The 72,089-nt window shown below is 41.5% G+C and overlaps 1 protein-coding gene across 1 annotated transcript; it reads left to right on the top strand.

Moving 5' to 3' along the window:
- The first annotated feature begins 12,239 nt into the window (after positions 1–12,239).
- ZC2HC1A (zinc finger C2HC-type containing 1A) lies at positions 12,240–42,708 on the top strand. The gene is made up of 9 exons (XM_035124926.2): positions 12,240–12,360; positions 25,319–25,395; positions 26,848–26,964; positions 28,132–28,273; positions 33,288–33,436; positions 34,701–34,776; positions 36,671–36,776; positions 38,140–38,250; positions 39,539–42,708. The coding sequence occupies exons 1-9, from the start codon at positions 12,345–12,347 to the stop codon at positions 39,705–39,707; spliced, it is 963 nt and encodes a 320-aa protein (XP_034980817.2). The 5' UTR covers positions 12,240–12,344; the 3' UTR covers positions 39,708–42,708.
- The last annotated feature ends 29,381 nt before the right edge of the window (positions 42,709–72,089 follow it).

Below are 72,089 nucleotides of genomic sequence, written 5' to 3'. Positions count from 1 at the left end.
GCATGCTACCCTCCAGATGTTTGGGGCTACAATTCACATCATCCACGGCCATTGGCCAAGCTGACTAGGGCTGGTGGTCTTTGGGAATCCAAAACAGCTGTAGAGCTCCAAGAAAGGAGAGAGTCGCTTAACTTGTTCCAATCTAGAGCTCTCCATGAGCTTCAGTATTTAAAGTTATACTGTGATCACTACGAGGAAGGCACTCGGCTTTCTGAAAGGGTCCTTCCGTAATACATAAAGCTGTATAAATAATGAAAATATACCCTCCATTAACGAAACTTCACATTTCGCTTGATTGACTCGAAACAATTTGTATCGCATCCTTCACTGCAGTGTTATAGCGCCTTTTACTTTCATGATTAATAATAGAATCACAGAATTGTTAAGGTTGGAAGGGACCTCGACGGTCATCCAATCCAACCCCTTGCAATGCAGTAATCTCAGTGAGAGAATCCCAGGCATATTACTTTCACTTTCATTTAGTGCAATACCAAAAGTTTTCAACAATCCAAGCATACTGTATCAATAGATCAGCATGTCCCAAGTAGGGCACTATATTTCACTAATCCCAACTGGTAATATATGTGGAAAAAAAGTTGAAAGGGTTGGATATGTTTATCCTAGAGAAAATAAAATCAACACATGATGTAACAGCCACCTTCAAAATATAAGATGCCACATGGATGATAGTGCAAATCGTCTGTTTTCTATGATTCTGCTGCTACAGAGGGCAGTAAAAAAATCAGCCCCAGAACCAGAGTAGGCAAACAAAAAATAAGACAAAAGCCATCGGGGTACAAATATGCATATTTCCTTGATTTAAAAGGTTTGCAGAGTGATGTGCAAATGTGGCAAACTAAACATAAGATAGAAAAAAATGAGAAAATAAAATAAAATTGACAGATTTCTCCATCCCCAGATAATCAGGCTCTGTGACACCTGAATATAGAAACTAGGGTTGGGCCAAAAATCCCCAGAAAAGAATATTCCATGATTTTTCTCCCTTCCTTCACCAAACTGTTGGAGAAATTCAGTATACACACCACAAATGAAGAATAGTCAGTGAAATGTCCTCTCTCCCATGAAGTGGAGAATTTCAGCTGCAATTGCATGCCCACTTTTCATTTTCTTTAATAGTATTGCAATAATGTTAAAGGAAATGATATTGACCCGTATTCTAACAACATTGTTTTATTGATTCACTATTAAATTAAGCAGAACTTTCTCAGAAGAACACTGTTGGAAAATTCTGCTGGAGGCCATTCAACAAAATCCTCTCCCCACCTCAAATTTTGCTGTCTGCGAATAGGGTGTAGAATTTTGGGAAGCCATTTTTACTCACATTATGTCAGTAAGGAAGATGCAGAAAATTAGAAGCTTATTTCTCATCTGTAGTCCTCATTTAGGTAAACCTAACAAAGCAGCACACACATGCCCCCTGGTGGTTGCAATTTCTTTAAAAATATTTTTTATTGTTTGAAATGTGCTAACAAGCGATGAAAACTTGATTTTCACCGGCATGGATTCATCTGGCTGCATATGATATTTTCTTGCAAGCTGCAGAGTGCTGCAGAAACGTTTACTGGAAAGAAAACCACACGCACCACCCTAACAAACCTTGGATACCTTGGAATAAAAAGTTAAGCTTGAAACTCCACATCAATGGAGATTCTAGAGTGCCTTGAGAAAGGGGCAGACAAATGAAAGCTTCTTTTCTAAAGGAAGAAAACACTCAGTGAAGTGGAGGTCACTTTTTGCACAGTTGAAAGATACCTCTGCCAAGAGACATGAGTTTGAGGGCGAATTAACATCTTGATCTACTTTTCACCCATATGCTAAATCTGTATCTAAACCAGGCTGCAGAGAAAGGCTAGGTAAGAGCATTGAAATCCAGTTTTCCATGAGAAGAGTTGTTTTGAGTGCAGAAAAGCTTTCTGTCCTGATGGTGTGTTTCTCACATATTCTCTTTTTTTTTTTTTTAAATATTTTTATTAATTTTCCAATTAAAACCAATTATATCACATTCAATATTTCAAATTATACACATATATATATCAATCAAACCGAATGTTATGCCAAATCATCTAAAGAATTTTTTATTTGGGTTCCCATGCTTCAAGAAATTGGGAATTCCTCGCAACTGTCCACTGCCGTCTTTTTTCTAAAGTTCAAATCGTCCTCCAAGTTCATAATAATCCAGATCTTCCCCTTACAGTCACATAGATGTTTTCCACTTTCATCCGATTGTTTCCCAGCTGCTGAGATAAATATCAAACAAAGTTTCACAGATGTTCTTTCTCCTGTGTGAGTTAATCAGTCCAGCCTCCATGTTTCTCACATATTCTCTACATTCTGAACGAGTAAATCTGAGAAACAGGTTTGCCATCCTCATCTCTGAGAACTAAGCTTCTGTCTCCTGTAACGTTATTTCTGTGTGAGTTTTGAATTCCTGTAAGGTTCTCTGGGGAACCATAGAAAGCACTCACAGCCTACCGTATTTGTTCTGCATGCTGAGTCGCTATAAAATATTTAGCTAACTTTCTGTAGGGCATCCTTCTCATCTCCAAAAATACTTTGGGGGAAATTGCAGGCCACAAAGCTAGGCACATTCTCTAACTATTGGTTTTGTAGTAATGCTGACTGATTGCTTTGTTTTCCCTTTGGGGACTAGTACGATTAGAAATACTGCAATAGCTTCCTATCTCTTTGACTGAAAGTGCATCTGCAGTAATGCCAGTAATTTATGTAACATGACTATGCTTCCCAGAAACCCACTGTTGTGTAAAGAACTTGGGGTTGGGGGGTTGGGTTCAAACAATACCATGGTAGGTGAGGGGGAAAGAATGCCAGGCCCCTAAAATAGTGTACACTAGGAAGCTGTTGTTGTTGTTTTGTCGTGTCCGACTCTTCGTGATCCCATGGACCAGAGCACGCCAGGCACTCCTGTCTTGCACTGCCTCCCGCAGTTTGGTCAAACTCATGTTCGTAGCTTCGAGAACACTGTCCAACCATCTTGTCCTCTGTCGTCCCCTTCTCCTTGTGCCCTCAATCTTTCCCAACTACAGTATCAGGAAGCTGTTAGTACAGGATAAAAAAAATAGGTATAAAAGTAGAATTCCTGGATGCCAAGATCCAAGTCTGGGGCAAGTACTCTTTGATTAAAGAACCTGAGCAGAGATTTAAAATCACAAAGTATGCAGCAAAGTTAAGTGTGCAAATATAGGCTGTTACAGCTTTAAAACACACCCTTCTAAGTTCCTTCCCCACTTAGCCTAGCATAGAACAAGACAACAGATTTGGCAAGTTAAAAATGTATTACTTACAAACTCTCCAAAGGTCAGATTCATGTTCTTTTCTACACAGCATTCAGAAAAAGTAGCACAAGCAGCAAAACTTTGGCTTAGTTACAGTGCTGAAAGTTCCTAAAATATTGGTACTGTATAGGAACTCAAGAGAGGCTTGTTAGATCCATGAGTGGAAACAAAGGCTTGATTAATGCATGTTGGCTATATGAGGCTGGTTATCCCACAGAAGCAACTTCTTATAACAGAATAGAGAACAATAACTAGGCTTTATTTAATAGGAAGAGGAAAAGAGAGAAGAAGAAAGAGGAAGTGAATGGGCATTTTGCCCTATACAAATTGCCAGTGCTGGGCAACCAATATGAATTAGGAAGACAGCAGAGGCAAAGAGTTAAAGCCAGCTTTGCTAGGGTTCCAGTCTGGATCAGGCCCCCAAAGCTGGCAATTTGTTTTTGTTTTTGTTTTTTTATAAAAAAAACCTATAGGGCACAGATACGGAGCTAATGTATTATTTCATTTAATGAGTCTTTCTCTTCCCGTTTTACATTTCCAGTTTAAGTCAGCACATGAGAAGGACAGCAGGGATAAAGCTCATACACTGCAGGTGTTGTAATGTGCTGTCAGGCTAGTCTCCCTAAGTATTGTGACAGCAAGCTAAGCAATTCAGCGTGGAAACATTTTAAAACTGCCTGTGGACAGCAGTGGGTTTATTTCCCCTGCCATACAATCTGGAAACCAGCAGAGTGAAACTGCACATTTCAAGAATACAAATGTGCTCTACTCCATGAGATGACGCAGGCGCGTGACCTTGATGCCGCACAAAAGGAAATCCAAGCTTAATCTGTTTCTGTCTGTGTAATCTTCTTTGCCATGGAAATGTTAGCCTCTGTTAGCTTTGGGTGGAAAAGAAGCAATTTCCCCATGAGTCTACTTTCCAGGGACTAGTTGTTTTTTTCCTCCAGTCAAAATAATTTTGGCTTTTTACATGAAATTTTGGCATGTAACATGAAGTTCTCAACCCCTAACTTAGTCCATGCTCCTGTATCAGCAAATGACCTTAACAGATTAGACAACTGGGCCAAAGCAAACAAGATGAATTTTAACAAGGAGAAATGTAAAAGTACTACACTTGGGCAAAAAAAAATGAAAGGCACAAATACAGGTTGGGAGACACCTGACTTGAGAGCAGTACATGTGAAAAGGATCTAGGGGTCTTGATAGACCACAAACTTGACATGAGTCAGCAGTGTGATGCAGCACCTAAAAAAGCCAATGCAATTCTGGGCTGCATCAATAGGAGTATAGCATCTAGATCAAGGGAAGTAATAGTACCACTGTATTCTGCTCTGGTCAGACCTCACCTGGAGTACTGTGTCCAGTTCTGGGCACCACAGTTCAAGAAGGATACTGACAAGCTGGAACGTGTCCAGAAGAGGGCAACCAAAATGTTCAAAGGCCTGGAAACGATCCCTTATGAGGAACGGCTTAGGGAGTTGGGTATGTTTAGCCTGGAGAAGAGAAGGTTAAGGGGTGATATGATAGCCATGTTCAAATATATAAAAGGATGTCATATAGAGGAGGGAGATTGTTTTCTGCTGCTCCAGAGAAGCGGACACGGAACAATGGATTCAAACTACAAGAAAGAAGATTCCACCCAAACATTAGGAAGAACTTCCTGACAGTAAGATTCCACCCAAACATTAGGAAGAACTTCCTGACAGTAAGAGCTGTTCGGCAGTGGAATTTGCTGCCAAGGAGTGTGGTGGAGTCTCCTTCTTTGGAGATCTTTAAGCAGAGGCTTGACAGGCATATGTCAAGAATGCTTTGATGGTGTTTCCTGCTTGGCAGGGGGTTGGACTGGATGGCCCTTGTGGTCTCTTCCAACTCTATGATTCTATGACTCAGAGGAAAAGAAATTCCACTGGATAAATGGGACATTTTTCTAGATTTTTGCAACATTCTATGGGCAGTAAAATTTGGACCATAAATCAGATAATGTCTGTAGGCTACCATCTGGCTACCCCTGGCCTAGATTACCGAAGTGTCCCCTGACATTAACAGGCAAAGTTACTGTCTCTTTACTTATAGGATGTGACCTATTCAGCATAAGCAGGTGGAACTATGGAGTTTAGGAAATCAGTGGTTGCTGGTGCCCATTCAGATAGGTCCTGGAGAAGAAATGGCTTTTTCCAACCTTTTAAAGACCCAGGTGGTGCTGTGGGTTAAACCACAGAGTCTAGGGCTTGCTGATCAGAAGGTCGGCGGTTCGAATCCCTGAGATGGGGTGAGCTCCCGTTGCTCGGTCCCAGCTCCTGCCCACCTAGCAGTTCGAAAGCACATCAAAGTGCAAGTAGATAAATAGGGACCGCTCCAGCGGGGAAGGTAAACGGCGTTTCCGTGTGCTGCTCTGGTTCGCCAGAAGCAGCTTTTTCATGCTGGCCACATGACCCGGAAGCTGTCTGCAGACAAACGCCAGCTCCCTCGGCCTATAGAGTGAGATGAGCGCCGCAACCCCAGAGTCGGACACAACTGGACCTGATGGTCAGGGGCCCCTTTACCTTTACCTAGGTGCCAACTAAATACTTATATAAGAGATTAGGAACCTATGCCCTCCACATATTGTTGAACCCTTAACTCTCATTGTTAGCAGGGCTAATTTTTCAGAAATGAGAGTAGCTGGAGTCCTATATACATTTCTTTGGTTCCCAAATATATGGTTTCTTCACATACACATCAGCCTAGAGTTGGCTCATTTCTCTCAAACTTGATGGCTAACACTTGGGAGAGAACACCAATGATCTCCTAACAGGTAGCGCCTTTCAGGAAACATACCTGTATATAGATTTTTCCCCCCAGTTATTAACCAACAAAGGAATACATAGTTTTTGCTGCTGGCATCCGTCTGTCTCAAGAGAGAATGTGCCCCCAGAGTGAAGTCAAACCACTAGAGAATCACAGTACCTGCTGTGGTTAGATACCAGGAACTCGTAACTGCTGCCTCCTGCATTGTTTCTGCTGTTACAGCACCGAAGTGACCTCTCTTGGGCAGTGTGTATGGAGGTCCTGGGCTGCTCAGACAAGACCCACCCCCTCTTGGCCTCGCTGATGTAGTCCAAAGGAAAACAGAGCAATACATTTGGCACCAGCTTATCTGCAGGAGTTGCTCGAATCAGGCATACAAGATGCCATCTGTCTTAAGGACTCCACTCCAGATTTGTGTCCTTAGCCTTTTCTTCTTCCAAAGATTTCCCGCAAGGCAGGGGGTTTAGTCCTGAAGCCTTTCTCATGAATGAGTGTAGGCACAAGGCAGCAGAGATTTAGGATCAGTGTTTTCCTTCTCCTAGAGGGGCAAGATCAAACCTATCCATTCTTAAGGAAATCAGCCCTGAGTGCTCACTGGAAGGACAGATCCTGAAGCTGAGGCTCCAATACTTTGGCCACCTCATGAGAAGAGAAGACTCCCTGGAAAAGACCCTGATGTTGGGAAAGATGGAGGGCACAAGGAGAAGGGGACGACAGAGGATGAGATGGTTGGACAGTGTTCTCGAAGCTACCAACATGAGTCTGGCCAAACTGCGGGAGGCAGTGGAAGACAGGAGTGCCTGGCATGCTCTGGTCCATGGGGTCACGAAGAGTCGGACACGACTAAACGACTAAACAAGAAGAGGGGCTACCTTCCCAGGTTGATGGAGCCCATCTGCCCCTCATTTCCCTCTACAACATGTGCAGAAACTGCCTTCTTAGACCCACTATTGGTCTCATTTGCTCAATTTGCCAGAGCCTGCCTTTGCATGCAGGGAAATCCCTAACTGACCTCAGGTTTGGAGACCCATCGGCTACCCTTACCTGGTTTAGATGACCAGTTGAAGCTATTGCATGCTGACAGCTTCCAGGAGCCACAGGTGAGAGCTGAGTGCAGGGTGGGGACCAAATGTGGACAAACTACCCCCAAAGGAGCATGACATGTCTCCCACTATAGGTACTCTCCCTCCCTTAGCACCCCTAACACCCCAAGATAACAGCCATAGCAGTATGTTGCAGAAGGCATATTCAGGTCCCATTGATTTCAAAAGGAGATAAGCATTCCCTCCCACTGAACTCAAAAGGGAGTTCAAAAAGTTATGCAATTTGGCTGGATCCGTGTATATGCTTTGCAGCAAAAATTTGTACAAGGTGAAAGTTTGCAACCAAAATTCTTTTTTTTCAGAACCAGTAGGGGGAGCTCTTACACTGGATTTTAACTTTTGTATCTACAGTACTTTAAGAGGAAAATAAAATTACTTCTGGGGGAAAAACCACTTGATTAAATGGAACTCTCTTGTAAGCTGAAAGCAGAAGAGGAAGTAAGCAAAATGCATTCCAATCATTAAGCAGAGAGCTAGAAATGTGAGTCCTAAAACTATCTTGGTTGTTAAAACGCAGAGAGGTCCAGAAAAAGGACTGCTTTATAAAATTACCACAACGGGGAATGTCTGCATTGTAGAGAAATAGGTGTCTCTTCATCACTCATGTGAAAAAAAAACATCTGGGAGCTATGTGCTCCATGCATTGGCCTATATGCATGGATGCCCAGTTCATGGGACTATTCCACTTAAGACAAAGTGGGAGTGTTGGAGAGTGATTGCACAAATATGTGTGAAGATTACAGCATGTGAGTTGTCCAGGCATGCACATTGATTCTCCACTACATAGATAGGATCTTTGGCTCTGTAAATGTGGGAACCACATTTAAATTTCAACATCTGAAGAAGTCCCTCCTTCCCTAGCTCTTGAGCACAATTTACCTAGAAGTTCTGCTCTACTTCCATTGAAATGAATGGAACTTGTGGAACAATTTCTTAAACCTATCAGAGTACAGTAAGCCTGCAACTTACACAGGGGCTACATTCCAGTGATCACGCCTAAAGCCAAAATTGTGCATAGTCAAAACACACTGGGTACAATGGTAGGTAGGATTGCTGAAGTTTTTCCCCCTGGGCACCTTCCCTCTTTCCATCATGTTATTATTATTATTTTTAATTGATGCTTGGTGCTCTGAGAAAATGACAGATTTGGCAAATAAAGCTTAAAAGCTTAGAACTATGTGTTTCCTGATTTCCCCCAGAGGTATTTGCACATTTTGAAGATGGTCCCATATACTCTCCACCTGACCAAGCTCTTGAATTTTTGTGGACAGGTGTTGTCCAAACACCGCACACAGGTGAGGCAAATGCCCACCAGTCCTCATTTCCATCCTTATTTCTAGATTTGTGGAGGTGGGAGAAAAATCTGAATTAAATGAAGGATTAGTGTGGGACAAAAGTGATTTCTGGGAAACACCATGGGAACATCAGGCATTTTAAGGGTTAGGGTTTTCTCCCCTTACATTTTAAGGGGAGAAAAGCAGCTTACAATGCACACTCAAGGGAGGTGTGGATGAGCCATAAGAAACCTTTCCTGATCTACTGCAAATCACCCAGAGATCTACCATGCATTAGCATAAAACCTAACCTGGTGGTGCATAAAATGTAAGCAAGAATGAGAGAAGGGTCAGAAGGAAGCGAACAGCATATAGCCTCTCTTGAGGCAGACTGTTTCTCCATCAGCAGATGATGTTTGCAAAAAGAAAACCTCTGAAGATCAGTCTGTCTTGAGATCTCAGCACCTGAGCAGCAGAACCACAATTGGAACTTTGTGTCAATCCAGTGTCTATATTATTTTGGGATCTTACCGGTAGCTTCGGTAGGCCAATATTAATTGCGCAGTGGGAGAAACTATGGAGAGTAAATATGAGGTTCACAGCATGCATGGGAATAAGAGAAAACATATTTAAAATGATCTATAGATGGCATCTGACACCAGACAAAATTTATAAGACCAACACGGATAAGTGCTGGAAATGTCAAGAAAAGGTTGGAAATTTTTATCATTGTTGGTGGAAATGCACTAAGGTGGCTGCGTTCTGGAATAATATTTATGGAAAAAAAGTAAAAAAAGTTGAAGTTTACTTTTGAAAAAAACCCAGAGGTTTTCCTTCTAAGTATGATCCCCAAAAATATTCCGAAAGATAGAAAGAATATTTTTCTTTATGCGTGTGCGGCAGCTAGGATTCTATTAGCACAGAAGTGGAAAGGGGCGCATCTCCCGTCAATCTAGGATTGGCAAGTTAAATTGGTAGAATTCATGAATTTGGCAAAATTGACGGCAACAATCAGAAATATATCAAAGCAAAAAGTAAAGGCTGAGTGGAGATATGTAGAAGAATTCTTGGAAAAAGAGAATATAAAAACAGATTTAGTGAAATGTTTAGATTGAACAATATAAGAGGGGATATAAATGTATATAGATTATTGTGTGAGTATAGATAGTAATGTTAAAAGAGGAATAGCAAGTTAAAGAGGCTATATAAATGGAAGCGATATCTAAATGATGGGAAGTGAATTTTTAAATGAATCTTTTTTATTATGGTTGTTTTCTTTCTTCTCATTTTTCTTCTTCTTTTTTTTTTCCGGTTTTCTTTTTTTCATGGTATGTAAGTTGTGCAATCTTCTTTGCTTTTTAAAAATTTGAATAAAAATTATTTTAAACTTAAAACATTATTTTGGGATCTTAGCTTTAACTGTTGTCTTATTTCTCACTTTATCCTGGGGTACGAGAAGCAGTTTATGATTGATACATCTCCCTTATATTGTTAGGGTGTCCTTTTTATCACTAGGGTGTCTATGACAGTTCTCTTATTGCCCTGTGGGTGTGATATACTGTTTCTGAAGGATGCTTAGGTTGCTGATAAATGGGGTTTGCTGACCTTCTCACACTTGCTCCATGAGCTCTTGTTCCTTCTTCAATCCATTCAAACCATTCTCCATTTCTGAAATCCCACAATGCCTCAGTTTCTTCACATCTTCTTGCCCTTGCCCACCAACTTCTCCACTTAGCAAGTCAATGACCTTGTTGCTTTTTCTGGCTGCCTACCGTTCTGTCTCCTGTCTTCTGCTTGTCAGCTTTATGGGGGACAGGTATTATTATTATTAATTGAATTTATATACCACCCTATACCCAATAATGCCCCAACACATTTTAAAAGGGCATAGGCTGTCAATCAAATCAACCAAAGGCCTGTTTAAAGAGGAACGTTTTTGCCTGGTGCCTAAAGGTGTATAATGAAGGCATACTGTGGAGTTCTGTAATCTGAGGCTGCGAGGCAATCTAAGGTACGTTTACTGCAAGTTCTTCAAAAATTCCCACACTGCTTCTTGGAAGACAAATATTGAAAGTGGAACCAGATCTGTCCTGGGTTTTAAAAGCAGTGTGGAGATTCTATGGCAGGGGTGTGGAATGGTGTGTGTTTGTATACCATGCACATGTTGAGACAGATATGTGTTGCAAGGAAATATCATTTGATCTTCCTAGGAAGAGTTGTAAGCAGGGCATGACCTTGGTTGAAATGTGTAGGATTGTTTTCAAAAGAAGGAAACTAGGGTTGCCATATTTCAAACAGTGAAAATCCAGACAAAAAAGATGTTGAGTTGCTTAAAGTTTTGAGCTTTTTTGGAAAAAATTGCAAAAAAAGAGGCAATTTTTGAGCTATTATGGAAAATGGCACTGCCAACGCGGGTCGCCATACATCCACATTTTCCCTGACATTTCTGATTTCTGCTAGGACACTGCTGCCGAATGCAGTATGAAAATGCCGAATGCAGTATGTATGAAAACACTTCCATTATTCCTCTTCACAACAAACCATCTTAGATGGAGCATGCCAGCAGTGTACACACTCTGGTTTGCCTACTACATTTCTATCAACCTCTTTATTTAAAGTAAAACCATGTGTTCTTGGCCTCATCTCTGAAGGATACACGAGGCCATGATGATGTTTATCCTACAACACTACACACAGAAAATCCTAAAACCAGTGGTTTTTTTTTCTTTAAAAAAATGTTTGTGGGTACTCTTATTTTGACTCAAGAAAAACCACCATTTTATAGTTCAAATCGGGGAAAATAAAAACAGTAAATGGACAAAAGTAGAGAGATTCACAAAATGTTTAGAGGTATGAGTACCCCTGCATCCCCCCAGAAACCCTGAAGACTTGCAATTATTATTTCGCTATTGGAGCAGAGGGGTGGAAAACCATTTTCAAGGCAACCACATTCGATTGCAGGAAATATTGTGGGGCCACATACCAGCAGCAGGCAGAGACAGATACAAAAGTGGGTGGTGCATTGGGTGTGCCTTGTTACCTTGCACATTAGACTACTTTTGAACCACACAAAGCCCGCACACCTCTCTCCATCAGGGAAAGAAAGAGGCATTATCATAGCCTGTAAGCAGCACCTCCTGAAATTCCCTCTTCTATAGAACTATTAAATATGCACAAGAACCCCCGCTTTTTTCCTTGAAGCTGGTTTCCCCCGTGGCAAACCTCCTTTTAACAGCCATGCACCGCACTAGTTAACTCAACAGGTCCACGCCAGCAAAAAGCTGTGGTTTTGATTTCTTTTTGCCACGATGCTGCTGCTGCTGCCCCTTTACCCTGCCGGGGTGGGTGGAGAAAACCTCACACTTTTTCTCATGCCCTCCACACACGCCCTACGCGAATCACCCCTTGCAGAGAGAAAGATATTCCTGCGGAACATTCCTTGCATTTCTGCTCGTCACGCTGCTGCAAAAGACCGGGGAAAGGCTGCTGCTTCTTCTTTGCCTGTCATGTCTGCGTGTGAGAGAGGCCCTTCAGGCTACCGAAAAAACGTTGAGAAATAATCGCGGCGGGAGGTCGCGGGGAGGCCGCCCAAGCGCCCACGGGCTCGACCCTGCTGTGAAAATCACAGCCGGGCGACCTTGGAGGAAAATCCGAACGCGTCCCGGGCGACTCCGGAGGCGGCCCATCCCATCCCATCCCATGCGCACTGCGCGCGCCGCGCCGCCCACCTCCCCACCCCTCCTTGCGCGGGGAAGCCAATGGGCGCGGGGGAAGCTGGCTCCGGGGAAGCGGCCGGGTTGCTACAGCAGCGGCCACACTCGCGGCGGCGGCGGGGAGCTGGAGCCTGAAGGGGCGGCGGCGCCATGGAAGAGCTGGACGGTAAGGGAGGGACGCGAGGAGAAAAGGAGGAAGAAGGCCCGGGGAGGAGGCGGCTGCTGCAGCCGCTGCCTCGCCGCGCGCGAGAGGAGGCCCGAGCCTTTGTGTGTTTCTCCGGAGCTGGGAAGAAGGGAGGTGCCGGAGGGAGGCAAGAAATGGTGGCCTCTCCGGGAAGGCGGCGGGAGAAGGTCCCCCGGGAATGGGCCGGGAAGGTGGGCGCAAGCCGCCTGCGTAAAGTGCCTCCGCCTCGCCTTTTCCCCTTCGCCGTTTGGTGCGCTGCTGCTGCTCCTCCTCCTCCCTTGCCCAGCCCTTTCTGCTCCCTGTGTGCAGAACTCGTCGCCAAGGGGCAAGGCCAGTGCCAGGTTTACGTATAAGCTAGGCAAGCTACAGTATAGCTCAGGGCCCCGCTCTCTTGGGGGGCCCCAAAAAAATTAAAGGAAAAAGAAACCTGGATGTACATTTCCAAAATAGAAGGTAAAAAAGAAATAAAATAAAACCTACATACAGCAACAGTGTTTTGTGTGGTATGGACGTACTGTATTAGGTGTATAAATTACCATATAGCATATATTCAACACAAAAAATAGCGACAATTTGTTGACAAAGGGCAGCTGGACATGTAAAGGGTCCCATTACCTTCAGTAGCTTAGGGCCTCATCAAACCTAAATCCGGTCCTGGGCAAGGGCTACTGCTCAGATGGGGAGGAAGGCGGGGATGGGCTTGTTATTCTATGAAGCGAGGCTGACTTGAAGGGTCCAGTAGATGGTTAGTCCCAGGCAGGCTGCCCTTAGGTTCTCATGGATTTGCTTGGAAGGCTGCTAAAGCCAATAATAATAATAACAGCAACAACAACAGCAGCAGTGCTCGCCCCCCCAAAAAAATGTTTAGGGGTACTCTTATTTTCCTATGCATCTTGAAACACTTCCCCTCAATGAGGCCAAATTTGGATTCACAAAATGTTTAGGGGTGTGCGTCCCTCCAGAAAAAAAAGCACTGAACAACAGTAATAATATAAAAGAGCAACAGCAACAATGACTCTCCTATCTAAACCTGACAGGTTTTAAGGTCCGAGCTTCTCAATGTTATCTTCCTTACTGCATAACTGTGTTTTGGTGAATCTTGTTTCTTTGAAGGAGGGTGGGTGGGGATGATGAGGCCTTTACATGCTTTTTTAAAAAAAGCAATGCAAGACAAGAGGGGGAGGGAAGGGAGCTTTGAGGAGCATCGGAAGGGATTGCTTGTGACATGGAACGCATCACATGGAGGATATTGGCACAGGAAACTTGAGAGAACCATTTTTAAAGCAGGCATATACTCTAGCACCCGGTGCAAGTTTTATATTTCTGTTGCAGCAGTGGGAAATGCAAGAGGGGTAAGCTGGGTGGGTGGAAAGATAATTTCAGTGCCATTTGTGTGGAAAGGCCTAAAACCTTTTGGACTGGGAATGAGTCCTTTGCTGGCTTAGCATATCTCCCCCGTGGTGAAGTAGTGTTTGGCTGAGTTCTCTTGGCATGCCCATGTTTTCTCATTCCTGAGCAATGACCTTGTATGGCTAGTTTTGGCTGTGCAAGCTGAGCATTCATTGCTTTACTAAGCCTTTAATATATTGTTTGTTTTAAAATGTTACATGTATAGTAGTTCCCTCTACTTAGCTACTCAGCATTCTTGTCACGTTTAGCCAACAATATACTCATTTTAGCTGTGGACAGCTGACATTCTGAGGGTGATGACAGCATTATTTTGGGTGGTTTGTCGTCTGTTTTATTTTATTTTATTTATTTCACAGTTCTAACAATTGCAGTGAAGAAACGTTTTCCTGACATTGATAATCTTTCACACTTGCATGCACTGTGGAAGGAGGAGGTGATAGGTTTTGCTAAGAAAAACATTCAGATAACTAGAACTAAACAGTCTGACCTCAGTAAAGAATTGAAAATGGTAGCCCTTTAGGCCAAATTTCCACTTGGACTGCACTCCTCTGCTTAAAACCCATTAAAACTGATGCTCACTGAAGGATTCCAGTTATTGTCTTGAAGCTGCTTGCAGAAGCACTTCTGCATCTTAATTCCTGAAAACATGAGAGGAGGATTTTTGTATATGCCTACTCCTTGTTAAAGGCAAGATGTTCCAGAATTCTTGGCTTATGCAGGTCTTAATTTGATATTTGGGGTGTGTACACTGCTGCACGTTGGTTCTGCTTGCAAACGTCCCATAGACATCTGGTTAGCCAATGGGAAGATAGAGTGCTGGGCTATATGGGTCTTTGGCCTGAACCAGCAGGTGGTTCTTTTGTTCTTACAATTAAAAAGCCAATATTTGTAGTAAGAATAGCTGCATGGGAACAAAAACAAGGAAAGTAATTGAGGTAATCTGTGGTTCCTAGTTGAGAACCAAACAAACCAGCCATAGCAATAAATCATTAAGGGAGCAATCCTACTGCCAGATCCACCAGGGTGAGCAGGTTAGGATCAAGTGCCTTATCTCCCTCATCCTTGGCTCATCCAAAGTAAGTCCTGAAAAAGAGATTGGAGGGGGGGGGGCATGGCAGAGACAGGACCAGAGGGGCGGGGTCTGTATCCTAAACTCATTCAGCTTGGTCATGTGACCTTGCAATCTGGCATAAGTTAAGCTGGCAAAAAAGTATGGTGTAACTCAAACACTATTTTAAAGACTTGTTTTTCCTCTGCCAGCAGCAGCCCTGTGACTGAACAGAGTTTACATCAGCTTGCTTTACACCAGCTTCTTGTATAGAGCAGGCATCCCCAAACTTCGGCCCTCCAGATGTTTTGGACTACAATTCCCATCATCCCTGACCACTGGTCCTATTAGCTAGGGATCATGGGAGTTGTAGGCCAAAACATCTGGAGGGCCGCAGTTTAGGGGTGCCTGGTATAGAGGATCGCTACCTAAACCCAATACAACAGTACTAAAAGCTAACCAGATTACCATAGTTAAAACAGTTGAGATATACATCTAAGGCAATAGTTTCAGACCCAACATGATAAAATCAAATAACTTAAGCCATGCAAGTCACAGCACATTTTGTAGTAGCATAACTAATAGTCTTCTACATTACCTACTTTCACTCTAGTAGCCTCTATTGAGATTTAGAGGTGGTGAAAGGGGGCAAAAGAGTGGCACAGCCTCTTCAGGGGCATTGAAACCGTGGCCTCTCTAGTGGGGGATAGTTTTCTCTTTCATGTGGAAAAATTAACAAATGAAGTACTGCTATTATTTCGAAGTTTTAGTTGTTTCATGTATTCTAGGCATATGCATAAATACCCTTCAGAAAAGGAAAAAGAAAGGGAAATGTTTTGGCATTTTCAAACACCCCCCTACACTTTTTCAGGGCTGCCGCTCAGCTAAAAAAAAATTGTAGGTTAATTGTGAGTTTTCATCCATTCAATTCTACTGAAATATAAAACTGAATAAAGCAATGATTCCAAATAAAAAGGCTTCCTTTATTCTTCTTTTTGTTTATTAAATTTGTCAGTCATTTTATATTGCTCAGGAAACCCAAAGGGACTTACAACTAAGCAGAGAGGCAATAAACGTCACATAGATACATTAAAACCAAGAGGAAAAAGAAATACATTAAAAACATCTTATCCACTTTAAAAATTCCCCAAATAGTTAAAAGCCAAAGGCCTGGTTATAGAGGGAAGTTTTTGCCTGGTGTCTAAAGGTGATGGTAAAGGTGCATTAATGGGCACAATTCCCCTGTCTTCCAACAGAGGTCATACAGGGTGACCAAAGCAGCTTCTGTGTTAGAACCAAGCCTAAACCCCAATGGAAATGGATCTAGAACAGAGGTCCCCAGACTAAGTCTGCGACACCCTAGCCATCCGCTCCCGCCACCTGCTCTTAACACCGCGGCACAGCTGCCCACTTCCGGGTCGGAAAAAGCACTGGAAATAGCTTGTGCGCATGTATAAGCGTCATTTCCGGCGCACTTACAGGTTGGAGGAGGCCCATGGACATGCACACAAGCTATTTCCGGCGCTTTTCCACCCCGGAAGTGCGCCAGAAATAGTGTTTGCGCATGTGCAGGGACGTGCGCTCCCCCACCCTCCCGCACTCTCTCCAGCCCGAAGCCAGGTAAGCTTGGGGACCCCTGATCTAGAAAATCAGTTTTCTCCAAGAGTGCCTGGATCTGCTCTGTTACCTGGTCTTGGCTTTTAGGTGATGTATGTATCTTTTGCAGCAACACCACTTTAAGAGAGACGTTTCCTCCAGGATAAGAGAGAGAAAAGACTGATTATCTTATATGATTCCTGCCCCCGTGGTTAAGATGTATATATTGTGTATATGTGTATATATATATATATAAATCAGAGAAGGCTTCTTATTGAGTCAAAATACTCAATGATTTAATGTAAAACTTCAGTTTATTGCCACTGCCACCACATTGCTCAAATTTACCTAAGGGTGTCCCCTGTCAAGGAGGCCACAAATAGTCCTTTGCTTCACTTGTCGATAAGCACATTTTTGTAGCAATATACTTCTAGTGTTTCTATAATGGGTGTTTGCAGAAAACTGAAGATTGAAGTGTGCAGTGACAATAAAGGGTGGCAGAGTGTCTGCTTTGAATTTAGAAAGTTCAAGGTTCATTATCCAGGTAGGGGTGGGAATGTTTCCTCTTTGAAACCTCAAAGTTCTGAGCTGTATGGTCCAATGACCTGATTGAAGATAAGGCAGCTATGTTTATGTTCCTAGTAGCTGTTGCAATTAAGGAAGTTATTGCAAGATTTTCAAGGAGCTGTGTTGGAGAGGTGGCTGTAGTGATGTTAGCATTGTGGCTTCATTACAGGCTCCCGGAACGTTTCGTTGCACTGATGTAAAGTGGTGTGTGCACACTACATTGTTATCCTGGCTACCTATACTAGTCAGTTTTAAATACAGACCACACGTCATTATTATACAGAAAGGTGTCAGCAGCATGTCTAACCACCATCATGCCATACAGCCACTCAATGCAGTACTTTTGCACTTAAACACAGGTTAAGAGAAGGGCATGAGATCCCAAAGGGAAAAGGACAAGTGCAACATTTGGAAAGTAAAGCCACATGGTTCTGTCACACCAGAGCATTGCCTACTACCCTGAAGTAGTAGTAGTAATAACACTACCCTGGCATTCGATAATAAGAGATCTAGCAGCAAATCCAACACGTAATAGCTGGCAATAACAAGCTACAAGGGGCATCATACAGGAGTTGTATCTTGGCAATCTTCTAGGAGTACAGTTCAGTATTCTACAATGAGTTTCCCACAGGCTTCAGTAAACAGATGCGCACTTTCTCTTCTCTTTCTTGACTTGGTTGCTCATACGCATGATGATCTGTGATGCGCTCTTAGGGGTTGAGCTTCTTTGCCAGAGTTACGCTGCTTAAAAATAATCAGACAACTAAAACACTCAAACCACACATGTGCTGGCTATTCAGCCAATATGTGATCGGAAAGAGTGGGACATGAGAAATGGATGTAACTGTTCTGGCTAGTCTAGCACTGACTGCTCTGACTGATGGAGCTAGGATCTTCTGCTTCATATTGTGTTCTAGAACATTATTCACCAGTAGCTAATGTTAGAGAAGGGATTCTGCTATTCCTCGTTCTTTCAGCCTTTATTGACCATTGTCCGCGAACCTAGGATTAGAGAACAGTCTTAAGTACTTTCAAAATTGCTGCTGAAGTTTTCTGGGAAGGAAATTATAATAGGCTATTTATGGAATGTGTCATATTTCTTATTTAAAAACAAAACAAAAAAAACTTGTGGGACCTGCCAGCTGAATAACGCTTAGGTTGCAAACTCAAGCAGGGCCTCTTGATAACTAGAAATACAACGAATCTTAAAAAGAAGGTAGCACAACAGAAGAAAATTTAATCCTGTTGAAGAAATGCAGGTAATTGGACTAGTGCTTTCAGCAGTAATCTGCTAAGCAGTTTTGCCACAGATCATTACTGTTTTAATGATTTATCTCATTTTATTATTCTCTTTAGGGACTTGCTACTCTGTAGGGTATTCATGTGTGTTGAAAGATAAAGCTTATCTTAATATGAGATTAGTGCAGATTCTTGTTGTTGATTGTATGAAGAGCTTATTAGGCATATTGCTTCAATATTGCTTCAAACCTTTTTTTTAAAAAAAATGCCAGTTCTTTAATATATGTCTATGTAAAAAGGTAAAGGGACCCCTGACCATTAGGTCCAGTCGCGAACGACTCGGGTTGCGGCGCTCATCTCGCTTTACTGGCCGAGGGAGCCAGCGTACAGCTTCCAGGTCATGTGGCCAGCATGACTAAGCCGCTTCTGGCGAACCAGAGCAGTGCACGGAAACGCCGTTAACCTTCCCGCTGGAGCGGTACCTATTTATCTACTTGCACTTTGACATGCTTTCAAACTGCTAGGTTGGCAGGAGATATGTCTATGTAGAATAGACTAATTAACCATGGGGAATTAAACACTGGGTGGTAAGGTCTTCTATAGGTTTCCCCAATGTCGCCCCCCCCCTTATTTACAAAAGTGTTCATTGGAGTAAGATGACTAAAATGATTTATCAAGGTAGCTGATAAGTCATTGCTGTGTGTGAGAAAGCAAAAATACAGTGGTACCTCAGGTTAAGTACTTAATTGGTTCTGGAAGTCCATACTTACCCTGAAGCATACTTAACCTGAAGCAAACTTTCCCATTGAAAGTAATGGAAAGTGGATTAATCTGTTCCAGACGGGTCCGCAGAGTACTTAAATTGAAAGTACTCAACCTGAAGCGTACTTAACCCTAGGTATGACTGTAATATGAGGAATTTATGGCACAAAATGGTGAGCAAACCAGGTTATACACAATTTTATGTTTTTAAAATTAACAAAGCGACTTTCCATCAAGAACAAGGTACCTAACATCCTCTAGGCATTGTTGGGTGGAATCTACACACACTTAAAAAACGCTGTGAAAATTCTTTTTTTAAAAAAAGTTTTGAAAAACATATTGAATTTACCATGGCTCATCATCGCCATCTAGTGTCACATTTGTATATTGCACTTTACAACGCACTTAAAACGTTTTATTTGCGTCTGTATAGCTGAGTCCTTGGACTACAGTTCCCATGAGCCCTAACCATTGGCCATGCTGGGAGTGGTAATCCAAGAGCAGATGGAGGGCATCATGGAGGTCCGGACTAGATGCCTCTACATAATGCAACCAGGTGCAAATAACAGGGCTTCTTCCGTTATTTGTTTTAATCTATTTGCCTGTATTTGTGTTATAAATAAAACCTCAAAGCTCTTTATTTTTTAATAATTCTGTAAAAGAAGAAATTGCAGTAGGTACAAATTCTAATTCAGGGGCGATAGAAAATGTATCTCTTTGCTCCAGTGTTCAAAACTCCCATTGTTCTAGGCGCATTTTTCGACTGGGAATTTCATTAGCATGAGCAGTTTCTGAGCTCTGGGCGCAGTACTGCACCTAAGATTTCAGATTAAAACTAGAATGGAAGGAAAGGAGGACCTTTTTTCTGCCTCCCAGCTACTCTCTGAAGACTGGAGAAGAGACCCTCTTAATAATATTAGGGGCTTGGGCAGGGGAAGGACTAGAGCATGTGAAAAATGAACATAATATTTTAGACGTAGTTCATTCATTTTCAGCTTTGTATTATTATTATTTTAAAAGCACGCCTAGACATTCTGTTGTTGCGCCCATAATCTAGGTTTAAGGTGCCATTGAGCTCCTAGCTTTCATATCTCAGTTTCTAACACTGCTTTGCTCAGTTGTGAAAGTTAAATAAAGATACATTCTCCATGATTATGAAAGTTGCAATACCACCGTACTTCTTTTTTCTGTCTGGTTTTCCTTCCTATCTAGGTCACTACTGTACTTGTTAAATGTCACAGTCGTTTAAGGATGCTATAGAATTGGCCTTTTTTTTTTAAGTGATACTCTATTTAAAGCTTTCTCAGTTTCTGACCTTCAACTTTGCCTTCTAGTACATTGCAACTCCAGTCTTTATTTAAGATATTTTTACCTTGTCTTTTGAACTTATTTAGCATACAACAACTACAGTCAGAGCAAGACAGCAGGGAACACAGAACCACTAACCAGCATTTTTCTGAAGGGCTGAATTGGAGTCCAATCCAAATATTGTAATTGGTAGGCATGCTTGACATATACATGAATACAGTGCTTTTTTTCCCTTAAAAAATGTCCAGGGGTACTCTCATTCCGTCTGAGACTCAGGAAACACCATGACTGGAAATGAGGCTGCTATTGGGGGTAGCTACAGAACTGGCGATTCACCGTGCTAGAGAAGAAACCTGAAATTTTAATTTAGTTTCTTCTCCCGTTAGAGTCACAAAATGTTTAGGGTTATGCATATCCCTGTTTCCTCCCAGAAAAAGAATCACTGCATGAATATATCTGAAAGGTATGTAAAGATGATAAATGAAGATGCAGGATTGAATGACAATAGAATATTTATCTTTTTCCATTCAAAACATTTTCTTTTGTTATATACACGAAGGAAAGATGCGTTCCGATTTAATTATATTTTGGATTACTGATAGCTGAGTCAGGAAGTGTCAGCAGCATATTTATTCTTCTGAAGTCAGTACGAGGAAGCCAGCTTCCAATTAATGATCTTTGTGTCATTCTTTGCATATTCTTTTACAGCACTTCTTTGAGAGGTGAATTGCTTGATGTTGTAAAGGCAAATATCGGAAAATGCCTTGAAGCTTACATGCATAATTGAATACCACTGAAAGCTAGAGAATAGGGCCAGTGGTATCTTTTCTTTCATTGATCTTGTATAGACTCACAAGAGCACACAGTAGCAAGATTGCTGCCATTGATCTGCTACCCATGATAATCGGTTGAGCTGTTTGTAGACACACTCCGTTACTGTTCCACTGCTTCTGCAAGGCTGGATGTTCTTCCATACCTGATACATCCGTCTTGTGCGTACCCTGTTTCTCATATTTTAAGACATACCCATAAAATAAGCCATAGCAGGATTTTTAAGCATTCAAGGAATATAAGCCATACCCCGAAAATAAGACATAGTGATAGGCGCAGCAGCAATGCCGGCCGCGGCAGGAGGAGGAGGAAAAAAATAAGACATCCCTTGAAAATAAGCCATAGTGTGTTTTTTTGAGGAAAAAATAAATATAAGACGTGTCTTATAATATGAGAAACACGGTAGTTAATATCATTTTGGTTGTGTAAGTGACGGCACTTGAATAAGTGTATCAGTATTATAACATACCGTAGGATGTTATATGATGATGATGATAAGTAGTGCTTTGCTCATTGGAAGCAAAGGTGCATTAACAGCACTTGTCGTCTGCTGCTGTATGCAGTTTGAATGTGAAGTGGCATTTCTTTGCTATTATATTTTATAATATAATGTGAGACTTCCTGGTATGGCTGACCTGAGTCAAACCTAACCTCCATGCCCCCTTTTTCTTCGTTAAGTCTCTCAATGAAGGCTTACAGGATGTTGGATCTTATTGGTTGTGTAATCCAGCCTTGTAAATAAGATCACAAAAGTTACTAGCCTGCCCCCAAAATAATAATTACTAGAGACTCCTGCAGCACCGTGCTGTAATTCTATGCTGGGTGCAGAGTGGAGGGTTTCCCTCCTCTGGAAGCCAGCTTTTACTTCTGTGCAGGGTGCAGAGGAAGGATACATGCAATTCCAGGTTACCTGTGCTTCCCAGGAAAGTGCTTAAATATAAAGTTGACAAGCTTACTTTAGCGGAGGATACTTTTTAAATAAAGAAGCGTATTCAAGCTTGCAAAAGTTATGGCATGAAGTCAGCTCGTCTTAGCAATTTAGGAAGTGGCCTTATACACACTGAGTCATAAAACTAGTCCCTCTAGCTCCGTATTATCTGCTACACTGACTGGCAGCAACTCTCCAGATTTTTAGACTATCTTGGCTGTGCGTCTAGAAGACCTGCTCCCTGCCTTGCAGGCCTTTTTCCATGTGGTCTGGGAGGGCAGGGCCTTGACTGATTCCAGCTACAAAAGCTGAGTCTGGTAAACAGATTATTGGGCTGCGGCATTATTTAGCATGTTTTGTTGGGTAGGGGTTCTTGATGATGTTGCTGTTAATTTGTTGTATCTTACAATTCTACGGTATCTTGTGTGGAAATCGTTCAATTTCAGCTCCGAGGGCCTTCTGGCAGTTCCCTCACTGCGAGAAGTGAGGTTACAGGGAACCAGGCAGAGGGCCTTCTCGGTAGTGGTGCCCACCCTGTGGAATACCCTCCCATCAGATGTCAAGGAAATAACAACTATCTGACTTTTAGAAGACACCTGAAGGCAGCCCTGTTTAGGGAAGTTTTTAATGTTTGATGTTTTATTGTGTTTTTAATATTCTGTTGGGAGCCGCCCAGAGTGGCTAGGGAAACCCAGCCAGATGGGCGGGGTATTATTATTATTATTATTTATTTGGTTGTGTACTTTTTGGTCTTTTGTTTATTGTTTATGGCTACTTTGTTATGCCTGTAGTTTTATGTATGTTGTGAGCCACATTGAGCATGGTTTGGGCTTTGGAAAGGCAGCATACAGATAAAACGATTGATTGATTGATGGGTGGAAACAGTCTCCATAGGGAGGAACCCCTGTGGCTGTATGTCGAGAGGGTTCTAGATTATGAGACTGTGCAACTTTTCTTTCTGGTGGTCTTTTTATTTGTATTTTAAAAACCTACTTTTTAAAAAGTCCATGCATATATGGCCTTTATGGAAAAAAATAAAAAGTAATTGTTTCTTGTACAGTACATTTTAAAGGAATGTTCTGTTGCTCAGTTGGAGTACAAAGGAAATAATTCAGTTTCCTAATAGATTACCTTTTTTCTGTTGTAAATACAGCTGTAGTTGATTGGACATCTGCCAAGAACAGTAATTCACTCATATAGGGAGACTAAAAAAAGAGTAGTACGGCTGCAACAATACAACACTATTTGTTGAGTGTTCTGTAGTGCTGTACATTGTCATTATGCTATTAGCACAAAACAGAACCAGCGCTCACCTGGGCAAGGGAGGGCAGTAGCTCCCTTGAGCCCCATTTGTAATGATTCTAACTGACATCAAATCATGTGTCTTGAGCAGGCATCCCCAAACTGCGGCCCTCCAGATGTTTTGGCCTACAACTCCCATGATCCCTAGCTAACAGGACCAGTGGTCGGGGAAGATAGGAATTGTAGTCCAAAACATCTGGAGGGCCCAAGTTTGGAGATGCCTGGACTAGAGGGAAGGACTATATGCCAGTGTCGACCGGTCCTCCTGGCCTGGACGTTGTCGTTTACTCTGCTCTTGGATTTAATCTATGGGGGAAGCAGTGGGGGTGGGAGATGTTCTTTATCAAGAGAAGAGAGCCCGTGCCACTACTGACATTGGTGAGGAGTTGCTACTCTTGTCAGTGAGGCAATTGAGGAATTTGTAGGACCTTACATTTTTGGCAGAGTTTGACTTCCAGCCAGTATTGGGGTCGTTGAAGTCTGCCATAACAGACTTTTTGAATGTTTGGTAATGTGCTGTAGGAAGGTATCATCCAAGTCTTTAGTCTGGATTGGAGGTCTATAGCAGACACTCACAGTAAGGTCACTGTTGTTTTCCTCTCCTACAATTTTTATCCCATGCACTCTCAAACTGCATTCCTTGCTCTAAGTTATTGATTTCTTCACAACTGTACACATCCATTACATATAATGCTACTTCTCCTTCTTTCCTGTTTGGGCTAGTTCTTTTGAATAGGCCATATACCCCTCAATTCTTACATTCCAGTCATTAATATCATCCCACCAGGTTTCAGGAATGCCTATTACTGTAGATCAAATTTGCTATCCTGTATTGAGGGCTCAAATTCATCTTGTTTGTTTTCCATTCTCTGTGCACTGGTATAGAGACAACTGATACCATACCATAAGTCATTCCAGTCCAGCTACTTCCTCCTTGTAGTTTCCTGCCCTTTAAGAGGTTTCTCAGCAGAGGAACTTTTATAATATGTGGTTCTGATACAGTTATTGTGTATTGGTACATTATTTTAGCACATTGTCACAGGCAATTTTTATTGGGAATTTGGGTAATAGTTGATGATGATCTAATGAGTGATTTTATTGGGGGGGGGGAGTCCTCTCAACAAAAGGATCGTCCTGTATCTAGAGTTTTGCTGGCAATCTCAGTACAGAATCCATAAATGAAATGTAAAAGAAGGATGATAAGCTTTTTCTTTTTCTATTTTTTGCTTTTTATATTGTCTGGGTTGAAGTAATGAATAGTAATATTTAGACATTTGCTTGAAATACCAATGAAGGACTGTGGCCTTTTTTGCTGTCAGTATAGTTGATTTTGATGCTGCTTCATTTAAAAGGAACAAAAAGATTTGAATGCTTATCTAGTCATTGTTTTCTGCTGAACAGAAAAACACGGTCTTATTCAATGTACAAAACTATGCAACACCTCATTTATAGGCCTAGTTTCTGTTCATAGTTTAATTTTTTTAAATGAGTGTGTTTTCTGGTGGAGTTGTGTGCTAAAAATTATTTAATGATGTAGACAATTTCTTGCATATCTAGCCTCTTTTATTCAGCTCCTCCAAAATATTACACAGCAGTGCAGTTCTTCAGATACTGATCGATTCCATTTTATAACGGTAGGATTTCAGTGTTAGAAACTAGGGGCACTGTCCCAATCAATAATTAGATCACTAAAGACCATAGATTTTCACAGTTTTTTCTATTCCTGCTCATGGGAGGAAAAACCTTTTAATGTTCCCATGTGAGAAATGCAGATCATTTCAATCTCTGCAGGCAATTTTATGAATGGCTCCTGTGAGCTCTATTATCATTAAGGCCTGACTTTATTGTAGTTTCATTTTTAGCAATTTACAGAAAACAGAAATATAATTGCAGATTAAGAGTTAAGTAGGAATTGTCATGCCATAATGTATGTGTGTGTTGCTTTTAAGATAACGGAAGTGTGGGACAAGCTGAAGATCTTTTACCGTGCAAGATTTGTGGGAGGACTTTTTTCCCAAATGCATTAGTGAGTATAAACATCAGCTGACTTAAAAACATGTTCATGTCTAACCCTTCATTTAAAAGTGAAGCTATTGTGCCAATTTCAATTTGTTTTATTTAATTAAGTGATGGAACTTATATACTACTTACGGTAATTGTGACTACATATAAGCAGTTATCACTGGTTACAGACATAGATGGTTTTGTTTCCAATAATATAGGCTGCATTCAGACGTGGGGTTTATTGCCCATATTATTCAGATGTGGGGTGGCTGTGTTATAATATTAATATAATAATAATAACAACAACAACAATAGTAATAGTAATAGTAATAATAATAATTTTGTTATTCATAGTCCGCCCATCTGGCTGGGTTGTCCCAGCCACTCTGGGCAGCATCCAACACATAAAAACATAATAAAAATCAAACATTAATAGTAACTATCTGATCCAATATAAAAGTCACAATAGCTTTAAGATAAAGCAACAATCCATCAGAATCTAATAGTAAACAGTAAAATTAAACATCAGCAAATAATAATTACGGTAAGCAGTTACACTTAAAAAGGTAAAGGTAAAGGGACGCCTGACCATTAGGTCCAGTCGTGACCGACTCTGGGGTTGCGGCGCTCATCTCGCTCTATTGGCCGAGAGAGCCGGCGTACAGCTTCCAGGTCATGTGGCCAGCATGACAAAGCCGCTTCTGGTGAACCAGAGCAGCGCACGGAAACGCCGTATACCTTCCCGCTGTAGTGGTACCTATTTATCTACTTGCACTTTAATGTGCTTTCGAACTGCTAGGTTGGCAAGAGCTGGGACCGAGCAACAGGAGCTCATCCCATCACGGGGATTTGAACAACCGACCACAATATCAGCCACAATAAAGAATTACCAATCTATAATAAAAACAAAACAAAACAGCAAACCACAATGTATAAAATACCACAAAACATACATAACCATGTAAAAAGATCAAATTGAGAAACAAGACAAGTTATAAAAACTTTTTAAAATAAAAATAAAAATCCCTGACCATGAAATTGCAAGAAAATCACAACACAAAACTCATGATTTTCAAAGTTAACAGGGTTGCAAATGGATTTTTTAATGGAAACAATTAATATGGAAACGAGCACCGAACTTCATCTAGATTCCCAGGAATGACTTTTGTATCATGTGAATGATCACATAAAGGTAAGGAAATGTTGGGTACAGAGTAAAGTGTCATATGAATGCAGCCTTGGTCAGTATTAATTAATCTATTCATAAAAGTGCTGAGTACATTATGGGATGGATTTGCTTTTGAAACTTCAACTTTGTTTTATACTATTGAGTAAGGTGGGATGATGAAGAATACATACAAGTTTTAGCCTCCCAAGGGCTCCCTGCTTATTTGATGGGATGGCTAGCAGGAGGAGGGGAGGAAACCTGCGTTTGAAATATAAATGTTGCATTTCTTTCCTCTTTTACCTGTAGAAGAAGCATGTTCCTATTTGCCAAAGAGCTGCTAATAAAAAAAGAAAAGCATTTGACTCCAGCAGACAGAGAGCGGAGGGAACTGATATTTCCACTGTCAAACCTCTGAAGCCACGGGTAGGTAAAGGAGCATTAGAATATTCCCTTTTTTAGACAACTGTATGTGCATGGGCATGTAGTTCAGTTATTCGCTGCATGTGCGTGATGACTTTGGAAGTTTATTCATAACAATCTATGGGATATAATAAATCCAGAAGAGGAGTGGTAATTGCCTTAACCACATACATTGCACAATATCCCAGCTGGGATTAGATTTAAATATTTAAAAAGTACTGACTGTAAAATTAATATTGGATTTGAAGTATGTGGCATGATGGAAGCGGGAATAAATCAAGCTTGAGCATTATTACAATGGAACCTCGAGTTGCAGGCGTAATCCATCCTGGAGGCATGTCCGCAACTCTAAGCAGCCGCTATCAGAAGTGCTGCGCATGCGCGCGGCGTGATTTAGTGCTTCTGCGCATGCGCGAGCGGCAAAACCCGGAAGTAACCATACTGGTACTTCCGGGTTGCCGCAGGACGCAACTTGAAAAGACGTAACCTGAAGCGGATGCAACATGAGGTATGACTGTACTTAGAAGTACTTGTTCAACGACATTTGCTTCCTCCTTAGGATCACAGCCAGTGTGGTTATTAGGCTCTTCTGTTTTAAGGAGCATTAGTAGAGCCACTTTGTAAGTTCATAACAAAAAGTTTGTTTCCATTGGTTTTACTGGTACAGGATTTTGTTTGTTTTTTGGACATGCTGTTGTGGCATTAGCAGTGATTTTCCATGGACCAGAAAGGTGACTTATACACATGGCATTCTTTAAACAACAACAACAACACCAGACAGATAAGTAAATAATGTCAGTAGGAAAATACAGCCAAAAGAGTATGAAGCGATTAACCCAGTGTATAGGACCATGGAAAAGGTGCACATTGCTTCCACTTAGGTATACAGAGCTCTTATTTGGAAATCACTGTCAGCAGTGTCTAATGAAATATTAAATGTATTGCTCCTATATTTGTTTCATAACTGGTCTCGCAGCTTCCCTGTCAAAGGATCTAAATACAGCTTTTGTATAAACTCTGCTTATCTCCTGAAAAGCAACATTCCTTCATGGTTAAGGGAAGATACGTATTTAGTGGTGTTATATATAATATTGTATGCACAGCTGAAGAAAGCTCTTTTATCAAATGGTTAATATGTGTGTGTGTGTGCTGCTTCTGTTGTCTTCTTAGCCAGAGCCCCCAAAGAAACAATCAAACTGGAGGAGAAAGCATGAGGAACTCATAGCAGCTATACGAGCAGCCAAAGGGGTTGATCAGGTCCTTAAAGAAGGTGGAAAACTGCCGCCGCCACCACCACCTACTTATGATCCTGGTATGTAATGTGACATTGTGGACTTTAACTGCAACATCTGTTTTGTGCAATATGGCTAATGAATGGCTAGACAGACACATCCTGTCTCTCTCAAAGGGTCAGGTGTTTGGTCTGGTCATAAACAGACTTAACATACAGTTCAAGGCATTTCATTGCCTCAAAATGGGAGGGCAAGGAATTACTGTAATCCGAAAAAGCCTGCAGGCAAGGTAGACTAAGAAGGTGAGATTTACCTCTTAAATGCACAGATGAAGGGAAGGGGAACACATTCCCCAGTGGCATCCTAAAAAGAGCAGGGATTCTCCTAGGCCATGACAGAGCTTTCAGCTGGCAGGTTCAGGGGGTGACGGAACATAGAAACAGTCTTCCCAAGTGGCTGAGTGTGGACCAGTAAGTCTGCTCTTGAAGTCACACCCATTATAGTCTTAGAAATCTAATATTTAGTTATCTGTAGAAAGGGGCTCTCCAGGGGAACGAAAAGGGCAGAGATGGTGAAGCTACTTGAAAAGAGAGCCTTTTTACAATCAAAAGGTGTATAAAGTTTATTAAATAAACAAAATAAAATGAAACATTGTTGGTCGATTAGGAGTTTCGTGTTGTACTGATTAGGGATGTGGGGTGTGAATCTTTTCCTGCTCAGATTGCAAAATGGACTCGCCTGATCTGATCCTGGATCAGTGGTTCACTTGAAAAATTGCAGCCTGGTGGAATCCTTTGAGAGGCGGTTGGAGAGTTCTGTTCTGCCTCTGTTCATTTAAAAAAGAAGATTCCCCCCCCCCTTCTACAAATAGGGCACATCGTTTGCCGTAGCCTGTAGTGGTTAGCACGTGAGAGATTTTGCTGCTGTGTACTTTGAATGCACTTACAGCAAGTCCCCTTGTGAGGCATGGAGCTTGATGGCATCCTGTTTGCTTATATGGCAAAAAGCATCGCTGCCCCCACTGTTTACAGTGTTGAGGCCAAGAGGGCTGGGTGTTATACTTTTAGAAGTTTAAAAGAAAAGGGGGTGGGGAGAAACAAGCATAAAATAAGTTTCAGACTACCTTTTAAGTTCTTGTTATTATTATTTTACCATTTGTTTTCAGGTAGATTTTTTTTTTAAAAAAATATCAGTTAAATATCTACGAGTGACAGACGTAGTCTTGTCCCTTCTGAGAACTGGGACGGACCAGACTCTAATGGCTTCATCTGTCCATAGTGCTGATTGCATTAGGGTGGAAGGGATTATTGGCTTTTGCATGTCCTAGCAGAGCATCTAGTGTTAGGAACTCTTTCTTTTCAGTTCAGTAGAGGGTGGTGACTAGCACCGTTTTCTTTAGTCACTTGACCTTGTCAGTTTTGCACTTGCAGAGAAGGTAGAGACTGAAAATAAAATGGAGGTGTGGGACGAAATGGCGGTAACGTGGCATCAACATTTTCCACTTTCCTCCAGATGAGGGTTTTTTTTAAGCCGTTATGGCTGCAAAGATAGACTTCAAAGATACTGCTTAAGTATCTGAAACTAGGGAAGTTCTTGAATAAGTGTTTTATGTATTTGGGATTACTTTAGTGCCCAGCAAAGCTGAATACAGTGGAACCTCGGTTTATGAACACCTCGGTTTATGAATTTTCGGTTTATGAACACCGCGGACCCATCTGGAACGGATTAATTCATTTTCCATTACTTTCAAGGGGAAAGTTCGCTTCAGTTTATGAACACTTCAGTTTATGAACAGACTTCCGGAACCAATTACACCCATGCTTCAGTTTATGAACGCTTCAGTTTAAGTACTCCGCGGACCCATCTGGAACGGATTAATCCACTTTCCATTATTTTCAATGGGAAAGTTTGCTTCAGTTTATGAACGCTTCAGTTTAAGTACCCCGCGGACCGTCTGGAACGGATTAATCCACTTTCCATTACTTTCAATGGGAAAGTTTGCTTCAGTTTATGAACGCTTCAGTTTATGAACAGACTTCCGGAACCAATTGTGTTCATAAACCGAGGTACCACTGTATCACATTTGCATCTAGCAAAATCAAAATAAATTATACCAAGAATAAAATCACAGTATAAGCAATGAAAAATAAGTTATGCAGAATTTTAATTTTTTTTTCTTTTAGCTTGGGCTTCACACAGCCGTAATCTTGTTTTTTTCTATCTACAGTGGTACCTCGGTTTATGAACACAATTGGTTCCAGAAGTCTGTTCATAAACTGAAGCGTTCATAAACTGAAGCGAACTTTCCCATTGAAAGTAATGGAAAGTGGATTAATCCGTTCCAGACGGTCCGCGGAGTAACCGTTCATAAACTGAAGCGAACTTTTCCATTGAAAGTAATGGAAAGTGGATTAATCCGTTCCAGATGGGTCCACGAAGTACTTAAACTGAAGCGTTCATAAACTGAAACATGGGTGTAATTGGTTCCGGAAGTCTGTTCATAAACTGAAGCGTTCATAAACTGAAGCGACCTTTCCCATTAAAAGTAATGGAAAGTGAATTAATCCGTTCCAGATGGGTCCACGGCGTTCATAAACCGAAAATTCATAAACCGAGGTGTTCATAAACCGAGGTTCCACTGTATTCTCCTTCCCAAAGTGCTGTGACTGAATCATTCTTGTGTCAAAAATTGCAATGCTGGAAAAAGTTACTTGTCTGTAAGAGAAAGTTCTCCAAGCTACCTTCAGATCCTTGAGTGGTTTGGTGGGGTATAAATAATAAAATTATTGTTAGGCTCTCCTCTTTGCATTTTTGACTTTGCTTTGTAGGTAGGGTTGCCAGACTCAATAGAGGACAGGACTTCTGTGCCTTTAATTGCCCTGCTTCTCTTTTGAGTCTGGAAACCTTAAAGAGAAACCAGGAGACCATTTGCTTGGAAATTAAACAAAGGGTCTGCTGGTTTCTCTTAAAGGTTTCCAGACTCAAAAGAGAGCAGGGCAATTAAAGGCACAGTCCTGTTTGTCCACTATTGAGTCTGGCAACCCTGTTTGTAGGAGTATTTTAATGGCACTCCGATATAATCTGGAAAGCTTATAGTTAACCAACAGCTGAGTCTGCTTGCTATATATTTGGTTCCCAGTAAGTTTTGCTGCATCTTGTACAGGCGAAGGATGAGTCAGCAGGAATAGTGCTTGGAGTGCCAGTGACAGAAAATTCCAAGAAGTCTAACAAAACACAAGCTTGAGCTAATTTGAAAGTGTATTCCTTGCCAGTGATGGCAAAACCTCCTGTGTTTCTCCTTTACTGTGAAGTGTGCTGTGTTGTCTAACAGAAAGTTTCCAGTTGGTTAAAGGCCCTAAACATGGTCAGAATACCTCCCTGTGACTTACTTGCTGGTATTATTATTATTATGATGATGATTATTATTGAATTTATATACCACTCTGTACCCGGAGGTCTCAGGGGCAGTTCACAGAATAAAATAAAAGTATAATACAGTACCACAAAATACATAATCAAAATAAAAAGAACAACCCCCCCCAAAAAAAAACCCCACCACATTTTACAAGGGCATAGGATGTCAGTCAAATCAACCAAAGGCCTGTTTAAAAAGGAACGTTTTTGCCTGACACTTAAAGGTGTATATTTGCTATATATGTTGAGATTTTGCAATCACTCAGATCTATTCCGGCTGGATTTCACATTGGCCACAGACTTTGTATCGGAAACATCCAATGCATTAATCAGTTGTGTGTGTTTGCATAAATTCTAACTTTCATCATCTGAAGCTGTAGGATTATTGGGAAGGGCTAACATAATCGAATCCCTGTGACGGGGTGAGCTCCCGTTGCTTGGTCCCAGCTCCTAGCAGTTCAAAAGCACGTCAAAATGCAAGTAGATAAATAGGAACCGCTAGAGCGGGAAGGGACCCAGGTGGTGCTGTGGGTTAAACCACAGAGTCTAGGGCTTGCTGATCAGAAGGTCGGCGGTTCGAATCCCTGCAACGGGGTGAGCGCCCGTTGCTCGGTCCCAGCTCCTGCCCACCTAGCAGTTCGAAAGCACGTCAAAGTGCAAGTAGATAAATAGGGACCGCTCCGGGGGAAGGTAAACGGCGTTTCCGTGCGCTGCTCTGGTTCACCAGAAGCAGCTTTGTCATGCTGGCCACATGACCCGGAAGCTGTCTGCGGACAAACGCCGGCTCCCTCTGTCTATAGAGCGAGATGAGCGCCGCAACCCCAGAGTCGGACACGACTGGACCTGATGGTCAGGGGCCCCTTTACCTTTACCTTTACAGCGGGAAGGTAAACAGCGTTTCCATGTGCTGCTCTGGTTTGCCAGAAGCGGCTTTGTCATGCTGGCCACATGACCTGGAAGCTATACGCCGGCTCCCTCGGCCAATAATGCGAGATGAGTGCGCAACCCCAGAGTCGGTCACGACTGGACCTAATGGTCAGGGGTCCCTTTACCTTTACCTATTACCTGCTTGCTTGACTCCTGCCCAACTTGATTTGTTAAATCTTGACTGAAGACAAGTTGAGAGGTGATAATCTCCCTTCATTGCCTGTCCCAGTAGTTGAAGTGGTGGCGAAACCTTTATAGAAAAAGCATATTCTCGGTCCCTTAGGGTTAGGAGTTATTTGTCAATCTCCAATTTGCTATTTTGGGATTAGGTGGTCAAGCAGGCTCCAGGTACGCCTTCTGCATTAACACTCAAAAGCTAGACTTGTATTGTGCTGCAGACTTCTTTTAATGGTGATAGACTTCTCTATCACTTGGACCTGCCTCCTTAAAAACAAAGACCCATTTGCTTTTGGCTTTTATGTGCATTAAATTTTTTGGGGGGGAAAGGCTTTTGAATGCTGATGGCTTCAGTACTCACAAATCTTCATTGATTTTTACTGACTTGCTGTTGATTTTTAACACGTTTAAATTATAATGCTGTTTCAGATATTATAGCAGTTTATGTTTTCTGTTTTTATTGTCATCCGCTTTGGGGGTCTGGTCTAGAGTTAAAGTTGGGATAAAACCAGAGTGACTAAAGTAACAAATAATCTGTACTGTTCTTTGTGTCTCATGAATTGCTGATGAATATAGATTATATCCAGTGCCCATATTGCCAGAGAAGATTTAGTGAAAGTGCAGCTGATCGGCACATCAATTTCTGCAAAGAACAGGCAGCGCGTATTACTAATAAAGGAAAAGTGGTTACTGATTCTAAAGGGAAGCTTCCCACCCGAATGCAGGTGAATGATTATTATTTACTCAGATGAAAAATAAACCCTGCCAGAAGTTACCTAATTCCATACTGGGGATCATCAGGAAAGGGATTAAAATTTTAAAAGCCATTAGCACCACACAGTTATACAAACCTATGGTGCAGTCACACTTGGAACACTGCATACAGTTCTGGTCACTTCCCCCCATGAAGGATTGTAGAACAGGGAAAGCTTCAGAAAAAGGCAACTGAAATGGTCAAGAAGATGAAGCAGCTCTGCTATGAGGAAGGTGACAACATTTGCAGCTTTATAACTTAGAGGAAAGGCAAGTATTGGAGGACTTTATAGAGGTGTATAAAATTATGCATGGTGTAGAGAAAGTGGGTAAAGAAAAGATTTTCTCCCACTTTTAGAATACAGTTGTACCTTGGAAGTTGAACGGAATCCGTTCCGGAAGTCTGTTCGACTTCCAAAACGTTCAGAAACCCAAGCGCGGCTTCTGATTGGCTGCAGGAAGCTCCTGTAGCCATTCAGAAGCCGTGGAAGCCCCGTCGGATGTTCCAAAGAACGTTCGCAAACCAGAACACTCACTTCCGGGTTTGTGGCGTTCGGGAGCCAAAACGTCTGAGTACCAAGGCGTTTGTGATCCAAGGTACAACCGTTCTAGAATTCATCAAAATCCAATGAATGTTGGAAATGTCTGTATTGCTTCACACAAAACATAGCTAAATTATGGAATTCGCTGTTAGGAGAGATGGTGGTAACCACCAACCTGTATGTCTTTAAAAGAGAATTAGACAGATTAATGAGGGACAAGGATATCACTGGCTACTAGCTATGATGGCTGTGTTCTACCTCCACTATAAGATTCATGCCTGTGTGTACCAGGTGCTATGAAATGCAGGTAGGGAGAGCTCTGATGCACTCAGGTTCTGCTTCCCAGGAATGTTTGGTTGGCCACTGTGAGAACAGAGTACTGGATTATATGGGCCTTGGGCCTGATCCAGCACAGCTTTTATTTTCTTATGAACATATAAAAAGATGATCACTCAGCCTTGACTTAAATCAGCATTGGAATATCTGGTATGTACATTGTCTTTTTCATAGTAATAGGTGGGTAGACGCTAGATTTTCCTGGATGAAGTGAAAAAACCACAGCATTTCAAATCCTCTTTTTAAGGTACATTTGCAAACACCCCATGAGATACAGAGCTATTGATCATTACAGTATTTCAAGACATGGAACTGTATGACTGAGCTGTTCAATGACTGGTTTTTGTGTCTGTTTCAGTACAAGTCGCCACCAGTAAAGAAGATGCCTCCATCAGGAATAACGCCACCAGCCTCATCACGCTTACCACAACCAAGTAATGTCAATAAAATTGTTATTGTAGTTGCATATCAGGGATGCATGAATAAATACTGTATTGCCTCAAGGCTAATAGATATAATGGCTTGGATCCTGATTTTCTTTCCATGAATGGAACACAGCTTTCCTGCCACCCCCTTTCCTCTATTCCTGGGGGTTGAGGGATCCTTGGTATGCTATTACTTTATGTGAATCAAGGACCCAAGCCATTGCAATGTGCATGCAAACTTCTGTAGTCTTCAGGAGGTTGTTGGTCTGCACCTCCCATTATCCCTGGCATTTGGCCATACAGACAGAAGCTAATGGGAATTGCAAACCAACCACATCTGGTTTTCCCACCCCAGCTCTCCCATGGTTTATTGGTGTTTATCTTCGCAGCTGAAGAATTTCAAGTTGAAACAGAAGGCCAATGATATATACCTTCCCATGGAGCTTGTTACTTGCAAATGTTGCTACAGAGTTCAGTAGCAGGATTCATCTCTGATATGTGCAGACATCCCTGGGGAGCTGCTGCCAGTCAGTGTGTTGAGCTAGATAGACCAGTGGCTCTGTACAGTATAACCAGAAGGTGATTGAGTGAATGCTTTGAGGCTGCCTACTGTGATAAACTCTTTGTGTTCTTCTCAGTCACCACATTTTAAAAGATAAAAGATTTATTTTATTGCTTTAAAGGTGAGATGTAGAATCTTGAAAACAGTTGTGCAGTGCTTTCAGGCCTGTTACTAAGGCAGCATTACCTCTAGGAGAGTAGGAGATGAGAAAAAGGTACGCTTTCGATTCAGTGTACATTGCCTCTCCTGCCTTCTTGTGTTGCCTGTTGTGGTTGCTTCTTGTGGCCATTTAAAACTACACAAAGAAACTATGATGCTTGTTCGCCCTGACCTGAGAAGAACATTTCAGTGATTGGGTAGGAAGATGATGTATCAAACAGTGGGGAATGCTGGAAAACAGGCAGATTTAAAAACAAAACATTTGCATGGCTCTGTAAAATACATTAAATTATGACTTGTAGGGCGGCTAGCCTTGTTTGTGGTATTGACTTGCTTCCTGAATAATGAGTCAGCATGTTCTATTGCATAGAAATTTGGGTTTGGATGGGGAAACCTGGCTTGAAATCTGGTTGGCTATTATGAAAAATAGGATGCTGAACTAGAACTGTATTTTTTTCTAATACAGAAAAAGTATTTTTATGTTCATAGCCCCCACACAGCCTGAAGTCTTCTGGGTAACCCTGGGCAAGTCATTATCTTCCATGATTGCCCTGCTAAGATGATACTAGGCAGTTACAGGGTCACTTCGGTGCTCTTTATAGTGATTGACTCTGGACTTCGATTCTCTCTGCCTCAATTCGCGAATGCTTTGTTGCTTTCTCGGTCAAAATCTGCCCATCCTGAAGTTGCTGTTTACTCACAGCAGGGGAAGGTTGGGGAGACTCACAATTAAGGTACTTCACTGGGACTAATGCATACAGTCGTACCTTGGAAGTCGAACAGCTTGGTTCTCGAACATTTTGGCTCCTGAACGTCGCAAACCCGGAAGTGACTGTTCCGGTTTGCGGACTATTTTTGGAAGCCGAACGTCTGACGGGGCTTCTGCAGATTCTGATTGGCTGCGGGAGCTTCCTGCAGCCAATCAGAAGCTGCACTTTGGTTTCCAAATGTTTTGGAAGTCGAATGGACTACCGGAGCGGATTCCATTCAACTTCCAAGGTACGACTGTACTTTGGAGGAGGTGGCATGGGGAGGAGGATAACACCCACCCAGCCAGCAGTACTGCAGCTGCAATCCCATTTGTCAGCTCTGGCATCTCCTCAATTCAGTTTCATGCTGTGAAGTAAGAATAATGTAAAGCTGCTAGGCACAGAACTGATGTTTCCGTGTTTATTTAAAAAGGTACACCTGCAAATAAAATTCTGCCTTCAAGTGTGCCAGCGGGAAGTAAAATCCAAAGTTTGTCTCCAGCTCATAAAAACTCAACAAGGACAATCCCCCAAACAGGGTAAGTACACATTTAACGCTGTACGCATAGTATTTAGTAAACACATTTGAATACTTTGTCCTTTGTGGTGGTTGCTATGTAAAACAGTGAATTTTATAAATACGGTGAAAACCAGTGCAGCACAATAATATTTTGTTGAAAATCGCTAGGTTGAAAATCAGTTCGTCTCACACAGATTCTCAGGTGCTGTATCAATCAACATATTCTGTATATTGCGATTACTGAAAGTTTGTGTGGTAGAAGCAATGGAGGAACATCAGCAGGAAGCTCTTGATAGTCATTCCTAATTTGGGCTAACGGCCCCAAACAACTGCATATTTTTCTCTTGTACTCTAGGTGGCAGTATTTGATCTCTGCATGAAAAGCAGATAAACTATTAGCAGCAAGAGGGTTTAGGGCTTATATTTGAAAATAAATGTGACAGTTAAAAGAATGCTATGCAGAATATGTATGTGGCTCTGGTGTATTTTGAATTTAGTACTGTATAATGTTTGCTTGGGGCTGCTTACCTTCTGCCCTCTCATTTAGTTGAGCTTTGTTTTCCCTGTTTCTCCTTTGTTGTTTTTAAGTCTCTTCATGTTTAAAGGGGAAGAACCAAATCTAAAGTAGAGATGTTTATCTTTGGACAGTACGTCAAGCTACTGAACCTGGAATTGGTTTAAATAAATACCTATGAGGGACTTCAGCGTATGTGAGAGTCTAGTTTGTGGTTAATTATCTAACCAGAAAACGGAACCAGACAAGCAGCTGCAATCACCTGCCCACTGGAGCCCAAATGTGCAAGAGCTTCTCTGTTCACCTCTGTTGGTAGTAAACTGCTTTGAACATGAATGCTTGGAACTGCCTCTTCCCCACTGAAGTTAATGGGGAAGCCTGCAGAAATTGAATTTCATGGGCACATCTAAGCACCTCTAGAATTTGGGATCAGAGCCAAATAATTTAACATGGCAAACGTTTGCATATCAAAGGTGGAAAACTACTCCCAGCTGGCAGGCCAGATCCCAACCTCTCCACCCAGGGTGCCATTTTGACAGGTGGGTGGGGCCAGCCACCTGTCGACCACCTGACATCGTGATGACACCAGTGACAGTTCTAAATGACAGCACACCTTCAGGAGGGAATGTCCTACTGCAGTTGATCCCAGTGAAACTTGTTGTCAGAGCTGATTTGTTGTTTAGCATGGTCAGTGAACCCTAATGCCCCCCTTCACACCCCAAGCACCAGTCCCCACTGGCAGCCCTGCTACATACAGAGAGACCTGTGTGTGCACAGCAGCTTATTGTGTGTTGACACTGAATCGAACCCTAAGCTTTTGTTTGCTTCTAAATTCTGCCTAATTGACTGAATTACTGTTATCTTTCAGAGGGTCCATGAAATCAAGGACAGTTGCACCTACTAATGTGGCACGGAATGCTGGCATAGGTATGATGGCGAACAAAAGAAAATCTTATAGTACTGAAAACTACTCAAACAGGTAATTAATGATTTTTGCCTTTCTGGAAGTATTTATGGCTTTCATATATCTGAGGATTAATGTCATTTTGCGGGGGTGTTACAATCACACTTAAAAAACAACAACAACCCAGCCTAGGCACTTGATTGGGAGAAGGGGATAACATCACGAATAAATACTGAAGGAATTCCATTCCTTGGAATGGAATACTTAAAAGAATCACAGGCACGTTTGGTGTGGACATGAGAGGGCCTTCTCAGTGGCTGCTCCCAGACTTTGGCACTCCCTTCCTAGAGAGGCTAGACTAGCTCCCTCCTTGTTGTTCTTCGGCCGGCAAATGAAGACCTTATTCCAACAGGCTTTTGGGAACTGACTGTTTTTTAAGGGAAAGGATTTTAATAGTTCTGTGCTTTTTTATTTTTTACTATCTGCATGTTAATAGTTTTCTTTTTTATATTGTTTTTATTCTATTATAGTTTAATTAAATTTTAAGCTACCTTTTATGTTTTTACATTTCTGTGTTTTATTCATGTTCCTGTAAGCCACCTTGAGTCCTGGTTCTGGGGGAAAGGCAGGGTATTAACAAATGCAATAATTATTATATTTTAAGATCTCTATCCAAGTAAGAGACTCAGAGGTTAACTGCTAGCACCTGCCTCTGCTTTATATATAACACCTTGGACTTTTATGCTCTGCCCTACTCCAGTGTCCACAGAATTTGAGCTTACTTGTGTCCTTCTAAATATGACACAATCCAGACCCTTCCATATCTTTCCCCATAGGATTGGTTTAAAAATCAGGACTGTTATTCTGGGAAGAGATGGTGTAACCTTTCCTTTCTATAGAAGGGCAGATTAGGGCAGCTAGTAATGGCTTTATATCAGCTGAAAGATCATGTAAGGCATACTGAATATCACCTCCTGATCTTCCAAGGGAGCCTGATGAGGTTTCCAGTTAGCAGTGCAAGAAGTGTAGAATATCCTGATCAAGGAACTTCTATTTCATGTTCCATTGGGCCCTTAGATTTGACCCGAGGGCCTCTTAATTTGATTCCTTCAGTTTATTCCATTCGCCTAAGGTTCTCAAGTGCTAGCATGGAGCTTGAGTTATATAATCCAGCAAGGAAGTATTGTGGGGTTTTATTTTATTTTGTAGTAAGAAGGCCATGCTTTTGGAATGATAGTACGTTACTGGAAAACTATTGTAAGGGAAAGGTCAGAATGAATGCTTTGCAAGTCACGCATAAACCATTAACATTTATCTAATCTCTGTAATGTTCTCCATTTTGAATGTTCAATGGTTGATGAAGAACTGGATATGACAGTGGAGACTGCTCATCTTCTGTCAATGGAGCAAGTTCAAAAAGCAATGAGGGAAATTCACAGTTACCAAAATTCTGCTACGAATGCGGCGCCAAATACCCGGTGGAATCTGCAAAATTCTGCTGTGAATGTGGAGTTCGAAGAATGGCTTTGTGAACACCTTCTGTAAAGCAGGATAAAAGAGATCCCCTCTGTTCGCTATGGCTGCATGGAATTCTGCGCTGTACTTACTTTCTCATCTGAACTTGTGCTAAAACACCGTAGTAATTTTCTGAGAGCAATTCTTTTTGGTTGCAGAATAATTTATATAGATATAAATATACTGTATATAATTGATAGGTACCTGAAACTGTGCCATTCAAGAAGGTATTCTTGAGACACTGTTGGAAATACCTTTAATGGAGTGAATTAACTCAAGAAATAGGAGGGGTGTTTTGTTTTTTGTAATCTTGCTATGTATTACTGTATATACTTACATGGTTCTCGTTATTCACCCATAATAGTGTTAGCCCTGAATAAGTTCGTCCAATAAGGGAATCTATTGATGAGTAGGGTCTCATAAACCTTACTAACAAACAAAAAAAGGTTCAGATTTACTGATCTCGTTTATGATATTCTTCTACCTGATTGGCATTTCCTTCTTAATCTGCTTTCAAAACATGTTATAATGTCCATTGTACAGATGCTTGTGTGTGGTACCAGATTTTCCCCAGACAATTTTCACATTCCTTTCTTTAAATATAATTATTAGCTTTGCAAAATAGTTCACCTTCATATATCTATGGAATCAATTGCCAATGGCAGCTTTTCCTGCAAACCTCCCTATAATGAATGGAAGATATATAAGTGGTACTTTGAATCTCATCCTTTCTCAAGCTTCTCCTACACCTCTCTCCTTTCCCATTATTTGTAAAGCCCTGCTCTTTATTTTGTAAAAACAAGTAAAATCATAAACATAGTTTTAATGTTTGTCCAGTATGGTCTAAATTATTATGCCCACTTTATAGAGTTTTGTGGCTATTGCAATGATGGCAATATACAATAGAAAAAGAACCACTTGTTATATAATAATAATTATAATAATTATAGTAATAATTAGTAGAACAAATGAGTTCCGGAACACGGTACCTAAATAATGCTTTTTCTTCTTCTTTGCAGTATCTTTTGCTTAGGGGTTTTTGGTACCTTCTGCAGCCAAATCAAAATAAACCGGCTTCACGGGGAGTACATTGATCCACTGGAGCCCTTAACCTATATCAGTATTGTTGTTTGTCTTAGTAATAGCATACATTTTCACAGAAATTGTTTTTCCTATGGAGAAGAGCCCTCATTTCTGCCTTTCTTAAAAGCATTTTGACCTTTTTGGTTCCTACAGCTATTTCTAAGCCGTGGTCACATCTTATAAAAAAACAATTTAACCTGTCAGCTGGGCACATTGTAGGATTTGACCTGACATTAATCTAACCTTTCTTTCATCTTTTCAAATGATGTGACTAATGGCAACTGGTTGATCAAGCTACTCTTCCTGCTTCAACTTTCTAGGATGCTTGCTGGTGGTAAATTGAAGGTCCCTTATTATTAGAGTTAACAAATTCATTGATGTAGGATTGTTATTTGTGGGTCTTAAGTTGCTCAGAAATGAAAAGTACAATTTTAAGTGCAGTATCCAAAACCTTGTTCTGTGACCCAATTTTCAGTTCTATACAATTGGCTAGTATTCAGCCATTATATAATGCTTAGTTGATGTGCTACAGTGGCTGAAAGTGGGGGAACTGAAGCAGTACTGGAGAAGATGTCGAAAACTTCATTGAGGCGTCACTATTATGCATACATAGCTCACATTATTCTCCCTCTTTTCTTAGGTGTTCCTTCCAGATATATATATCTTTGATTATAAATACTTACATTTTTAATGGCGGGGGTAAATTCAATATTTTAGGAAGTTGCACTTTTAAAGTTTAAAGTTTTTCATTAAATAAAAAAACTGGGCCCAATACATCATATTGCTTCCTGATGAAATCACTATAACGGGCACGATCAACCTAAACCAGAAATAATTATGTGTGTTGATTTAGTACTTGAAGGCACCCTTATAAAATCTTAGAGAGTGATTGTTCTGTGTGATGAGCTCGTCCGTATGATAGAAATCAAAAAGGCATCAACAAACCTAACCACTTATAATGAAAATGTTATTGACGTTAATAGAGAATCACATTTCTGAACCAATCGATGACATTGCATCATTTCATAAGAGTTCTCTGTCTTTAAATGGTGGTGGTGAATCTATAAAAGAATCACTTTAAACATGCAGTAACATTTTGTTTCCATTTGAAAGGGTCTCCCCCTCTCCCAATCCTCAGAATACTAAGGAAAACAATAGTTTTTCAAAACATTCCTTTTGCCTTTTCATTTACTAGAAAATCTCATAGAAGTTATATTACACATCTTGTTTATATGCTTGAAATCTTACTTTTAAATACATGAACGTTATCCCACAGATTTATATCTCATGTAAATAATGATACTGATATGAGCTCAATATATTTAAGAATTCACTCAGGGTTGCTTCAGGTTACTTTTAGCCACAGTTGACTACACATTTGAAAATGTATACCTTGCATTGCCCTAATGGCAGAGCAGCACAGAGATCAGAGATTAGCATCAGAAAAGCTAATTTGTATTGTACTTAGTGGTGGAAATCTAGTGATCGATCTTTGGTATTCCACTTCATTTTTTGTATTTTGTGAAAGAGATGACGGGTATGTTGGGAAATTTCTGAATGATCTACAATGGACCCTTTTGAGAGTCTTGTGTGGATTTTGCTTTGTTTTGGGTGAGACTTCATATGCATCCTCATTCACCAAAGATCTCAAATATTTATGTAACATAAATGCTTTCATGTGTTTCCACAGATGCGTTATTACACCTACTTAACAATACGGATTTCTTACTGCATCTGCCTGATCTTTTAATATATTGTATCCTCTCTCTTTTGTAACTGTCATCTAATTTCTAGTTATGTGACCTTTTATTCTTTGCTCTGACTTGTGTTTTGGATTTTCCTAAAGGTTTATTCAAATCATTGCGAAAGCAATCTGTACATGCTTGCTGTATGTTATCCAGTCCTTTGTTAACAATAAAGCAATTGTTGCATACATATTGTATTATTATTATTCTTAATCTTGCATAGTAGGTTCCTTTGTTTTGTTTCTCTGGCAGCACCCTTGCTGCTAAGTTATTACATAAGCTGTCAAATCCCGAAATCTTTCTCAATACCTGGGGGATGTGAACTAGATGTGGGCAAGCTACTTGACACTGAATCCTGATGGGGCCAACATAGTGGTCTTTGGGCTTGTCACACTATTGAAAGGGTTCATCCTTTCCCGATCAAGCAAGCTGAGAAAGTTTACTGGGTATTCGTGTGCAATAGAAATTATTAAAGTATATAGTGTGCTATTAACTGGGTCCCTGCAGGTTAAGCTTATATGCAAGTCAAACCCCCAATGTTTTGTTATTTAAAATATTTATGTTTTATTAAATATACAAAATTGTTTACATCAAAAATCCATCCAACTCAATATAAAAGCTATACACACAATTTAAAGCAGCAGCATCAATGAGGAAAGCAGTCAAAGATCAGTTACAATTAAGAACAAACCAAACAGCCACCACTGATTGCCATTAAAAACCTTGAAGATTTTTTTTTGTATAGTCAGCATGTACATTTTCAGTAGGTTGGGGGGGGTGTCCCCCACTAAAAGTGGGCCGTGCAAGCCCAGGATCAGAAATTGGGGGAATCCAGAGAATGACTCTGAACCCAACCTTAGATTTTGGAAAGGCTTATATGGCAGTCCTCTACCCAGGTAAAAAAAAAACCATTTGCATTGCACCTGGAAACGCACTGGAAAGAACACAGGTGAGTTAATACTCCTCTACTATGTATATTTGCTGTGTTTAAGAAACTGCTGCTAACACTTTCCTTGTGCTCAAAAGACCTCCATGCACTTTCTTGAATAATAATAATAAAATCCACATGTAAGGGGGAAGGCTTACAGAGAACAGCCTCCCCTCATCAGGACGAACTTGAGCGAAGGGTCATATGACAAGAGCCAGGAAACGGAAAGGGAGTGCCGGCCCTCGAGCAGCATCAAAGAGCCCTTACTCCATGGGCAGGAAGAGGGGGAGAGGGAAAGAGGGGACGGCAGTCAGTCGGTCAGCAGGCCATTCCCCCCAACACTGGAATTGAGGCGTCGGAGAAGGGGGAGGCACTTCACAGTTCCCAGGCTCTTGTGTTGATCTAAGAGCGGTGCAGGAATCTGATTGGGAATGAGCAGACATGGAACCTTAAGCACCCCACACTAAATAATATGCACAAATAAAAACATCTGAAAGACAACCAGAGGTGGAGGGTCGTTACTCAAGAGTAGCCACAACAACCCTGACACCACAGAAGTCTACTCCCCTATTTCAGTGCTTGTACAATGTTACAATGGAGAGCTGGACTAGTGTGCCTTACTGGCTTGAGCAGGTGGGAAATAAGAATAACGGTAAGCATGAAACAGGATAATTCAGGTCTGATGCACAGGTAGGCTAAAACACACCTATGGACTGCAACCCTCAGTTGTTCCTCCTCAGTGCTGTGAAGAGGGGGGGGAAGAGCCAGTGGGGAGACATTACCCAACCACAGCATAGCTAGAGTACCGTTGGCCCTCTTTCTAGGTGCATCCGTTCTGTAGGATTGCTGCAGAAAGTCAGACAACCCAACTACAGGAGTAAGACAATCTAGTGACATAGGTTGGGACACCTGGCTGCCTTCCTGGTGGATCTTCCGTTTCTCATTGCAGCAGCACAAAGGTACATCACGGGGCACAAAAGGAGGCTGGCTGGGCAACCAAGGAACTACCTCTACCATGATGATATACAGAAGAGCCAGCAGAGAGGCAGGTAAACAAGTGCTGGCCATCGCAGAGGGAGGAATATAGGGAGGCCACCCTTGGGCTCAACTTGACTACAAGAAGAATACGTAACTTTTAACAGATATCAAACATCTTCCTAGAAACAGGATGTTATGTACTAAGACATTTATACGGGGCTTTTTTTTCAGTGAGAGCTCACTGAAATTCAGTTCCAGCATCTCTCAGGTGCGCACTATTGCCCTCTAAGAGGATGAGGGAAGCATTTATGTTGAGTTCTGGCACTTCCTTTTTCTTGAAAAAAAGCACTGCATTTATAGCTATTAACTATACATGTTATAGTAGTGTTTTGTTTGCATCCCAAAATTATTTAGCTTAATCCCTGAGAATGAGATCATGGTTACATTTTTTTGGCTTTACGGTTGTTGTTCTTTAAAGAAGAGTTAACAACTGTCTGCTTCCAGGCAGGTATCTTTCCCTCAAGACTATTTTCTCCCACAGTTAATGCTAGAATGCACTACAAATATCATTAGACAGCAATAGAGATACAATATAGGAGACGGCAATATAGATACTTTTAATACTAAAAATAGTTCATAACTCTGCAATTTTATACACGACAAATATAAGAAGCACTAAAAAAAATATAAAAAGAGAAATATAAAAAGTTCTGAAGAGGTGTGCATGCACACGAAAGCTCATACCAAAATAAAAACTTAGTTGGTCTTTAAGGTGCTACTGAAGGAATTTTTTTTTATAAAAAGCATTTGTCAAATTTAAACATTCTAGCTGTAAAATGCCAATAATTTTTTTAAAAGAAAATCCAAATATTTTAAGTTAAATGGCTGTTTGTTGCATTAAATGGCTGGTACCCAAGAAGTCAATCCCAAATTTCAGCAATTCCTGAGTATTCCTGCAAGTACCTTTCCAACCTCCACAAAACAAAGCAGCAGTACTTTCCTCATATTCACAGTTTACCTCCTAGAAGCTACCTATTCTTCCTTACTAAAGGTAAAGGTAAAGGGACCCCTGACCATTAGGTCCAGTCGTGACCGACTCTGGGGTTGCGCGCTCATCTCGCATTATTGGCTGAGGGAGCCGGCGTATAGCTTCCAGGTCATGTGGCCAGCATGACAAAGCCGCTTCTGGCAAACCAGAGCAGCACATGGAAACGCCGTTTACCTTCCCGCTGTAGCGGTTCCTATTTATCTACTTGCATTTTGACGTGCTTTCGAACTGCTAGGTTGGCAGGAGCTGGGACCAAGCAACGGGAGCTCACCCCGTCACAGGGATTCGAACCGCCGACCTTCTGATCAGCAAGCCCTAGGCTCAGTGGTTTAACCACAGCGCCACCAAACCCCCAAACCAAGAAATCATACTTTTCATTCATCCTTTTTCCCTTCCAAGCTTGCCTTTGGTCCTAAAGTAGTTTTGAAATTTATTAAGTACAGTATTAGTAACTTAAGAAATCCCTCGTAATGACTTTTTAAAAACAACAACAACAACAACAACAACAACAACACAATGTATTAAAAACGCATAATTTTCTAAGTTCCTTTGTAATTTTTAAAGTGCTTCATTGTTTCAGTTGTAAGTTTAAAACAGTTGTCGGTTTAAATAATATATTTTAAAGGGCACGTACAGGTTTTAATGACTGATGAAGTACAGATTGCAGTTCTCCAGTCCATCGGTCAGTTCTCTGCTTCCACTGGTGTTGAAAGTTTCCTTGAAACACAGAGTGCCTTGACTACAAACTTCCAACTTTTGCCTCTGTGCCCCCTCTTCCCAAGAACAAAAGAACAGCAGTCCTTCTCAGGGACTTGGTGCAGAAGATTTGCATAAGCAAAGAGGAGATAGTTGCAGTGCTTAAAAGTACAGGTATTTTTGTAGAAAACCAGGTGTGCTCTGAAAAACCAGAGCATTGTGTAGTTCATAAAGCTTCACTTAATTGTAACAAGCTTTCAAATACTTCATCCTATTCCACTTAAGTCCAACGTGACTTCAGCTGACCCCAACATGACTTAAACTGAGAAGTTATGTCCTTTATCAAACATTGACGACAGAGATTTCTGATATATCTTACATTTGGACATGGGTTGTTTCTTTGTTGTGTTTTGCCAGTGTTGTTGTTACAGTCCTATATTTTTTTAAAAAAGAATTGGCTGTTAAAGTATATATAGATCATTTTTTTTGATTGACAATATGTCAAGTCTGTACACAAAACATTTTGAAATTGGTAGGCTTAAGAATATACTAGCTACATTTTAAGCCACTACAAAACAAAAAAAGTTGTAAAAGGTCATGTGTAGGCAAACTAAGGCCTGGGGGCCGGATCCGGCCCAATCACTTTCTAAATCCAGCCCACGGACAGTCCAAGAATCAGCATGTTTTTACATGAGTAGAATGTGTGCTTTTATTTAAAATGCATCTCTGGGTTATTTGTGGGTCGTAGGAATTTGTTCATTCCCCCCCCCCAAAAAAATATATAGTCTGGCCCCCCAAAAGGTCTGAGAGACAGTGGACCAGCCCCTGCTGAAAAAGTTTGCTGACCCCTGTACAAGCTGTTTTGATAAATCAGCTAGGGGGAAAAGCAGTTAAGTGCTATGCAAGTAACAACACTAGGAAAATGATGGATATGTTATTGAATCAGCAAATTCAGTGTCAAATCTTCCAGAAGTAAAGAAGGGTGCACAGGTGTGAGGGGCAAGTAAAAGTAGCTGAAAGGAAAGAAGCTGCGAAAACAAAGTTCTCCTGCAGGCATACCTCAAGCATTTCCAATGTCATTTCTGAAACCTCCTTCATGTTATTCTTTACACTTTTACTGAAGTTACATCTCTTGGGCATTGTTTGAAGATGGCATGCCAGAGTATGAATGTCTATCTTCTGTAAACAAGAACAAAAAAAGTTAATGAGTTGGAGTGCTATTAGGCTTGATACAACTTTCTTACATACTGATCCTTCAGGCTCTTGGCTCTCAAAATTGAATAAAATATTCAATATGTTGATCCCTACGCCCCATTTTTACTTCAGTGTGGAGTTTAATTCCCAGTCTCTCCTTTACACTACTTTCAAGTGACACTGACACTTTGCTAGGTCTTCTCCATTTAATGCTGGTGCCTCCAATAACTGCTCTGACATAAAAAAAAAGTTAAACTTTGCATGGGACTGTTTCTTTTATATTGGGTATTCCTGTGCAGCTCTAAGGCCAGCGGGCGCTATCCAGGTACCACTTTTCACAATGGCTTGGGCTAATTTAAGGTTCTGTTCATAATGGTTTTTCTATTTTAGTATAGACATACTGTATATATATATCGTACGCAGCTCTGATACTTTATGACAGACGGAGAGTATATATAGGGTTGTAATCAACTAAGTTTTATGCAAAGTAGACTCAATGGAATGAATGACACTAAGCTTTCCATGTTTGTTACTTTAAATGGGTCTAGTCTAAATAGGGCTTACACTTGAATGCTACCCTATATTTATGAATAAATTCAAATATTACAATATTTCTAGGGGTGCTTCCTTCCTTCCAAACCCTAGTACTATTTACTGCCTGTGAAACAATATAAAATGCAAATAGAAAGATAAACGTCAAAATGCCCCCATGAGTTGTAAAAATGCTTTATCATGCCTTTATAAAAGCTCAAGCCATTTGACCAGGCTGGTCATGCCTTGGTCATGCTTGTCCATGCTCTACTTAAAGCACATCAGTTTCAGGCCAAGTATAACCAAGTCTGGAAGGACAACACACACTCATCCTGCTGATACCCTGAGCAGGTCACAGGCAGGGAAAAGGGAAGCAAGGAAGTTATGGTGTCTTGCATAGTTATGGTATCTTTCCCTGCTTGTGTTTGATCCACAGAAACTAAGGATACAGTATATACTAACTCCAGAAAAATCAACATTACCAAATCTGAATTGCAGAACACTTCTAGTCCAGTTGTATTCACCTATAAAAAATTAGAACAAAGGGAACAAGCATGTTAATTCAGATGTTTCTGCATTTCTCTTTCCAGTGTACATAAACCCACTGTTGTATAACCAGTCAATGGCTTGTGCACATTACTGTGGTCAGTTCTGAAACTCTGTGAGAAATGTTTGTACAAGTATTCATTCGCAACTATCATTTTGTTGGGCACTGTCAGGATTCCCTTTGGCACCATCCCACACCACTTCCCTACACACCTTCTCGGGTGTGAAGCTCAGCATAAGGTGCTCTCTTGGCAGTTTCACCAACACATCCAGGAAACGGACTATCAGAATGGTGTCTGGGCAGATTTTCACCGAATCGGCAAAATGCCCAGAAAAACCTGGATGTAGGGCAATTTCTTAAGCAAAATGTTGTAAAAATCCAAAAAAAGCCTGAAGACTTTTTTTTGGGGGGGAGGGGTAGATGTTTCCAAAAAAAGGTCAACGATGTCTCAGAATTGTGACATCCTTTCCTATTGTGCTTGCTCTACAGAAACTACAGGTGTGTGTGTTTTGTTTTTGTTTTTTTAAAAGCAACATTACCTCCATTGCATTGCAGAAAACTCTACTGGTGTTAGACCGCTTACATCCAGCATATTGTTCAATCTCCTTTTCCTATAAATTAGAATGCAAGTAACGACGTTTAAATTTAATGCTTCTGCTTCTCTTTTTCCAGTGTAGTAAGTTCAATGCACTCAATGATTTGACCATGTCCCTGAGATCCACTGTGAAAGTCTGAGAAACGTTTCTGCAAGCGTTCATATGCGGTGATGCAGTTTCCCCTCCATTTGGTTCATCAGCCTGGAGTAACTGATCTGCCTTGCTGGGTGCATTACATGTAGACCATATGAAGTCAGTTGGATACAACAGCATTTTATGCCCAAAGCTCAAGAATAGATTAATATGTTTGTTTGTTTTTTCAAAGGAAGACATAAAAGAAGTAGTTGAAGGGGGAAATACATGCTTGCCTGCATACTTTAGCTTCATTTCACATTTTAAAAAACTTTTTGTTCTTTCAGCATTCCCCACCCACCCAAGTATCTAGGTCTGTACATGAACACCACAAATGTTGTAATGCAGGACTTTATTATGATTCTTTGCCAACCATATGAGAGGACATCCTGGAAGCACTGTATTTTGTCAACTGTTCCACAGTTTTGCATGTTGTTATTCCTATGGAACTTCCTTACTGTTTTAGTAGGGAACTGTTTAGATTGACTGTAAGCATGTTTACCCAGAAATCAGAGGGTAAGACTTTCCCATTTCCTAGATCCACAAATAAGCATTTTAAGTATGGCACAGGGGAATTCAACTGGATACTTTGTTAGGTAAGGGGTAGCTAGCCTTTTTTGGCTAGCGTTTTTTTTGGGGGGTGGCATCCACTCTTGGCAAACTCTACAAGAGAACTTAACATGATCCTGCTGGATCAGGCCAACAGCTTATCTGGTCCAGGAAGATACAAGCAGGACCTCAGCACATTCACACACACACACCCCTCCTGTGGATTCCAATAGCTGCTATTCAGAAGCAGACAGCCTCCAGCTGTGGAGGCAGAGGATGGCCACCATGGCTAGTAGCCATGAGACTTATGCTCAATTCATTTGTCTAATCCTCTTTTAAAGCCATCCAAATTGGTGGTCCTCCTATGAAAATGAGTTCTATGTACACGAGTTCTAGTGTTGAGGGAGGAAAAACTGATCTCTGTCCACTTTTTCCCTTGCCATGCATGATTTTATGAACTTCTCTTACTTGCCTTTTCTGTAAATTAAAAAGTCCTAAATGTTGTAACCTTTCTGCACCATGGAGTTGCCCCACACAAACCAACCCAATAATTTTGGTTGCCCTTTTCTGAATGTTTTCCAACTCTACAACATCCTTTGAGGTGAGGCAAACCGGCACTACACAGTGGTCGTACCACAGATTTAGATAACGGCATTACGATTTTCAGTCCCTTTCCTAATGATTCCTAGCATGGAATTAAACTTTTTGATAGCTGCCACACCCTGGGTCAACATCTTCATTGAATTATTCACTATGATTCCAAGGTTTCTTTCCTGGTCAGTCACTGCCTGGTCAGTTCAGGCCACATGAGCGTTATTATGTGATATGGAGGGTTTTTTTTTACACCTACATTTACACTTGTGGTGCTGTGGGTTAAACCACAGAGCCTAGGGCTTGCCAATCAGAAGGTCGGCGGTTCGAATCCCCACAACAGCGTGAGCTCCTGTTGTTCGATCCCTGCTCTTGCCAACCTAGCAGTTCGAAAGCACGTCAAAGTGCAAGTAGATAAATAAGTTCCGCTCCGGTGGGAAGGTAAACGACGTTTCTGTGCGCTGCTCTGGTTCACCAGAAGCAAGCTTAGTCATGCTGGCCAATTGACCCGGGAGCTGTCTGCGGACAAACGCCGGCTCCCTTGGCCAGTAAAGCGAGATGAGCGCAGCAACCCCAGAGTCGTCCGCGACTGGCCTTAATGGTCAGGAGTCCTTTACCTTTACCTTACACTTGTTTACATCGAATTGCATTCGCCATCTTATTGTCCATTTGCTCAGCATGCAGAGGTTATTGCGAAGCTGTTTTCAATCTCTTTTTGAACCCCTTATCCTACAGCTGCAGTCATTTACATTAATCATATGTATACCACAATCCTTTTCAAGATTAATCCCATCATCCCAATCACAGCATGCTCCAAAGCAGAGACCAGGAATGAACAAAACATTCCTTTTATTGAGTGCATGCAAACACTCAATGAATACAATGCAGGGACCCCCAAATTTCGGCCCTCCAGATGTTTTGGACTACAATTCCAATCTTCCCCGACCAATGGCCCTGTTAGTTAGGGATCATGGGAAGTGTAGGCCAAAACATCTGGAGGGCTGCAGTTTGGGGATGCCTGATACAATGGTACCTCTACTTACGAATTTAATGTTTTCCGAACGCACATTCGTAAGTCGAAAAAAATTGTAAGTCGAATCCCATAGGAATGCATTGGGAGAAAAAATTCGTAAGTAGAAGCAACCCTATCTAAAAATTCGTAAGTAGAAAAAATCCTATCTAAACCGCATCCAAGATGGCGGACAGAGCTCCATTCGTAAGTAGAAACATTCGTAAGTAGAGTTATTCGTAAGTAGAGGTACCACTGTAGTTTAAAGGTAAAGGTAAAGGTACCCCTGACTGTTAGGTCCAGTCGCTGACGACTCTGGGGTTGCGGCGCGCATCTTGCTCTATAGGCAGAGGGAGCCGACGTTTGTCCAGACAGCTTCCGGGTCATGTGGCCAGCATGACTAAGCCGCTTCTGGCGAGCCAGAGGAGCGCACAGAAACACCATTTACCTTCCCGCCAGAGTGGTACCTTTTTATCTACTTGCACTTTGACGTGCTTTCGAAGTTTACTAAGTCAGTTTATCCTGCTTAAGCAAACCATATCCTAAATTTCTGTAAAAATAAAAATAAATTTTATTATTTAGACCCCGCCCATCTGGCTGGGTTTCAATCAATTACCTTCCTGTCATGCTGCTCTAAAAAGGCAACCTCTCCATCTAAACAGAAAATGACCACAAGGCAACCTGTAGCAAGTACAAAACAAACTTTGGCCCACAAGTATTTAAGAAGATCCAGTTTTGGTGTCTCAGTGCTGCAATCTTTTCCATTGTGAAAGTTTGCTAATTATTCATCCCTTGGCAGTTAAAATGTTTGCTCTATTTTCTACATTTTGGCACAGAGATGCCAGGCAACAGATGCACCAGAATGATGGGAAAGTAACTTGCAAATAAGCAAGGAAAAACCCATTTCCCTAGAACAAAAATAGAGAAAGGATTAGCTTCTGGGAGGAAAACTGTAGCTGCTTCCTAGCAACCTATTATGGAATTTTGATAACAAATTAGGTATTGTAATAGATTGGATCCAGACATAAGCTGCAGTCCTAACCCTACTTACCTACCTGAGAGTAAGCTGCATTGAACGGTGGGACTTACTTCTTAGTAGATATGGTTAGGACTGCACTGTAAGTGAGTTGAACTAAGATCCTATTGATTTCAATGGTGCAAATTAGTCATGGTTTAACAACAGTGACTTAAACGGAAATGAAGTTCAACTCACTAAGTTTGGATCCAATCCATGAATTACAGCAGTTCTGAAATCACTTCAAGACATTCAATGTGAACTCAGCTACCTGCATGTTGGATGCCAAACAAACACTGTAATCAGAAGCATAGCTTGTTTTTTCAGTATTAGAGGTAAACACTGGCAACATCCCAATGACAAATTACTGTTGACTCAAATCAGCAGCTGGGATGGTAGAGGGAAACAACCACAAGGAATGAAGATGCAAGTTTCCAAACAAAGCGATGCTAATGCAAACCAGCAATTGCAGCATTATATGCATTTGTTAGTATGTTATTATCAGTTGAAAGAGGCAGGCTTGAACCCCATAGCTGCCAAGTTATCCCTTTTTTTAAGGGATTTTCCCTTATGCTGAATAGGCTTCCTCGCGAGAAAGGGGAAAACTTGGCAGCTATGTTGAACCCTAGCATCTCCCATTTCTCCAAGTGTGTACTAAGGACTGGTTCTGCTTTCTCTTCTAATGCCACTATTGCATCCGGTCTGATTTTCTGCCACCAATTCACCTGTCATAGTTCTTTCAAAGAGAACATTTCAGTTTTGCATGGAACTACTTCATAATATAATTGCCATACATTCCTATGGAGGAGAGAGAAGTATGGTGGCTCATGTGAGTAGACTGGGGGGAGGGGGGGGAATACTCAACAATTCAATGTTTGCCCAGCACTGGCCATTTTCAAAGCCATGGCATCATTAACTTTGTCTGTTCAAACCAATCCAAGTTTGTTGTTATCTGTTGCTTTAACCACTGGCCTTACTAAATCTTTTGCCTGTTTTAATGGTTTTATTGTTATATTGCTGTCCTGCGAACTCTCTGACTGAAGGGCAGTATGCAGGTGTAATTTATTACACAAACGATACCATATATTCATAGATTCCCACATAGTACACCTTATTTCTATATTTCAAGACAACGGGACTACTAACGTCTCTATTGGGAATGTTTTAACATTCAGGGTCTTAAAATTGCTCAGATAAATACATATATTTCTCTCTCTCTCTCTCTCTCTATATATATATGTATATGTATATGTATATGTATATTAAATGTTACCTACCAGGTGGAGAATGTTGCGAAATAGATACCGTTCATAATTTTCCAGGATATCATTCATGGAAGTAGATGAATCAACTGGTACCAAAGCTAGGAACAGTGGCAGAATCCCAAAGATATACCTTAAAAAAGCTAGATTACAAAATTACATTGAATTACAGCTTGTACCAAGGAAGTTATATGCTCAGCTGACTATGGTAATATGACTTAATATTAAATAGTGATGGGTTGGAGATATGTAACAGATTACTGCTTGATAACATTATTCAGATTTATACATTACAGAAGCAGGCACTGAGGACATAATGAGAGCAATGCTATGCTCATTTACCTGGGAGAAAGTCCCAGTCAACTGAGTAGAACTTACATATGTGTAGACATACATAAGACTACACAGCACTGCATCTATATATGTTAATTTTTTTTAAGGGTGGAGCAGTGAGTCAGTGTGTCTGGCTGTTATTAACCAGAAGGTTGGTAGTCCGAGCCCACCCAGGGCCAGCTGTGGGCAGGATTCCTGCATTGCAGGGGGTGGGACTAGATGACCCTCTTTCCCTTCCAACTTACAATTCTATGATTCTATTTCATGAAAAATACCCAAATGGTTTACAACAAAAATGACATAAAACCATATAATAAAAACCATATTAAAAAGCTGAAAACAGATTATCAATTAATCACTGGAAATATCTATACTTAACTGCCTACATAGGCCTGGTGGAACAGTTTTCAGCAGAAGGTGCCACCTGAATCTATGTGAGCAGAGCCTTCCATAATACTAGACCAATGGCACTAAATCATGAAGGTGGAATTCCTTTTATCAAATTCCATTAAAGGGGAAATTCACAAACCATATTTCCTTTGGGCATTTTAAAGTTGGTTTATTGTTTAGCCTGCTCTACTTGGTTTTAAGACACTTCTAAGTGTTTGGTAATTAAGTATTGGGTAAATTTTATTCCCTTACTGCAGCAAAGGTCCCTTAGGGCAAATGGTGCACTGCCCCCCATCAAACTCAGACTATCCTCAGCCAGCCCCCACTTGCTTAACTTCACACTTACAACCAGTCCAGGGGATGGCACTGGCTGGCAGCTTCCTTCTCCTTAGACTCAGTGTTGCAGATTCAACTACTGTAGTAGAATTCCCACCAATGGAAGCCCACACAAAGACTTCTGCTAGAACAATGAGGCTCCCCTCCTGTCCTCCCGTTGTGTGTACCTTACAGGAGGACGAGAGGACAGATTGTTCCTTCAGGCAAGCAAGAAATGCTTATGTCGATGGAGCAATATGCCCTATGTTGAATTTCTCCCTCAGTGGAGAGCAGGGCCGGCGCGTCCATTTAGGCGAACTAGGCAGCTGCCTAGGGCGCCAAAATGGAGGGGGCGCTGGCCCGCCGCCACCCGGTGCTGCCTGGGGCCACCTCCACTGCACCTGTCACCTGTTAAGCAGCTTCAGGGCGCTATCCTGAGGCTCTGGAGAGTGGCCTGAAGCCGCTGAACAGCTGACAGCCGCAGTGGAGGCGGCCCCAGGCTTGTGCTCCCCACGCAAAGCTCCGGAGGCGCGTGGGGAGCGCGAGCCTGGGGCCACCTCGCCGCGCCTCTCAGCTGTTTTTTATTTTTCTACTTTTCCCCCTACTTTTTATTTTTTCTATTTATTTATTTTATTTTTTATTAATGGGGGGGGGGCACCAGAAGGTGATCTCGCATAGGGTGCAAAAAACCCTAGCACCGGCCCTGGTGGAGAGAAAGAATGGAAAACCATAATTTAGCTGGCTCTGTCATCAGCTCTGGCTCCATCTATGGTTGGTTTTCTGCTTTATTCTGCCCTTCCAGTCCCAACAGGCACCAGCCACCACGGTTATTGCATATTGTTTTTTTCGGCACGAGCAGCTTTATTCATGCCTATTGTAGCTTGCCCTGGTATCCATGAAGATGAAGGGTGGTTTAAAATATTTCAAAAAATTATTTTTAAAAACAAATGACTCATGCATCACCCACCTGCATTTATGGACAAAACCAGGCACTATAGATAAGCAATGGAAACAACAAGCAGGGGAACTTTCCTGTTATTTCTTAACATTATCACTGCTACACAGCCAAGGGTGGAGGTAGGAAGAGTGGAGCTTAGGGCAAGCCAGCATGGTTTTGCCAGTCAACAGGAGGAAATGGCAGCAGAAAGAAATGAGCACATGAACAAGCTTGCGAGCAAAAAAGTGGGGAGAGCTATACAGTACAGGGATTCCTTCGCTGAACAAGGTGAGTTGGGACGGTCTACATAAACTTCCGCAATACTTTTTTACAGTCTTCACTTGGCAGCTTTCCCACGCTAGTGGGCAAAGTCTGCACAGTTCTGGGAATTAGCAACAAACAGTGCTGCTGCCTGGCAACCCTATCTGTCTCTCTCATTCCTCTTTACCCATCGAAAGTGAAACATCCTGCAGCAAAGAGGATACAGAACTGGTGAAAAGCCTAAAAGTGGGATTTTTAAAAGAGCACCAGCCTGGATTCAAGTATAACCCTCTCAGATTTTCTTGCTAGGGATTGGGATTCTGCTAAAAACTACTGCAGCTGGTAGTCTGTGAAGGATCCAAAGCCACTGGAATTGGGGTGTCTAAAAATGGGGTGGATTTTTAATGCCACCCTTAGTTTAATACCTATGGCCTGTGCGTATTAAGGAACTAATGACAACCTGGAATAAGTACATGGAACTATCCCATACTGTTTGCAGTATAAGAGTCATCCTAAATGGACGGCCAAGATCATTTTTGGGAAGGATCCCACAAACCCTTCTGGAGAGACAGAAGAGTCTCATTTTGATACCCTTATGGACATTGCAATTCTTAACCTTTTTATTATTATTATTTCTTTGTTGCGAGAAAGTCAACTAAGGGGTCACCATCTTTTGCAACGGTATCTTTTTAAAAATCGCTTTTGGCTGGTGCTTTACTTTTTGGGTCGTCCCCGGGTCGGGAAGTTTTACGGGAAAAGAAGGCGCGAATGCTGGCATGCCAGCGGCGGGGAGCACCTGCAGGAAGAAGCGAAGCCCCGCGCCTTGCCAGCTGGAATTAAGCCCGACGCTCTCGATATTTTATCGGCTCCGCGCGGCGTGTGGATACGCCTGGCTTCCGAAGACTTGGGAACGGAGTTAATGGCACCCTTCGAGGGCGGGGTGACACTTGGCTCCAAGGACTCGCTCGCCCCAACGTGCCTCGCCTTGCAAACAAATGTCCTCCTCCACTCCCTTGCCTTTGTCTCCGAGATATTTCGGATGTCTCTTCCCAGCGCTGCTGGGAATAAGGCGCTTCCAGTTTCGCTCTGGAAACGCTGGGAAATTCCCTCCGCGGGCCGAGGGGATAAAAGCGCGGAAGCCTCTCACGCGGCGCGCAAAGCTCGAGAGACGCTAAGGTCGGAGGCGCAGCAGGAGGAGCAGGAGAGCGCGTGCTCTGGGAAAGCGCAAAGGTGGGTTGTCGGGAGAGAGACGCTGCGGAGGAGAAGGGGCCACGGGGGCGACTCGGGGTCTCCGCTTCCCTCTCCCGTCTTCTGCGGAGGGTCTAAGAGGCGCCGAAGCGAAAGGGTCGGCGAGCAGGGCGCGTGCGCCCGTGACACAAGGCCGAAGCGGGCTATGCGCGCGCAGAGCCTCGCCGCCGTCTCCTTACCATGGAACATGGTCCGCGCGGAGGGAGTTTGTCGCTCATGATGGTGGTGGAGCCAGGCTCGTGCCCATCGCGCTGCCGCCTTGAGGCGAGACCTCGGGTGCCAGGGGGCGGGGGACGCGAGCCGAGGCTGAATATGGCCGGCTAGCTGCGCGAAGCTTTCAGCGAAGGTTGAAATAAAACGTTCAACAAACACAACTGGCAGCGGCTCTTGGTTTGTTTTGCCTCTCAGCCTTCGTTTTCTGGGGACAGCAGGCAGCCGAACCCGGGAGGCTTCTGACTGGCTCCAATTAAGTTTCGCTTTCCGACGTAGCCACTAGCCGCGGAGGGCTCCAGTCAGCCAGTCGGTCAGCGAGCGTGCGGCGAGGAGCCCAGGCGCGCGGCGTCGGCGTCCCACCCGCCTGTGGCCAGGGCGCTGCGGTGTGGAGCTGGCGCAAGTCGCACGCGAGTGCAGGGCTTGCCGCGCTGCTCCTTCCCGCCGCTCTGGCTGGGCAGCACTTTTCCTTCAGCCTCGGCCCGCTCGCTGGCGCGCAGTGACGGAGCTCTTGAGCGCTCCTCCGAGGTTCCTCGGCGAGAGGCGTGGACGGAGCTGCGGGTGGGTTTTTGCATGGTGCCGGCTGAATGGCAGAGGAGGTGGGATCAAGCGGGTCTCCACTCCCAGCAACGCCATGGGAGCGTTTGCGGCGGAGGCAGCCAAGAAACTTGGGGCTTGGCGGCTGGAAGGAAGGAAGGAGCCATTCATGGAGATGCCAGCGAGTGTCAGGTTGGGTGGGGTTTTCTCCGAGGGGGCTGGGAGGGCCTGAGCTTGGAACTCGGGTTCTCATTTGCCAGAGATGAAAAGCGCAAAAAAGAGCTTTATTCGGAGTGGCGCTGCTCTCTTTTTGTTGGAGGCTTGGCGAACTCCTCGCTCTTTTCCTGAGACCAAGAAGCTTCCAACAGCGCAGAGGCTGGTGGGAGGGGAAAGGGCTGGCCTTCCCGCCTAGGGAAGGTTCCTCGGCTTAATGGAGTTGTACTCTGGCGTGGTCAAAGGGGGGGGGGGTGAGGAGGACTTTGGGCAAGTTCCCCGGAGTCACTTCTTTCCCACTGCCTTCTGGTATCTGGACAATCGGTTTCCCTGCTTTCCCATTTATTCCCAGTCTTAAATTCAGTTCTCCCCATTTCCAACTCGGACCCGCAACCTTGGATGCTCTGGAGCCATAGGTGCCGTGGCCCTGGCACCCAAATTTGTGGGTGCCTGGCCCCATCATGCGGAAGGTGGGTACTCGGGCACCCAGGGCCCCAGAGACTTGGCACCTGTGCACCTCAGTTTGCAATTAATAGAAGAACAGTCGTCATGAAAATTCGCCAGCATTTTACTGCATATCCCTTTGTTACACACATTTTTCTATAGACTTTTATAGCCCCCCCCCCAATATAATGCATTTTGTATGTTTTCACATTTTTATGCAGAGTTTACCCTACTTATATATGCATTTTTCTTCCAAATACTTGGCTGGAGAACTGCATTGTAAAAATTATGGGAAGTTCAAATTCCAAAGGATGCCCAGTGCCTCCCTTGCCTTGTTATTTGGGGCAGTGCAGATTAGGTAAATTCACCTTCACATGCAAACTGAACTGAGTTTCTCACCAATTCCCACTTGCGCTCTCCCTCTGAGCCCAGTTTGCTCTTGCCCCTCATGCTTGCTTCACACTGTGTGCATGACCTGAGAGTGGAAGGTGAACAGGCAGTGAGTGCCCATGAGGAGCCCCAAGGGGTGCTGGACTAGAGAGTGCCCCCTCTGCAGGGCTGTGGGACCTGGCAGGAGCCCAGTGATGAGAGACCTGGGCATGGTGCACCTTGGTTCCTTCCTATTCTGTGCCACCCCGCAGATAACAGCTAAAGGTTAGCAGATAACAGCTATAGATTGCTTTAAACGTTTGTGCCAAAGTGCAGGCAGGTGACCTAACGACGTTTGGTTCTGCCAGAACATTATCTTCAGGAGTACAATACTTGAATGAAAATGTGCACATATCAGCAGCTTATCGGTGAGCTGTAAATATGAATGGGCGTATCATCAAAACTTTCTTTAAAAATGTGTTATTTAGGACAGATATTCACAAAAATGCTGATGAATTTGCATGATGAGTTGTTTTGTTTTTGTTTTTTTAAGCTGCAAAATGTGGAGAACTTACTTGGAAGAATGGAAACAGGAGGGAACTGAAATTGATGTGTCCTCCCATCCCTAGTTGTGCCCTGCATATATGTGTACGTGCATGAATGAATGCAATTAAAAATGGCCATACCCACTTCTGGTCACACCCACTTGTGGCATGTGGTCCCCGGAGGACTGGGCAAAGGTGAACCAAAAATGGTTAGCCACCACCACTGATATGAGGGAAGGGAGACAGGAAAAGTTGTGTTTGTGGCTTGAAAACACAAACAACACAGGCTAATAGCCAAGCTTTTTATTAAGAGTTAAAATTTCAGAGGTTAGCAATTATAGCTGAACCCTGAGAAATCAGGATACACACTGCCAGAAATACCAGAACAAAATATTTCCTGCAGTGTTCTCTTTCTAAGGGCCAGCATAACAGTATTCAGTAAATAAAGTATACTGCAATACTTTCCCCTCCTGGTGCACTATTGGCCATTTACTTCCTGAAGTGAGTTGTTCTCTTCACTACTGATACGCTCTCTTGCTGGAAGATTATTCTCTGTTAACATAAATTGCTTAACAAAAAACGTTTTAGTTGAACTTAAGGCAAAAATTATGTAAAGAGAGGAAAGTGTTCCGAAATACTTCATGTCTTATTAAATTATGGCATGCCTGAGTTTGGCCGTTGGCCCTAGATGAAACAGCATTTCAGCAGTGGAGAAAGGTGAGCAGAGAGTGTGAGAAAGGCAAGTTTACATAAGTGCAGCTTCAATTAATCGGATATACCAATGCAGATGGTACGGTGGAAATATTTCTGGTGCTCTGGAGAGTGATCTAACTGAGCATGCGTATTTTATTTCTATTTAGTAAACAAAGGTTTTTCTAAATTGTACCTCGTGCTATTTATATGGTACAAGCATTTGACTTGAGATATATACATGTTTTTTTCTCATTTACATGCCAGGGATAATCACCTGAAAAGCATTAATTACCACTTTGCAACTGGCACACCTTCCCAAAATACTATCGGCATCCATTCATTTTTCTTATTGAACATATGAAACAAGGTGGGAAAATCCCTGGAAAAATAAGGCACCAGGCTTGTGGGTGGGGCAGGATTGATTTTGGGGGGGAAGGGACTCCAAAATCAGTGGCCAGGATATGCACAACAACAGCAAAAGGGGGTTCTTTCCCAAAACACGAAGTCATGACCAATCACAATCTTTTGGTGGTGTTTTCTATAAAAATCAATGCTCTGTGCTTTACTGGTAAATGCTTCTATTGTCATCTCTTTTGCAGTTAGTGTAGCTGGAAAGAGGACCAAATAAGGCTGATAGAGTTGATTGTGGTGTCTTGAACAATCTTTGATTCTTAGATAAAATACATGTATAAAGCTGGTGCTCTCTCCATATTGACGTATTATGTTGCGTGTCATTCCCTCTTGCCCTGCCCTGGAAAGCAATATATATCACAGTTTAGGGAAGGAGTACCTATTCTGACTGCAAACATGAATTGCAAACATGAATTCAGGGGACATTGCATATTTGAGTCTAAATTGGAACCTTTTAAAACTGTCCTTATTTAAAAATGCCCCTTATTCTCACCAGGCATGTCTTGTCTTCTGGGTCTATGTAAAAGTACCGAATGGCTGTCAGAGAAAACTGTGGTGCCTCACAAATCACAGTAAAACGAAACAGCTTCAGAAGCCTGATTGTAGGAAAATACACTTTTTTCCCTCAGCATTCACCTCTAGCTATTTAAACACAGGCCATCCATAAACAGGCACTCTGCCTTCCTACTTTTTTTTTTTTTTTGCAAAAAGCATCTAATTAGGATAATCTAATTTATGTCTACTCAAAAGTAAGTACTGGTACCTCTGGGTTGTATAGCATAGCAGCCTAAAAACTTCATGGGCCCTCTTTTTAAAAAAATATTCATGGAAGTTATTTTTTTTCTTTAGAGAATTCTCATACACCATTTTGTGTCTCATTTCACGTTGTTCCTCCTTTCATTCATTTCATTCATTCATTTTTGAGAGTCATGGTTCCTCACTTTAAAGCAGGGGCAGAGGGGTTGAAAATTATGAATGGATCTCCCTTCACACACACACGGTAAGGGCAACAACTTTGCTGTTACTCTCTATTAATGTTTGCTATGCTTCCTACAGCTACCCCCATGAAAGATGAAACAGCCTTGATGCTGCCTATACCACAGTCAGTTAATGTTTAAGGGAAAATTAGTGTAGATTTTGCGGTTTATTTAACAAAGTATAATAAACCACATAATCATCAAAAGCCTCTTGAGTAGTTTACATAAAACAATATGAAATATTTATTAAAATATTACTGCTGTTCATTATATTTATTTGTCATCTCACACCGAAGTGTGTAAAAACAAAACAAAAAATGGAAATAACAAAAAAGGTACTGTACGTTAAAGTCAAACATAAAAAGAGCAGTGAAACAAGACCTCAAGTAGTATCAAGGTTCAGAAACGGGCAGCCAAAATGATCAAGGTTGCATTGTTTGGGACTTTTTAGTTTAGAGAAAAAGCAGGGCCGGATTTAGGTTTGATGAGGCCCTAAGCTACTGAACATACTTTATATGTCCAGCTGTCCTTTGTCAACAACAAATTGTCACTGTTTTTTTGTGTTGAATATATGCTATGTACCGTAGTAATTTATGAACCTAATAGGTATCTAAACCATTTGCACATAACAAAATATGTATTTTATCAAAGTAATTGTTGAACTTATATTTTGGAAATGTACATCCAGTTTTTTTTCTTTCAATTTTTTTGGGGCCCCAAGAGAGTGGGGCCCTAAGCTGTAGCTTGTTTAGTTTATATGTACATCTGGCACTAAAGAGGCAGAGATAGAGATAGAGAACAGTTTTTCTCCTTCCTAATACTAGAGCTCATGGACACTCAGTGAATGTTCTTGTACTTAAATCCTGTTTGCAAGTTTCCCACAGGCTTTTGGTTGGCCACTTACAAACAGGATACTAGACTACCATTCTATGATTCATCCCAAACACGTGCAGGCTCTTCTTAAAATCTTATGAGCTGCATATTCCTGGTCCCTGCCAATTCTACAATTCTATGGTTCATCCAAAACACATGCACATTATTATTATTATTATTATTATTATTATTATTATTATTATTATTATCATTATCATCATCATCATCATCATCATCATCATTGGCTTGCCTGAACAAACAAGTTTTTAGCAGACACAAAATGCAACACAGTAAAAGGTGCTTTCCCAACATAAATGCAGGTGGAATTTCAGAGAGCAGGTGCTTCCACACTGAAAAGTTTAAAGAAGTTTTCTATTTTTTAAAAAAATCTTATTTGATAACTCTGAAATATTTTTTCCTGCTATTTATTCAAAACAAATCCTGTCATGTCTAGGTGTGAAATGGTGGGTATTTGCTTTTGAGTAAAATAGCAGGGGAAATATTTTGCGTGTATTGAGACTTTTTAAAAACAAAAACTGAAGAATAATACTAAAATTTCCGCTTCATGCCACATACACACTAGACCAGATTCAGGATTAGGGGCACAAAAAACTAGCTTTAATCATTAATAAATGACTGGATAATGTTAACTAATTAATGGGCAGTGGACAGGTAACACTTCTATCTTGGTAAGACCAATTTTCAAAATCTGCAAGGTCCTGCTAGATTATTTTTACAAATCAGTTTTGTGCTTAAGTATTATTTCATTGGATTTGTAGTTAAAGTATGACTTCATTGGAACTGTAGTCAAAGTAACCAACAAAAAACAGTTGAGGTTGGTATACATTGTGTTGCTAAATCAACTGTCATATACATGGTGAAGTAAGGCATCAAATGACACCAGTGAAAAGGAAGTATTGCACATATTTTGATATATAAGCATTTCTTACAGTAAACTGAAGATGTTCAAGTTTTGTGGAATTCTAAAAATAGCTAAATATTTTAATACATTTTATAACTGCTAAGCAGAGCTTTGCTTCCTTTATACATACATGTTCAACAAACCTGTTGAAATGGAGGACAAAAACATGTTTATACAGGCAATCCCTTGATCTCTCTTCTGTTTTAATTTCTGTGTTGTTTTAATGTAGGAATGGGGAACTGAATCCGACGGGGGCGGGCTAGAGCTCTAGCCTTCATTTGCCTAATATGACAGGTGGGGGTGGGCACTCGTGTCAGTCTCCTGATGTCACAAAGATGTCATGCAATGAGGTGCTTTGAAGTCTCCATGATGCATGGGACGTCAAAGCACAATGCAGGACTTAGAAAGAGCCCTGTGCAGTGCTTTGTTGTGGTGAGCTGATCATCAGCAACTTCTAGGTGTTAAGCAGGTCTCTTTGCAAGGCCCTTCAAGGATCAACTGATGGTTGTGACAACAACCTTCCCTTTCCAATGCATCAGGAGGACCTTCTGAGGCTCCCAATAGCTGCATATAGTGACTCCAATAGCTGGAAGTGACTCTTGCAGCAATCAACATCTAGAACATGTTTGCTTTCAATATCTTTGAATATCTGTTTCTAGCGAAATTCCATTGGGCATCTTTTACATTTATAAAAATGTGTTACGCAGTTCCAAATTTATACAGTATGTTGCATACAGTGCAAAATGTACAACATGTTGATTTTTAATAGTTGTTTTCTAGCTGACGCTGATGAACAGTATAATGTCTTCAGAATACCCAAGGCATAATGCAATATGCATAATGCAATGCTTTTGCAAACAAAATGTTTTTATAGTGCCTTCTTAGGCTACCTTCTTAGGGTACCTCATTATGAAGGTATGGTGCTGCTCCCCCCCCCCTGGACACTTTTTGCCCCTCATTCAACAATCTTGTCTGTTGCAGTGTGAGGTTTTTTTTTTTGTCCTACGAAATCTACAGTCATGAAAGTCATGGAGTAGCGCTGCCCAAGTTTTGATTACTTGGTCATCCTAACATGTAATTAAACAGAGACAGCTTTTATATATTTTTCTTTTGAAATGCCTGTCATTGTGATGGGTGGGATGTATAGAGAGAGAGGGAAATCTTTTCTATTGCAAAGACACTCTGAAAGTAGTTCTCTGTCCATAAACACATTGCACTTTCCTGCAAATGTGTGCATGGATCATGTTGTGCCTTCACTGTAAGAGTGTCAACAACAACAACAATTTATTATTTATACCCAGCCCATCTGGCTGGGTTTCCCCAGCCACTCTGGGCAGCTTCCAACAGAAGAATAAAATAATCGATTAAAGATTAAAAGCCTCCCTAAACAGGGCTGCCTTCAGATGTCTTCTAAAAATCTGGTAGCTGTTTTTCTCTTTGACATCTGATGGGAGGGCGTTCCACAGGGCGGGCGCCACTACCGAGAAGGCCCTCTGCTTGGTTCCCTGCAACTTGGCTTCTCGCAATGAGGGAACCGCCAGAAGGCCCTCGGTACTGGACCTCAGTGTCCGGGCAGAACGATGGGGGTGGAGACGCTCCTTCAGGTTCAGCACTTTATTATTGATTGATTGATTGCATTTGTACCCTACTATTCAGCCAAGAAGATTCGCTCAGTGGCTTATGTAGAATCAATGAAAACAAGACAGTTGCTGCTGGCAGGCATTTTCTCTCTCTCTCTCCCCCTCCCCTCTCCCTCCCTCTCCCTCTTCCAATACATGACACACAAGGGGGAATGGATAGGGAGAGAAGAAGAAAAAAAATCAAACTCTGACACCAAGCCTTCAACCGTTGCCTTTTTTGAGCACTTGTGGATAGGGGACAGGCCCTAAACTCTTAACAAAAATAAATGTGGGAATTGTCTAACTGTTAGGGGTTTCCCTGTAGTAATACCATCTTTTTGCAACTGTGAGGCAATCAAGCAAGCTAACATTTGTGTTCTAGCAAGCATTCATAGGGGGAAATGGGGCAGGGATGTAGCTAGGTTTATTGGTTCTACTATGTGCCCTTTGGTATTTTTGGTGGTGGTTCTAGTATTCTATATTGAATTCTATATTGTTTCTTATTCATTAGTCTCTCAGAGGGCTGTGGGCCATGTGGTCGGTTACAGATACCAAACACAAATCAAAATACAATAGTAAACATCTCCCAAGTAAATTAAACTAGAGACCAAGGTTCAAATGTCCACTTGGCCATGAAACTCATGGGCCAACCACTGCTTCTCAGCTTAACCTACCTCACAGGTTTGTTGTGGGGATTAAATGAGGAGGGGCCGGCTCAATGTATGGAGAAAATATCCCATGTATTGGAGAAAAAATGTGGGGGTGTAAATTCAATAAATAAATAAAATCCACTCCAATAGATACAGTAGAATGTAGCCAGTGCATCAAATCATATAATGAAGGCACCAGACAGTGACACCAGACAGAGGAACAATAGTTTGCATATTGCTTAACCAATTATTCTAAAATTCAGTTAAAGAAGTTCCTCAATTATGAAATCCAGTTACAGTAAATGTTCTTTTTCTTTCTCTTCCTTTTGATGCAATTCATTATAAAAATATGCCATTTGATTGGTCTTTGCACGTGAAGAGAGCTTCCTCTTTTAACCACAGAGTTTTGCTGATTTAATTAATTCTGAACTCGCTGCCCTTCTGAATATGTTTTAAATTACCACAGGGTAATTTTCCCACCCCCTCCCCGCGAAAATACCGGTTTTGTTTCAGAAGGGTTGAACATAATTATTCCAAGATATTATAAAGTTTTTGAATTGTGAATCTTGCTTTCGGTGCTTAGAACTTAAACTTGTTAGAACGTACACAAGACACTTGTGCTGTTTGCCAAAGGAAAGGAAAGTTTGTGTTTAGGCATTTAGTTTTACCTACTCTTGGTTCGATTGTAGCCATAATTATTTTAATTACTATTGATATTTTTTTTAGGTATATTAGTGTTTTGCTACATAAGATTTGTTCATTGTGTTTGTTATTATTTGATTGGCTTCATTTCAGTTGCCAAACTGGGGAAATTCAAGCGAAAGGTGTCACTCTTTGAATTAGGAATCTAGGTGTTTGGGACTATGTGCTTAAATTCTAGATCTGTTTGTCATGCAGAAGTACTCTTAATAATTTTGGGAGTAAGCCCCTCTGAAATGTGAATAGAAAAGAGCAAACCTATAGGATTGTGGTGTTAGATGTAATATTATTGTCACTTAAACTATTTTGTGAAGTTTGGGGGGGGTGCCAATCATTGTGTAGCCTACCTGTTTCTCCAAAAAAATAAGACGTAGCCATAAAATAAGCGATAGCAGGGTTTTTAAGCATTCAAGGAATATAAGCCATACCCCGAAAATAAGCCATAGTGATAGGCAGTTTAACCTTGTAGGTTAAACTGTACCATACTTAATAAAAATAAAAATAAGACATCCCCTGAAAATAAGCCATAGTGTGTTTTTTTGAGGAAAAAATAAATATAAGACGGTGTTTTATTTTCGGAGACACGCGGTATCAGCTGGCTCAGGGAAACCCAAGGTATGCAGAAGTACAAAAAATAATAATCTTCAGAACACAGGAACATGCCACTGACTAGATTTGGCACAGACACGAGCTGTTCCCTATCACTAATGTAAATTATTGAAAAAAATTTGCCACCACAACTAGTGCTGAGCCAAAAAGCATTCATTCAATCCAGCTGAATTTCATAAAACATTCCCTGAAGTATGTGTTCACCTTTTGAAAGTGGATGAATTTAAATATTTTTTTGTTCTAACAATGGTTTCCCTCCCTCCGTTTCTCTTTCTCTTTCACTCTCTCTTTCTGTCTCTCTTATTCTTAAACCAAAATAAAGGAGCTTTACTGCTCCCAAATATACAGTACAGTACTGTGCTTCTGAGCCAGAGTTTTCCTGGAAACTATGTAGCAGCATTATTCCCAGGGAAATTCAAGTGAAAGGTGTTGCTCTTTGAATTAGGAACCTGGGTGTTTGGGACTATGTGCTTAAATTCTAGGTCTGTTTGTCATCCAGAAGTACTCTTAATAATTTCGATACAAAATATCAAAGTCTTTATGTGAAGTAGAGCCAGGAGTCATTATATCATTGATACAATCAACATCACATGAGATCTGGCGAGACCACCTGCCTATAAATCTGATTTCATTACTGTGAATTGCTCTGATAACAATTAAGGTTGAACATGGTGCACAAATATTGTAAAATAAATACAGTCATGAAGAGGCTACCCTTTCTTGGCTCTTTTTATTTACATAAGTGGCTCTTTAAAAAGAAAACCCTAGGAAGAGATAGTTGTAGTTTCGTTCTTTAAAAATGCCTTTTGTGGTCTTCTTGCCACCCTTGAGAGCTCCAGCCCACATTCTGTTTGGATCTACATTCCATGCATATTGTTCTCCATTTCGTAGCATGAGGACCAAATACCACTCAGTCTAAATAGCCTGAGCCACAAAGAAATCAAGCTCAAGTTATCCGGTTTCAAGCCCATATAGAGTGCAAGGAATTTTATTTGACCGGGTTGTAGACCAAGTGGAATCCAAAGTGCTGAACAGAGCATATTTAACAGTAGTTAATAAATTTCCAAATTGAAGCTGCAAATGGTAAAAATATATTTTTAATCAGGAGGTGCCAATGTGGGCAGTGGGTTCAGTATTTTCTATGGTGCCCACAAAAGGTCTTAGTAAACACCCCCTCAAAAAACACAACACAGGAGAGACTGTTTGCTCTTCCTGCTCAGCACTAGTTCGAATTACCTGACTGACCAACCAAGGAATTGCCTGAAAAGGGGAGATTTGGTCCTGGTCAGTACTTATATCGTTGGGGTCTAAGGAAGGCTTTTTTTTAAAAGGCAGCTCAGAACTAGGGATGTCAGCGAATTCAGACAGAAAGGGGAAAGGAAGTAGAAATTGCTGCCGTAGAAATTGCTGTTTGTCTGTGTGAGGAATAGAAATCATTTTGAGCAAATAACAATCCGTATTCGTTCACATCATTGCTGTATTTTCTGAGTCTGCAAATGATATGGAATTAATTACTTTTGTTTACATTGCTCTGGCATTTCCTTTCCATTGAAATAAATTCAAGTTACAGAAATATTTACGTAAGTCGTTTAACTTATGTTACAGGTAGGTAGCCGTGTTGGTCTGACGCAGTGTGCATGCACACGAAAGAAATGTGCATGCACACGAAAGCTCATACCTATGACAGACTTAGTTGGTCTCTAAGGTGCTACTGGAAGGATTTTTTTATTTTGTTTTAACTTATGTTAAATAGCAGACAGCAAGACAAATAATGTAGTGTTCAGTCGAAACCAAAATGCAGTGGATCAGAAGTAGCACTGATTGTGGCAAATACAGGTTGGAATTAAAATAGGTGTTTTCTTTTCTCTCTTACAAGCAGCTTTTTTAACCACATCAAAAAACACCTTCCCTCTCAGCAATATCCAACCAGCCACTCTCTAGATTGGTAAGGGCTGGGCAGAGAAGTTGCATGTTGGCCAAACCTCTCCAGTTGCCATGCCTCAATCCTTTGTCTTCAATAACTGTATTTTGCCCTGGTCACTCAGTTTAATTGAGATTACCCACGGAACAGCTTTGCTCAGTCTTCCACATCTCAGTTGGCCACACTATGGAGTACAGTACTTTTGTATTTTGGGGACAATGAATTAGTTAACGATAATATTGTATCATATGCCTGGAAGCCACTGAGGTCTAGTTGTACCCTTTGAAAATCCTAAATTGAAGATTTAAGTTTCACTTTTCCTGTGGTAAAATGCTGATACTGACAGCTGGTATCCTAGCATTTAGGCCAGTTTTGCATTTCTTTTAAATCAACACAAGTTAACATAAATTACAGTGAAAGTGGTATGCTGAAAGAAGTGCATCAGAGACTTCCTGATCAAGGGATTCTTGCTCTGAATACAGTTAAAATGGAATGCCTTACTATTTTTCATTTTACACATAACAGCTTTAAATAAAACCAGCAAGACTGCTTCTAATACTGTTTATGAAAACAGTTTAGATATGCATTTCCTATTTTTTGTTCAATGAGCATAAATAAAATAAAGGTGTCTTTGAAGGAAAGCTGCAGACCAATATTTTTGTATTTCCTTTCTTTATTATATTTTGTTAATATATATAATTTTGCAGCAGTTACTCAATGTGCATGGTGTGTCGCCTTAGTACACAGGCCTGCTCAATGACCACACAGAGAAGCATGCAATAGAATAATGGGATAAAAATATGAGAAACAAAATAACATCAAAAGCAAACACCCTTGTTAGAAAGACATCACGTGCTGTTTCCCTGTCTGGGCTGCTGCCAAAAAGATAAGACTGTCATCCAGCCAGAATTTTAACACCTTCTGGGGATTAAGAGCACAGAGACTTGTCCAACTTGCCAAGCATAACAGCAACTGTTTACAAAAATCCCATTGCCTCAGATATGAGTCTTGGGCCCCATCTGAGCTGTAAATTTAAAGCTGTATCTTATCACTTTAAACAGTCTTGGCTCCCCCCAAGAATCCTGGGAAGTGTAGTTTGTTAAGGGTGTTGAGAGTTGTCAGGAGACCCTTATTCCCCTCAGAGAGCAAGGAACATCAGAGTTCAACGATGCATTGCAGCCAGCAGCACATATTACAGGCCTGCTTGTGAGCAAGCACTATGTTCTTAATGAGTGATATCTCAGCCATGAGTAGGGAGGTAGGGAATGGAGGAAAGATGGAGACAAGAAGGAGCAAGGATCTCCTGAGCTGACTCTAAGCAATCCTGGGGCCCAGGACAAATGGCTCGGGCACCTGCCAATATCCATGCTTCCTTCTGAGGCCTGGAGCATTGGGATATACCAAGCTATGGGTTGGAGGACAAGCTCATTGACCCCTTCACAGCCATGATAATGATGCATAATTTTTCATGGCAGGAAAGGTTGTTGAATGTTGTTTAAAAAAGCTAAATCATTTCAATGCTATGCATTAATCAGATCTATTTTATTATTGGCCAAAGGCTTCTTTGAACTTCAAGAGCCAGTGTGGTGTAGTGGTTAAGAGCGGTAGACTCGTAATCTGGTGAACTGGGTTCGCGTCTCTGCTCCTCCACATGCAGCCGCTGGGTGACCTTGGGCTAGTCACACTTCTTTGAAGTCTCTCAGCCCCACTCACCTTTGTTGGGGAGGAAGGGAAAGGAGAATGTTGGCCGCTTTGAGACTCCTTCAGGATATCAAATCCAAACTCTTCTCTTCTTCTTAGGTTGCTATGTTGCAATGCAGGGCTGGAGAAACTTTGAACCACCAGATGTTGGACGCCAATGCCCCTCATCGCAGCCAGTGTGGCCAATAGTCAGGGGTAGTAGGAGTCTAGCAACATCTGGAGGGCCACAGGGTCTCCATCCCTCCTGTGGAGAAAATGGGTTTGGTTTTCCCTTAAAGAGACTATGCTTCCTCACACAAAAATGAGCTTTCGTTGTTGTTTTGCTCTTACTCCGTTTCTAGAAGTCTGAACACTGAGAATATGCCTGCTAATAAAATATTATAGGAGCAGAGAAGTTAAACATTTAAAAGCCTCAGCTTATATAACATTGTTTAATAGCAGGCAGCGTCATAATACGTGGCTCACATTTACTGGAACTGGCATCATGGACTTATCACAAAGCAAACATGCCTACTGCGAATGGGCATTAACCCTTCTATCAGCTGTTGGAGAGCAAGGATTATGCGGAATAGTTAGCCAAAGCATGTGCCTCGTGCACATTTTTATCAGAGAGACAATTTCCTTTGCTAGACCCAGCCAGATGGAGGTGAAAACTTCTTGAACTTTGCAGTGGTCCCTGTCCAGTAAGGGTGATCCACACAGAAAAAAATGGTTTCCATGCACAGATTTGCTCCTCAAGGGTTGGTGTAGAGCTCCCCAGATTGCCAGACTACAACTCCCATCATCCCTGCTCATTGGCTATGTTGGCTGATAGGAATTGGAGCTCAGCAATGCCACAGGTTCCCCCTTCTTGCTACAGAATGAGGGTTGCCCAGCATTCAGGACCTCTGGGTGTACATGCAGGGGGAGCCCTGATCCAAGGGTATGTAGGCAAAACACTAAGCCAAGCATCTTCCACTGTGCATATATGAGCACATGCACCCTTCATAATATACAGACAATCACAATGAAAACAGCATGGCACCACCCCCTCATGAAAAGCACTGTAATCTACTGTTTTATTATTCTGCAACCTGCCCTGGGATCTTTAGTGCAGGGTGGGTAATAGATGCCTTAAACAAATAAGTAAAAGCACCCAGGTTACAATAATAATAATAATAATAATAATAATAATAATAATAATAATAATAATAATAATAAACATTTTAAAAAAGGAATCTTAAAAGTATATCCCCAGATGGTTATGCCACTGTAAAATTAGAGATTTGATGGACAAAACACTATACAGCATTCCCATTGCCATCACGCCATAAAACTATATAAAGGCATGGCAACTTTTGTTTTCAATCCCTTTCCTATTGATCCCTACTATGGAATTCACATTTTTCACTTGGTGAACAAAACAAAGCTAAAAACTGGGACATTTTAAAAACTAGCAGTTAAAAGGACATGGGGTTGACTTCAAAGGAGCAATACTCTAATGCATAAATGAAAGTTAATTTGTTTTTAAATAACCACACCTCTCAGCCCACCCTATGGGCTCCTTTAATTGGCCTTCAGCGAATATATAGTAGCTACCCAGAATATATCTGTGCTTTCGGTGTACAAATTTCAGTGG

The sequence above is a fragment of the Zootoca vivipara genome, chromosome 8, assembly GCF_963506605.1.
Source record: "Zootoca vivipara chromosome 8, rZooViv1.1, whole genome shotgun sequence".
NCBI classification, from domain to species: Eukaryota; Metazoa; Chordata; class Lepidosauria; order Squamata; family Lacertidae; genus Zootoca; species Zootoca vivipara.
This window is presented reverse-complemented; position numbering and strand designations above follow the sequence as displayed.

Bases quoted from the DNA above. Each gene is read 5' to 3' on its own strand.
- ZC2HC1A (XM_035124926.2), top strand. The intron at 25,396-26,847 runs GTGAGTATAAAC...TTTTACCTGTAG, and splicing joins CTTTTTTCCCAAATGCATTA to AAGAAGCATGTTCCTATTTG. The intron at 36,777-38,139 runs GTAAGTACACAT...GTTATCTTTCAG, and splicing joins AGGACAATCCCCCAAACAGG to AGGGTCCATGAAATCAAGGA.